Below are 72,089 nucleotides of genomic sequence, written 5' to 3'. Positions count from 1 at the left end.
ATCAATACATGTCTCACATGATTCTCCGTGACCTAGTTAGGTTCTCATTGATGTGTCCATTTTGGTCATGGACACTTGCCTGGTTCTATAAGAGCTCTTAGGAACTTTCTCATTCAATTCCCTTTGAAGCGACCCCACTTCTCTTTCACATAGGTGATTATATCGTAATCATTAAAAGCTAAGGCGTGATGATTTCCAACTTATCACCAACTACTATAAGCTTAACCTGCATCACTGTTATTTATAGGAATAGGTTGGGGTTAACCCCCTGTAACACCGTAAATTTCAAAACAATTTTTTGCATTTTATAAAAACATAATTCATTTATTACTCATAAAAACATCATTGTTTAAAACTCAATTCATAACATATATCAATCCCAAGATCTAATAGCATAAAAATCCTGTGTGTGTACTGATCAGGCCGGCGCCTTCCCGCGATCCTCACTAGTACCTGAAACACTTAACACATAACACTGTAAGCACAAATCTTGGTGAGTTTCCCCAAAATACCATATATAACACATATTAGCCACTCGAGGCTATAACTCTGTGGGTCCGTGCACTCAAACTCTGTGAACCCTCAGGTTTTATCTCTGTGAACCTTCCGGTTCTAACTCTATAACATGCACAACATAAATCACATAGAATAATGCAGTGCAACACATAACACATATATAGCATACAACACTGTATCACATAACTCTGATTACCTACTCAAGGTAAAGTATAGTGAGAAGACTCACCTCGGATATCTCAGTAAATCTCTGACTCGGTAAACTCTGGTCTAGCCCCTGCCTAATCACATGAAATAAATACTCTAATTAATACAACCCTCAGGGCTAGGCTAATCTCTCTCTCTCTTTCTATACATCTTCTAGGAAGGGTAAAAGACTATCCTACCCTTCCGATGACTCTAAGGTCCAAACATTGACTAACCCTAAAAGTCAACGGTCAACCTTGACCAAGCTCGCCGAGTGCACAACTGTGACTCGACGAGTCCACACGTTTTCTTCACTCTCCTAGTCATCATTCGACTCACTGGGTCAACCTCAACTCTGCAAATCATCACCGATCACAATCTGTGAAATGTTCCGACCCAACTCGCCGAGTCCGGCTCCTGACTCGGCGAGTACCATCGTGCACTCTGACCTCTAGATTCCCTCTGACTCATCGAGTCACTTCCCCAACTCAGTGAGTCACCAACTGTGTGATTATTGGAAAAACCCTCGTCCTACTCGCCGAGTCGGCTATTGGACTCGACGAGTTCATGCCATGCTCAAGCTAAACTGACCTCCTAAGGTCAGATCCGCTCCTCTAAACTGTAGATCTAGCTTCCCAAAGCATTATAATCACGTAAAGCTAACATCTTGGTGCTCATGCAAAGGCTCAAAGGCCTTATTTGAAGATATGACCTCTAAAATGACATCCAAAGCTCATAGCCCCCATTAACACTCATAAAGCTCAAGGGAAAAGGGTCTCTGGACCTCTTTGGGTCCAGATCTACAGCACCAACACGAGAGGGGACCAATTACTCCATATAACCATCCTCTAAAGGGGCTAAAAAGCCCTAACTCTAGGAATTACACCATAAAATGAAGAAGGGTCGAATGAATACCTCAAAATGAAGTCTCTGAGCCCTAGAATCACTAGATTAGCACCCTCTTCAGCCTCCGCTTGTCTTGGTCCTCTTCTATTTGCAAAAACACTATCAAATGATCAAGAAATGGCTCATTTCCTCTCACAATCGCTCTAGCTCACTTAGGGTTTCTCTCTGGGGTTTGGTAGCCGTAAATGACGGCCATAAGGCCCCTTAAATAGGCCCCAAACTCGAGGAATTAGGGTTTCATTAAACAGCATGGACTCGCCGAGTCTTCGGGGCGACTCGCCGAGTCCAACCATCCACCCGGATAATGATTCGCGTCTCTACTCGGCGAGTCTACGCACCAACTCGCCGAGTTCTTCCACAAAACTTGAAATACAATGAATAAATATAATACCTAAAATTCCGAATGTTACACCCCCACAGTGATCCACATATGTTATATGCAAGTAGGTTGTCCCATTGAACCTAGATCTTGGGATCTCTAGTCAACTAGGTTGGGTTTTCCTTTGCAATGACTTATTCGTTCATGGGTTTTAATCCCATTTCTTTTGACGATTTTGCAACTAACTCCCTATTTAACCCTTTGGTTAGCGGATCCGCAGTGTTATCCTTAGACCTTATGTAGTCAGTTGAGATAACTCCAGTTGAAAGTAGTTGTTGAATGGTGTTGTGTCTTCGACGGTTGTGTCGAGACTTATCATTATACATAGCACTTTGTGCCCGTCCAATTGCCGATTGACTGTCTTAATGGATTTAGATTGCCGAACCTGGTTTAGGCCATCCTGGTATATCTTCCAAAAGTTGTTGTAGCCATTCAGCTTCTTCTCCACTTTTATCAAGTGCTATAAATTTCGATTCCATGGTGGATCTAGCTATAACTATTTTTTTTGAAGATTTCCATGATATAGCTCCGCCTCCAAGTGTGCACAAAAACCCACTGGTTGACTTGGAGTCTTTAATGTCAGATATCCAATTTGCATCACTATACCCTTCTATCACCTCGGGATATCTTGTATAGTGCAACCCATAATTACGGGTATATCTTAAGCATTGTAATAATCTTTTAATACTCTTCTAATGTTCATCACTTGAATTATTGGTATATCTACTTAGTTTGCTTATTGCAAAAGCTAAGTCAGGTCTGGTACAACTCATAAGGTACATCAGACTACTAATAATTCTTGCATATTCGACTTGTGCAACTCCTTCACCTTTATTTTTACTTAGATGATGACTTGTATCAATTGGTGTCCTGGCTACAGTAGTATCACCGGAGTTGAACTTCTCAAGAATTTTATCCACATAATGGGTTTGATTTAAAGTAAGTCCATTTGCAGTCCTTGTGATCTTCACACCAAGGATGACGTCTGCTAAACCCATATCTCTCATGTCGAATCTTGTAATTAGCATGTCCTTTGTTGATTGAACCATTTTGTCGTTGCTACCAACAATAAACATATCATCAACATAAAGGCACAAGATAACATAACCCTCACTTGTATTTTTAACATAAACACACTTGTCACATTCATTAATCTTGTATACAATTTCCAACATCACATGGTCAAACTTTTTATGCCATTGTTTTGGGGATTGTTTCAACCCATATAATGACTTCACTAGTTTGATTCTTTTCCTGGGGCAACATACCCTTCTGGTTGTTTCATGTAGATTTCTTCTTCTAAATCCCCGTTTAGAAAAGCTGTTTTAACATCCATTTGATGTACTTCAATATTTATTATAGAAGCGATTGCAAGAACCAATATAATGGATGTAATACGTGTGACAGGAGAGTACGTATCAAAATAATCAAGGCCACTTTTCTGTCTATAGCCTTTAATTACTAGTCTTGCCTTGTACTTGTCAATGGTTCCATCCAATTTCATTTTCTTCTTGAAAATCCATGTATAACCCAGTGGTTTGCAACCTTGAGGTAAATCCACTAGCTCCCATGTATGGTTTTGCAATATGGAATCCATTTCTCTTTTAATTGCCTCTTTCCATTGAGGTCCTTTTGAGGAGGTGACTGCTTCTTTGAAAGTTTGAGGCTCTCTTTCAACCATGTAAATGTAGAAATCATCTCCAAACGACTTCTCCACTCGTGCCCTTTTACTTCTACGGGGCTCTATTTCTTCCTATATTTCTTCTTCATAAGAGGATTCGTTGTGCTCAATTAACTTTGAAGCATTTTTCTCAACCTTATGAAGACATGGAAACACATTCTCAAAGAACGATGCATTTCTTGACTCCATTATTGTGCCTTTGTGAATTTCTGGAATTTTTGAGTCATGCACAAGAAATCGATACGCACTACTGTTTTGTGCATATCCAACATATATGCAATCAACAGTCTTGGGTCCTATCTTAACCACATTGGGTGCAGGTACCACGGCCTTTGCAAGGCACCCCCACACTCGAAGGTATTTGTAGGATGGTCTTATACCTGACCATAACTCGTATGGTGTTTTATCCGATTTCTTTCGTGGGACCTTATTTAAAAGGTAGTTAGCTGAAATTATAGCTTCCCACCACATTGAGGGTGGTAGCCCAGAACTTAACAACATGGCATTCATCATTTCCTTTAAGGTTCGATTTTTCCTTTCTGCCATATCATTTTTTTGTGGTGAATAAGGTGCAGTAAGTTCATGTATGATACCATGAGCTGCACAAATTTCCTCAAACGGTGATACATATTCACCTCCACAGTCACTTCTTAGTACTATAATTTTCTTATTAAGTTGATTCTCAACTTCACTTTTATACACTTTAAACTTCTCTATAGCCTCATCTTTACTTTTAAGTAAATAGACATAGCATAATTTAGTGCAATCATCAATAAAAGTAATAAAGTACTTATTTCCACCTTTAGATGGAATTGATTTCATGTCACACACATCGGTGTGAATTAATCCAAGTGGTTCAATTGTCCTTTGAATGGACTTGAAAGGTTGTCGTGTAAATTTTGATTCAACACAAGTGTTGCATTTGTATTTCGAGTCAATGTGAAAGTGTGGTATGTTATTGAGTTTAATTAAACGACGAAGAGTATCAAAATTAACATGTCCTAATCTAGCATGCCATATATTTGCAGAGTCAAGCAAATAAGTAGAAGAGTTATTTATTTCATTATCATTGTCACTTGGCTTAAGAGCCATTACACAAAGTTTGAACATACCCCTATCAACATACCCGTTACCCACATACACACCATTTTTGGTTAACACAAATTTATCTGACTCAAACACCAAGCGAAAACCATGCTTGTTCAACAAACAAACCGACACAAGATTCTTACGAATTTCGGGTACACACAACACATCATTCAATGTCAACTATCTTCCCGACGTCATCGTCAACACAATCTTTCCAACACCTTGGATATTAGAAGTGGCCGAGTTTCCCATGAACAGTTTGTCACCATTATTTACAACCTTGAAGTTTCTGAACCATTCTCTATTTGAGTAAACGTGACGGGTAGCTCCCGTATCAATCCACCACTCCCTTGGATTAGACTCCACAAGATTAACTGCATAAATAACCGTTGCAAGATCGATGTCAGACACATCTTTGGTTATCTTCTCCACAACATTTTCCTCCTTAGCCTTCTTTGGAAGCTTGCAATTTGCAGCCCGATGACCCCGTTGGTCACAGTTATGACAGTTTCCTTGAAACTTTTTCTTAAAAGTTCCACCTTTGGCTCCCAATTTTGAACCCTTGCCTTTCTTTTGGAATTTGCCCTTTCCAGATTTGTTCTTCCCAGAAGTTTGACCATGCTCCACCACATTAGATTTCTCAGAAGTAGGGGTATAACTACTCTTTTGAGCTATCTTATTGTCCTCTTTATTTTGAAGGCAAACAATAAGGTCCTCAATGAACATCTCCTTTCTCTTATGTTTCTAGTAATTCTTGAAATCAACCCAACTAGGGGTAGCTTCTCAATCATGGAAGCAACAGAAAAAGCCTCATTCAACCCCATACCCTCTGCATGCATGTCATATGGGAGGACTTGTAGTTCTTGGACTTGGGACATAACGGTTTTTGTCATCCACCATTTTATAGTCAAGAAATCGGGCAACCACAAATTTCTTTGTCCCGACATCTTCAGTTTTATACTTTTTGTCCAATGAGTCCCATAGTTGTTTGGCTGTCTTTGTTACACAATACACATTATAAAGTGAATCAACAATGTCATTAAGAACATAATTCCTACATAAGAAATCAGAATGTTTCCAAGCATCAATAGCAGTTAAAGCTTGCACATCTCCTTCTCCTTCGGGAATCTGAGGAGCCTCTTCAGTTAAGAATCTAGCAAGATTCAATGTGGTAAGATAGAAGAGCATCTTCTGTTGCCACCTTTTAAAGTTTAGTCAAGAGAACTTCGCAGGTTTCTCAGCATGATTGACCGGCATGGTCATCATTGGAGCTCCTTGAGCATTAGGAGTACCATTAGGTTTTGGTGGTTGGGAACCTTCACCAGTAGTCATGCTACAAAAGGAAGCAAATGTACAACTGTTAAAGATTAAAATTCAATAACAACTAAACTGTTAAGTATTGTATATTTCCAAAAAAACATGTTCTGAAAGGCATTGAAACAAAAGAAAGAATCTGAAAATTGTTTTAGAAAACAGTTTCTGAAAACAGTAACAGATTATGGATGCAATATCCTTAAACAGTTAGATGCATGTAAACAGAAAAGCAGAGAAAAAAAATACACAGAAAATGTCTTAGAAAACGATTTCTGAAAACAGATTCTGCAAAGTGTGAGGGAGGAAAAAAAATTGTTTTGATTAGGGCTGTAAGATGAAACATAAACAATTTTTTTCCAAGTTCGTTCCGCACAAACGATTTGTTTTAAGACTGTTAGAAAAATGTAACCCAAAATTGTACGAAAGAACAAAAACATAAAATTCTTGCTGAGGCCTGTGTTAACACAGTTTCCTTAAAACAAATTCGCCCTATATGGGTGTTTGTTTTCCAAGATACAACAATAGAAAACAATTCTTCTAGATTGCTCGAACCCTCACTTGACCTGAATTATACCTTGGTTGCAACAAGAAAGAAAAAATGAAGCAGAAGCGTAAGAGAGGAAAAGAGTGATTTCGTTTCATCCGGTGTCTGGAATCAGTCACATATGCATTGTATATATACTACCCAATGTAACCGATGCAATTAAAACGAAATTGTAACTGTCACAATTAAATAAGAAAATTAATCAAGAAATAAAAACCGAAATCTATGATTAATTGCTCTTAATTCATTTTTGTGATTGTTTAACCAAAAGGAAAAAAAATGCAAAAAATGTCTTTGAGCTTTTCTGGTCGACCGGTGGTGCATTCATGCCCGCAGGACGCGGGCCTGCACACAGGTTCAGTGGCCCGAAGCCAATTTGGCTCGCATTTGCACCCCCTTGCGTGCGCGCGCAAGAGAGAGCCTTGGTTCTAACAAGTCTTACAAAGGTAGCTAGTCTTTGTAGTTATAAACCAATGTCCTTTTCATTCTCCCACCAATGTGGGATGAGTTTTAAACCCACTTAACTCTTTTATTTTCTCTTTCAATTGCCCTACTTTTATAAGTAATTTCTCATTCATTTTTAATCCGTTTTAGATGTGTGATATATCGAAACGTAGATATCACGGAGGAGAACACAAATATATAATCAATAACTCGTTTTGATTATATTTAGAACTCAAAATTTGTGCTCAAAAATAGAGAAAATCCATTTTTCGAAATTAATTAAATTAATTTTCCAACAATATTAACATTAATGAAAAGAAATTGTTAGTCCATAATCCAAGATGTTGCATATGCATGTCCAAAGTGGTTGTTTGAAATGAAACATTCTGGAAAAAATGTCATTTTTCCAAAACACTGAAAAATTAATCATTTTGTCGATATACCTTTAGTCCTTTACTAAAACTCTTTATATATAAAATTTCAATTTCAATATAACATTAAAAAGAAAGTTTGATGGACTAAATATGAATTATATTATGATACATCTAGGTTGTCGATTTGGGTAATACGGTGCCGTTGGCTAGCAGAACAAACAACACACGACGGAGCTCAGCTATTTGGGAGATTTATCTGAGATTTAAATACTAGGGTTTCATCTCTCACATTGGCACAATCATGGATCTGTTGCAGACATACAAGGACACTGATGCGGACGATCAACGGATGTCTGATCAGTCGTCACCGGACTCATCTCCTCCACGTCTGACTATCATTCCCAAATCCGCAGCCCCGAAAGTAGACGACACCATGCTTTCTCTCACCGTCGCCGACGCCATCGCCAACAAATCCCTAACCAAGCCTCTTGACCCGACGCAACATGTCGTTGCCTTCAACCCTACCTACGATCAACTATGGGCTCCAATCGAAGGCCCTGCACATCCTTACGCAAAAGACGGCCTCGCTCAAGGTATGCGTAATCATAAATTAGGGTTTGTTGAAAACGCAGCGATTGAGCCCTTTACATTTGACGAGCAATATAATACTTTTTATAAATACGGTTATGCTGCTGATCCCTCGGCCTCGGCTGGGTATAATTACGTTGGGGATTTGAATGCTTTGAAGCAAAACGATGGGATTTCGGTTTATAACATACCACAACACGAGCAGAAAAAGAGGAAGCTTGAGAAAAAGAAGGAAGCTTTAGAGAAAGAAGGAGGTGACGAAGATGAGGTTGATAAGGAAGAGGTCGAAAACCCTGCAACTGATGCTTGGTTGCTGAAGAATAGAAAAAGTCCCTGGGCTGGGAAGAAGGAAGGATTGCAGGGTGAATTGAGTGAAGAACAAAAGAAGTACGCTGAAGATTATGCCAAAAAGAAAGGCGAGGAAGGAGATAAGAACAAAGACAAAGGTGAGGGTATGTCAGATAAGAGTACATTTCATGGAAAAGAAGAGAAGGATTATCAAGGCAGATCATGGATTGCACCTCCAAAGGATGCCAAAGCTACAAATGATCATTGTTATATACCAAAAAGATTGGTGCATACTTGGAGTGGACACACAAAAGGTGTTTCAGCTATTCGATTCTTCCCTAAGAATGGACACTTGATTTTGTCAGCTGGAATGGATAGCAAGGTGAAGATTTGGGACGTTTTCAATTCAGGAAAGTGTATGAGGACTTACATGGGGCACTCTAAAGCAGTTCGTGACATATCCTTTTGTAATGATGGGTCTAAGTTTCTAACTGCTGGATATGATAAGAACATCAAGTATTGGGATACTGAAACAGGGCAAGTGATATCCACTTTTTCAACAGGGAAAATACCATATGTGGTTAAGCTAAATCCAGATGATGATAAACAGAATATTCTTTTAGCGGGTATGAGTGATAAAAAGATTGTTCAATGGGACATTAATACAGGGCAAATTACTCAAGAGTATGATCAACATCTAGGTGCAGTGAATACAATAACATTTGTTGACAACAACAGAAGATTTGTGACTTCTAGTGATGATAAATCTCTTCGTGTATGGGAATTTGGTATTCCTGTTGTGATAAAGTACATAAGTGAACCTCACATGCACTCTATGCCATCGATTTCACTTCATCCAAATGGGAATTGGTTAGCTGCACAGAGTTTGGATAATCAGATTCTGATATATAGCACAAGGGAGAGGTTTCAGCTGAATAAGAAGAAGAGATTTGCAGGACATATTGTAGCTGGATATGCTTGTCAAGTGAATTTTTCACCAGATGGAAGATTTGTGATGTCGGGTGATGGTGAAGGTAAATGCTGGTTTTGGGATTGGAAAAGTTGTAAAGTTTTTAGAACTTTGAAGTGTCATAATGGAGTTTGCATTGGGGCCCAGTGGCATCCATTGGAACAAAGTAAAGTTGCTACGTGTGGATGGGATGGATTAATCAAATACTGGTAAGTATCCTATCTTTATTCTTCTGTTTGTTCATTTCTACATATCTGAACTACGATTCTTGAATATTTACATTTTTTTGATATATGAATCTGTGAAATATACAGGGATTAAATCACTCCTTTAAGAGCTTGCAAACTGAAGAGATGTAAAAGGAAATCCAGAGTTTTCTACAGGCTGCAAAATGGTATGTACTATGTAGTAGTCCACATGTATCAAGAAACATGTAGCTGAGTCATCATAGCAATAGATTACAACTTGTTTTTTACTCTCAATTTTATCCACAAACATGAGGGGTATGTTATATGTACGCTTCTTGAGACCATGTTTGATTATGTATGTTAGTAGTCACAACTTTTCTGTTTCTTTACTTTTTTTTTTGATATAAAAACTAGAGGGGTTTGAATTTTTTGTGTTTCATTAAAATCAAATAAAGTAGGATGATGAACAAATCAACGAAAGTATGTTGCTATAGCATATATCTTGCATTTGACCATGTTTATGTATTAAACACCTTCAAAGCAACAATGTTGTTTGATATGCCAATATAGCATGTGGATTATTCATCGCCATTGATCACAAAGACCAAAATCTCTTTAGGGCGCGATCAATTTGTGGATTTCAACAATATTGCAAATAAGAGATTTCATTATGTTGTGTGTTTGGTTGTCAAATGGATGGAATTTGATTCCACTAGAGTCCTTTAGATGGATCTTATCATAATCATTCATGTGTGATGGAAGGAAATAAATCGTATATAAGTATTTCTCAAAATTACCTAAAGTTAAATGAAGATATATGGGACAAGTTGTTAGAATCATTCTAACTCTTGTATCTAAATTTGAATCAATCTCTGAGGAGAACAACAATAACAACAATAGAAGAGAAGATAAGCACTAAATGGTTACCCAAATGATAAATAGTTGGGTTAAATACAGTAACAAAGGTACTTTCATTGATTTGTGTATTATATTATAACATTGTATTTGGAAAAAATCTACAAATTAAAAATAATATCATCCGATACAAAATCTAATCATAATACTTAAAGAGATAATTATATCCACACAAATGATAATACATGATGGTTTCACTTATAAACTTGCATGTGGATTTTCACAAAAGTTGCTACTAATATGGGAGCTACATAACTACACAAAGAATGGCTTCAACATTGACAATAGTAAGAAGGTTATTTTCACATACAAGCTCTTCATTTGGTTCAAATAAAATTTCAGAAACCATGTACTTTGTATCCTCTTCCACCTCTATTTGTGTGGTTCCCTGACACGATTTCAATAAAACAAAATTTAATGCGATACAAGGCTTTCTAACTAGATTTAGGGAAAACATCATGGTTGGAACGACTTTGAAATACGTTAGATTCATCTTTTTTAAGATGAAAAGGAATTGAAGAATGATTTCAATTGACAAACTTTTCTAATTTGGTTTCGTAATAACAAAAACACATTAAAAAAAAAATAGATAGAAAATATATATTCTGGATTTTGGTAATAACAAAAACGTATTAAAAAAAATATATAGAAAATATATATTCTGGATTTTGGTTGATTTGGATAGGGATATATACACACTAAAGTCTCAATATTTTCAACGATTTGACAAGAAAGTTTTAAACTTTACTTTTTTGACAGTAAAGTCTTAACTACATGTAGTTTTTGACACATTTACAATTTTTTGTCAGTTAGCCATTAATTAGGACTTTACTGTCAAAAAAATAAAGTTCAAAACTTTCTTGTCAAATCGTTGAAAATATTGGGAATTTAGTGTATAATCTTGTTTTCTCTAGAAACAAATAATTTTATCGAGACCCAATTCGTAGCCAAAAAACTTTTAATTGTGATTTCATCGCAACACCACTGTTTTTCTTACCATCATCATCTTTACCCCGCTACAATCACGACCAGGGGAAACAAATGTAAGAGAGAGAGAGAGAGAGAGAGAGAGAGAGAGAGAGAGAGAGAGAGAGAGAGAGTTAGAGTTATAAAGCTTTCTTCTTGGTTCGTTGTCAAATCTTGAACTGAAAAGAGGGGACAAATTGTACAAACATAAACAACACACACCAAGTCAAAAGGGTGTGCATGTGGAGATGAGGTGATAATGTATGTTTCGTCTTTTCCGGTTTCTTAGTTCTCAACTTTTAGGATTGCAAAAAGCCAACACAACCCAGATTCTTTCTTTCTTTCTTTCTTTCTTTCTTGATTATCTATATTTTTTTCAATGTCGGTTTGTTGAGATTTAAAAAAACTATTTAACAAGAAGCAAACGTTAAGGATTTCAATAGGATCTAGCTGACCGGAGCAGGTTCCAATAACTTTTATGCTTAATGTTAAAAATATGTTGTAAATACAAACTTAACATTCTTTGTTATTGCAGGGTTGAAAAGGTAAATTTATTTGTAGTTGATATTGTTAAATATTGTAATGTGGGTAATTTGTGTAGATTTGGTTGATTCTTGAGGGTTGCAGCGTAATTTCTTCTGTTTGTATTCGGGTTGAGAAGCTCCATTTACCCGGGTACTTAAAGCTCTAATTGGTTCATTTGCAGCAGATGATCAAGTCATTTTCTTTCAACATGTTATCTGACTTTCTTTCTATAGTTCTCTCTTCCTATATAGAATTAGGGTTTCACATTTTCATTGTTGTTCTTGATTCTTCTTATAGAATACGTTGAGTGACAATATAAAGAGTAAATTAGGTTTATTGTTGTGAGGATTTTTATGTAAGTACGTTGAAAACCATCTGTCTGTTTATCTTTAAATGATATATGGATGATGATGTTAGGAAAATCTGTTTGTGTGTTTTTTAAGATGGTATCAGAGCAATAAGGCTCCGATCTTGCTTTCCGATAATCATCGACGTTTCGTTCAAGATCTTCACAGTTGAGTTATCCTAGAGATCTCTGTTGGAATCTCCAGTTGGTTGAACCTATCTGTAAATGTCTAGGGTTTGGTTGTTTTCCGATCTAGGTTTTCCTTTGGATTATCTTCTAGATCGAAAAACTCTGTTGTTTTTGTTATCCTTTAAGATCTTAGTACCACGAGTTCCTGTGTATTCTTGCAGATTTTTTGTCAAATGGAGATCCTTGTTCGACTGGTTGTCTACGAGTGGAGATCCTTGATTAAAGAACTTCATCTTCTAGGTCGACCAATCTTGTTCTTTGAAATAACTCTCTTAAGAACGGATTTCATCACCGTTAACTCTTGTAGGGAACGAAGTAACGAGAGTCGATCAATTTTCTTCTCTTCTCGATTGCTACATGAGCTCTTTCTTGTTCCCTTTGATCTCTTTTCTAGCTGTAGATTCTGGGAGATCCTGGTTGTCTTGCGTACACCAGTTACTTTACTGTTGATTCCTTTAAGTGTTTTTTTTGTGACTCTGTGATTCTTATCTTGGGCCTCAACATACCATGGTGACCATCTGGACTTATAGGAGTCACATTTGTCTGTATTTTGTAACACCGTAAATTTCAAAACAATTTTTCATTTAAAATAATCGTTTAATTCTTAGAAACACTTGTTTAAAATTTCATTTATAATCGAATTACAAAACATAACTCCATTTTCACTTGCATAGAAAACCAGGATCCTCCAAAATATGACTCTTTCTCTGGTGTGTACAATCAAGCCGGTGTCGTCCCGTGATACTGAAAGAACCTGAAAAACAAACATAACATAAAACACTGTAAGCACGAAGCTTAGTGAGTTCCCCAAAATACCACACATAACACATATTAGCCACTCGAGGCTATAGCTCTATGGGTCCGTGCACCCAAACTCTGTGAACCTTCCGGTTCTAATTCTATAAGCATGCACATCATAAATCACATAGAAATAATGCAGTACAACACATCACGTACATATAGCATACAAATACTCTGATCACATAACTCTGACTACCTACTCAAGGTAAAGTATAGTGAGAAGACTCACCTGGCAAGCAGAAAGCAGATATCTCCACACTTGAATCTCCAAAATATGACTCTTTCTCTGGTGTGTACAATCAAGCCGGTGCCGTCCCGTGATACTGAAAGAACCTGAAAAACAAACATAACATAAAACACTGTAAGCACGAAGCTTAGTGAGTTCCCCAAAATACCACACATAACACATATTAGCCACTCGAGGCTATAGCTCTATGGGTCCGTGCACCCAAACTCTGTGAACCCTCAGGTTCTAACTCTGGGAACCTTCCGGTTCTAATTCTATAAGCATGCACATCATAAATCACATAGAAATAATGCAGTACAACACATCACGTACATATAGCATACAAATACTCTGATCACATAACTCTGACTACCTACTCAAGGTAAAGTATAGTGAGAAGACTCACCTGGCAAGCAGAAAGCAGATATCTCCACACTTGAATCTCGAACTCGCCACCGCCTAACACGTAAGGCAAATACTCTCATGACTAAAACTCTCGAGACTAGAATCAACCCTCTCATGGCACCCTCTTAAGGGTAAAAGACTATTTTACCCCTCACTTGGCCCAAAGGCCACATCGCTGACCAACTCTAGGTCAACGGTCAACTCTTGGTCAAGGACAAGGTCAAAGTCAAACCTGACTGACCCTACTCGCCGAGTCAACCCTATGACTCGCCGAGTTCCCATACTCAGAACTTCACTCAATCCACGACTCAACTCGCCAAGTCACCCCGAGACTCGCCAAGTCCCACAACTCTGAGTCCTCTCCCACACAACTCACCGAGTCATCCCTTGACTCGCCGATTCTCGACTCAACCAGAAAATATTGGGACTCTTCGACAAGACTCGCCGAGTCCAAGAACAGACCCGCCGAGTCTAAGGCTACCTTCAACCTACTCGCCGAGTTGTTCATACAACTCGTCGAGTTCCAGGCCATCTTCATCCAACTCGCCGAGTTGTTCTTCCAACTCGTCGAGTCCCAGCTCATCTTCAAGCAACTCGTCGAGTCCACCCATGTGACTCGCCGAGTACCACCGGTCTGAATCCATACAGAAGCATTCCAGACCATGCAATTGATCCAAAACATAGATCTAGTCTCCTACAACTCATCCATCACGTAAAGTGGCAAACTTTACGTGAATCCAAAGAGATCTATGCATTTTGCACATTAGGGCTAAGGTTTGGGACAAGATAGCTTCATCCAACACTCAACACAGGGACTTTCCTGCATCCCAACTCTTCTCCATTCCAGATCTGAGGTAGCAACCTCAGATCTAACCTCTAGACTCCAATATAACCCAAGATAAGCTTCCCTCAAACCCCAAAATGAAGAAACAAGATAACAACAGCCTAAGAATGAGATATTACCTCAAAAGAACGCCCCAATCTACAAGGAAACCCGAATCCAAGAAAAGCCCCTTGCTCCACACCTTTAAACTCCCAAACTTTCTTCAACAATTACTTCTCCAAGCTCCAATCCACTCAACAATGGTGTTTCCTCACGAAATCACGGCCTCTGGAACTCAAGGGATGATAAAGGGGCTGTGAAGGAAACATAATGTTCTTTATATAGGGCTCAAACCCGAGAATTAGGGTTTTCTCCACTCAGCGCCTACTCGCCGAGTCCACCTCATTGACTCGCCAAGTCGGCTACTTAACACGCGACCAAATCGCGACTCTACTCGCCGAGTCCATCCATGGACTCGCCGAGTCACTCTTTCCCAAATTACTCTTTTAGCCCTTCGACTCTACTCTTGATATTTCGGGATGTTACATATTTTTAGTTGTTTTTTCTTGCTTGTTGTTAGTTCGTCATGGCTGGACCTGCACCTAGTCCTGAACCTGATAGTAGTTCTAAGACTGAGTCTGTGAACTACGATGATCCTTTATGCATACATCCTTCACATAATACTGTCACTACAGTTGTGAATTTTAAACTAACTAGGACTGAAAATTTCCGCATTTGGCGTAGTTCTATGACTAGAAGTCTTAGGGATAGGAACAAATTAGGGTTTGTTGAAGGTAAAGTTACTAAGGATCCTAATGATAAACTTTAGTCTTTGAAGTGGGGACGTGCCAATGTAGTTGTTTGCTCTTGGATTCTTGGTTCTTTGTATGAGTCTATCTACTCTGGTCATACATATTCCGAATCTGCTAAAGAAATTTGAGATGAGCTTTTTGAAACTTACAATAAAGCAGATGGGTATGTTATCTTTAATGTTCGTCAACATATTAACTCTCTTAGTCAAATGGATCTTCGTTTTTTGAATATTTTAACAAACTTGATACTCTCTGGAAGGAATTTGATGGTCTTACCAATCTTGTTGAGTGCACTTGTGAGGCTGCTGCTAAATATAATGATCACTCTAAACAAATGAAGTTAATGCAATTTTTAAGTGGTCTTGATGACTCTTTTAATCAAGTGGAGAGTCACATACTTTTGATGGATCCTCTTCCAAATGTTAAATCCGCTTTTTCTATTGTTTCTAGAGAGGAATCTCATCTGAAGAATGGGGCTCTCTCATCTTCTTCTAATGTCACCAAAACTCAGTCTTCTGCTTTTAATAGCAGAGTTAGTGATAAAAAGAATCAAAATACGATCTCTAATAAGGGAATAAATCAGAACTTACAATGTAGAAATTATGGTCTTAAGGGACACCTTATAGAAAAATGCTATAAACTAATTGGTTATCCAAAAGATTTTAAGTTTAGGAATGAGACTAATAATGACAACATGAGGATTCAAAATAATTCCTTCTCTTTTAACTCCTCACCTGTTCCTTCTGGTAGCTCTTCTTCTTTTAGTGTTACTTCAGATGTCATTGGAAGTGGTAATGCTTACTATCTTACAAGTGAGCAATACAACAAGTTGTTGAGTCTCATTAACGAAAAGTCTTCTATTTCTGAGGATACTTCTATGAATGCAAATATGGCAGGTATCCCTCTTTTTAGTTCTTATAGTTCTACCATTAGCCCCTAAAAATGGGTAGTTGAATCAAGTGCAAATCAACATATGACTTCAGCTGAGTCACTTCTTCATGATATTGTTGATGTTTCCAGATTGAATATTCTTGTAAACCATCATAATGGTTCTTTTGCTAAAATTAACAAAATTGGAAATTTACAGTTTTTTGAAAACTTAACACTATTTGATGTTTTTGTTGTTCCTGATTTTAATGTGAACTTGCTTTCTATACATAAATTGTGTAAAGACACAAATTGTGAAGTCATTTTTAATGAACGTGAATGTAAAATTCAGGATTTACAATCAAAGAAGGTGGTGGAGAATGGTAAAGAAACTAGGAGATTATATTATCTTAATTCTTTTCCCTCAGGTATTAGTTCTTACAAAGCTAATTTTGCTAAGTGTTTTGTGTCTAAACTAACATGGCATAGTAGGTTAGGTTATCCAGCTTAACAAGCCTTAAATTGTTTAAAGGATAAGGTTAATTTTGATAATACTGACCTCCTCCTTGTGATGTCTGTCACAAGGATAAGCAAACTTGTGAACCCTTTCCTCTTAGTGTTCATAGTTCTTCCAAACTTGGAGAATTAATTCACCTGGATGTATGGGGTCCCTATAGAGTGACTACTAGGGAAGGCTATAGGTTCTTTTTGACTATTGTGGATGATTTCACAAGAGCTACTTGGGTCTACCTTTCAAAAAGTAAAGATGAAGTTTATAACTATTTTACTTCTTTCTTTAGTATTTTATTAAATAAGTTTGAATCAAAAATTAAAACTGTTTGTTTAGATAATGGAACTGAGTTTTTAAATTTTAAGATGAAGTCTTTTTTTGAACTTAATGAATTTTGCATCAAACCTCTTGTGTCTACACACAACAACAAAATGGGGTGGTTGAAAGGAAACATAGACATATTCTAAATGTTGCTAGGTCTTTGTTATTTCAATATGCTATTCCTGTTAAGTACTGGGGAGAAGCAGTTCTTACTTCTATTTTTTTAATAAGTAGAATGCTTACTTCTGTTTTAAAAGGCTTGTCTCTATATGAACTTGTTTTAAAAAAAACACCTATTTTTGAACATTTAAGAGTATTTGGTAGTATGTGCTTTGCTACTAAACTTAATAATAAATATTTTTTTTAAAGAGCTGAAAAGTGTGTTTTATTGGATTATTCTTCTGAGAAAAAAGGATACAAGTTGCTAAATCTTGATACAAATTCTCTTTTTGTTTCCAGGGATCTGAAGTTTTACGAATCTGTCTTTCCTTTTACACTGAAGTCAGTAACTATTGATAAGCAGTCTGTTTTTGATAATTCTGTAGACCCATTTTCCTATGATGATTTAAACGTCTCTGGATATATGAATGATGCTATTAATTTGGACGACCTGAGTGTTAACCACCAGATGGATGGTTCTAGTGCAACTGAGACTCTGAATGAAAACTTTTCTGATACTACACCTATTGACAATCAGATTAGTGAGGCCTCTGTGCCTTCATCTGGTGAGACTATGTCAGATTTTCAAATTTTATTGAGGAAAATAGTCATTAAGATTCCTTGCCTTCTTTAGGATAGTCTATAGAGGCTTCTAGGCCTAAAAGAGAATCTCGCATGCCTGTCAAATTTAATGATTATATAGTTGAAGGTAGGCATAGATATGGTATAGAGCGTACTCTTAACTATTTTGTTCTTAGTAGTGAAAATAAGTGTTTTGTTTCTAATATAAACAAATCGGTTGAACCAAAGAATCTTAATGAAGCCTCTTCTGATCTGAATTGGATAGAGGCAATGAATAAAGAAATGGAAGCTTTGTATCGAAATCACACTTGGGATTTACCTAAAAACCGAAAGCCAATTGGCTGTAAATGGGTATATAGAATTAAATACAGACTTGATGGCATGGTTGATAGATATAAAGCTCGTCTTGTAGCTAAGGGCTATAACCAGAGAAAAGGTATAAACTATCAAGAAACCTTCTCTCATGTGGCCAAAATTGTCACTGTTCATGTTGTTATATCTTTATCTGTTAATAGGTCTTGGCCTTTATATCAACTTGACATAAACAATGCTTTCCCTTATGGAGATCTGTCTGAGAAAGTTTATATAAATCTTCCTCAATGTTATCACTCTGAAGGAGATACAAGGGTTTGTAAGTTAGTTAAATCTATGTATGGACTTAAACAGGCCCTTAGAAAGTAGAATAAAAATTATTGCCCTGAATTGTTTAGTTATGTTTTTTCTCAAAGTATAAATGACTATTATTTGTTTGTTAGGAATAGAAATAACTTTATTGTTGTTCTTTTAGTTTATGTTGATGATATAATCTTGACATGTAATCATGAAGCTGAACTTCAATGTGTAAAGTCTTTTCTAAACTCGAAATTTTTGATAAAAGATTTAGGAAAGTTGAGTTATTTTCTTTGTATTGAAGTTCTAAATGTAGATAAAGGACTTTGTTTAAATCAAAGAAAATACTATCTTGGACTTTTGCATGAATTTGGTATGTTAAGTTGAAAACCTGCTTGAACTCCTTTAGAAGCAAATTTTGTTCCTAAAAGAAGTTTTGATACAAATGATCCCTTGTTAAAAAAATATCACTGAGTTTCAAAAATTACTCGGAAAGTTGATATACCTTATTATTACTAGGCATGATATATCATATTGTGTTTAAATCAAAGAAAATACTATCTTGAACTTTTACATGAATTTGGTATGTTAAGTTGAAAACCTGCTTGAACTCCTTTAGAAGCAAATTTTGTTCCTAAAAGAAGTTTTGATACAAATGATCCCTTGTTAAAAAATATCACTGAGTTTCAAAAATTACTCGGAAAGTTGATATACCTTATTATTACTAGGCCTGATATATCATATTGTGTTTAAATCAAAGAAAATACTATCTTGAACTTTTGCATGAATTTGGTATGTTAAGTTGAAAACTTGCTTGAACTCCTTTAGAAGCAAATTTTGTTCCTAAAAGAAGTTTTGATACAAATGATCCCTTGTTAAAAAATATCACTGAGTTTCAAAAATTACTCGGAAAGTTGATATACCTTATTATTACTAGGCATGATATATCATATTGTGTGCAAATTCTCAGTCAATTCATGTATAAACCTCATAAATCTCATTTGGATATAGCATTCAGGCTACTTAGATATTTGAAGGGTAGTCCTAGAAAAGGTATTTCTATAGTTAAGTCAAATAAATTTGACTTAATGGGTTTTGTGGATGCTGATTGTGTAACAACCCAAAATCTCAAGTATTGTTAAATTGCATTTTGGGGGTGTTTTAAAAGGGAGACTCGACGAGTTGGAGCCAGACTCGCCGAGTAGGGTCGCAGATTTGGTCGCGGGTTCGCGACTGGACTCGACGAGTCCAGGTATGGACTCGGCGAGTCGACGCTGTTCAGCGGAAACCCTAGCCGTTTCGTATTGGGTCGTATATAAGGGTTGTTATGTCGCCATTTCACGTCTTTTGGCCGATTGAGAAGAACCCTAATCGTTGTGGACGTCTAGAGCAGGAGAGAAAGCTTTTGGAACCTTGAAGAATTTGTTAGGCAAGAAGAAGAAGAGTTTTGGCCAAAGGAATATCAAGGGGATCGAGTTCTGAGGTTTGGAGACACAGAGAGGGTGTTATTCAGGTAATATTCGGATCATTCCTGCTATATTGATGTGTGCACGATTTTAGGGTTTATGAAACCCATTTGGTGATTTGATGGATTATTATGTTGTTATACAAAAGTTTATACCCTAGTAATAGGATGATTAGAGGTCCAGAAGTCCCATGAGTGTGTATTTCGGGAAAATATGTATCTCAGGAAGCAGTTTGATCGACTGCATGGCGTGGACTCGCCGAGTCGGATGATCAGACTCGGCGAGTAGCTTGAAGATTCACTGGGACTCGCCGAGTTGTTCTTCAGACTCGGCGAGTGGAGTCGGGGTGGCCCAGCGATTCTTCCAGGAGTGACTCGTCGAGTCAAAGAGGATACTCGACGAGTAGAAGGGGAATCTTAGAGGGTTGAAGGACGACCAGACTCGCCGAGTCGCCAGGGAACTCGCCGAGTCCAGTCGAGCTGACAATGGACTGTTGACCAGAGTTGACTGGTGTGATTTCTTAGGGTCAGTTAACGTGGAAGATAGGAGTATTAAAAAGAGATATATGATGAGACAGGGAGCTTGTAGCTCGGAGGATCAAGTGCAAGAGATTTCAGGAGTTGCTATCTTCCAGTGTTTGCGAGGTGAGTCTTCTCACTATACCTCACCCGGAAGGGTTTGATTGTGTGACCGGAAGGTCAAGTATGTTATGTGTTATGTCTATATGCTATAAATGGAAAGTTAGCTGCTACGCGTGATATACATGCTTATATATGGGCCGGAAGGCAAGGTATTATGTGACAGAAAGGTCAGGTATGATATATGATATATGTGCTTTATGTGTTAGAGTATTTGTATTATGTGTTATATATGTGTATGGGCCGGAAGGCAATTATCTTATGGGCCGGAAGGCGATATATATTATGGACCGAAAGGTCCGGGCCGGAAGGCAATGTTATGTGGACCGAAAGGTCCGGGCCGGAAGGCAATGTTATGTGGACCGAGAGGTCCGGGCCGGAAGGCGTATGTGCGTAAGGTATATTGGGGAACTCACTAAGCTTCGTGCTTACGTTGTTTATGTTATGTTGTTTCAGGTTCTTACAGTAACGCGGGATGGCAACGGTTCGATTGTACACACCGAAGAAAGAGTTGTGTTTTGGAGGATCCTGGTCTTCTATTATAATGAAAATGAAACTACGTTTTGTAATTCGAATGTGAATAAGATTTTAAATAAGTGTTTTTAATATTAAATTGATTAATTAAATGAAAATTTTGTTTTTGGAAATCTTGGTGTTACAGATTGGGCCAAATGTCTTTCTTCTAGAAAGTCTGTTACCGACTATTTTGTTTATGTTGGTAACTCTTTAGTGTCTTGGAAGAGTAAGAAACAAGCAACTGTTTCAAGGTCATCAACCGAATTTGAATACAAAGACTTAGGTTCTGTTACTTGTGAAACTATATGGACTTTGAAACTTTTATTTGATTTAGGTATTAAAGATTTAACTCCTGTTAAAGTTTACTGTGATAATGAGTCTGCTATAAAGCTTGCTTTGAAACCAGTTTTTCATGAGAAAACAAAGCATTTTAAAGTTGACCTGCGTTTTGTTAGAGGAAAAATTGCTAATGGGGTTTTAAAAGTTGAGAAAATAAATTCTTCTAAGCAAAGAGCTGATATTTTGACAAAGTTTTTAAATAATGCACAACATAATTTTTTAGTAAATGAAACTGGTTTGATTTAATCTTTTCAGTAGCGATTAATATTTTTTGAATGTTAAGTTTGAGGAAGGGTGTGAAAAATATGCATTTTGTTAAGTTTGTGATAATTCTATAGACCCATTTCCTATGATGAATTAAATGCCTTTGAATATATGAATGGTGTTATTAATTTGGATGACCTGAGTGTTAACCACCAGATGGATGGTTCTAGTGCAACTGAGACTCTGAATGAAACCTTTTCTGATACTACACCTGTTGACAATCAGACTAGCGAGGCGTTCGTGCTTTCATCTGGTGAGACTATGCCAGGTCTTTCAAATTTTATTTAGGAAAGTAGTAATTAAGATTCCTTGCCTTCTTTAGGATAGTTTATAGAGGCTTCTAGGCCTAAAAGAGAATCTTGCATGCCTGTCAAATTTAATGATTATATAGTTGCAGGTAGGCATAGATATGGTATAGAACGTACTCTTAACTAGTTTGTACTTAGTAGTGAAAATAAGTGTTTTTTTCTAATCTTAACAAGTTGGTTGAACCAAAGAATCTTAATGAAGCCTCTTCTGATCTGAATTGGATAGAGGCAATGAATAAAGAAATGGAAGCTTTGTATCAAAATCACACTTGGAACATTGTTGATTTACCTAGAAACAGAAAGCCAATTAGTTGTAAGTGGGTATATAGAATTAAATACAGACTTGATGACATGGTTGATAGATATAACGCTCGTCTTGTAGCCAAGGGCTATACCCAGAGAGGTGGTATACACTATCAAGAAACCTTCTCTCATGTGGCCAAAATTGTCACTGTTCGTGTTGTTATATCTTTATTTGTTAATAGATCTTGGCCTTTATATCAACTTGACATAAACAATGCTTTCCTTTATGGGGATCTGTCTGAGGAAGTTTTTATGAGTCTTCCTCAAGGCTATCACTCTGAAGGAGATACAAGGGTTTGTAAGTTAGTTAAATCTATGTATGGACTTAAACAGGCCCTTAGAAAGTAGAATAAAATTTTTTGCCCTGAATTGTTTAGTTATGTTTTTTCTCAAAGCATAAATGAAAATTCTTTGTTTGTTAGGAATAGAAATAACTCTATTGTTGTTCTTTTGGTTTATGTGTATGATATAATCTTGACAGGTAATAATGAAGCTAAACTTCAATGTGTAAAGTCCTTTTTAAACTCAAATTTTTTGATAAAAGATTTAGGAAAGTTGAGTTATTTTCTTGGTATCGAAGTTCTAAATGTTGATAAAGGAATTTGTTCAAATCAACGAAAATTTTATCTTGAACTTTTGCATGAATTTGGTATGTTAAGGTGAAACCTGCTTTAACTCCTTTCAAAGCAAATTTTGTTCCTAAAAGAAGTTTTGATAAAAATGATCCCTAGTTAAAAAATATCACTGAGTTTCAAAAATTACTTGGAAAGTTGATATACCTTATTATTACTAGGCCGGATATATCATATTGTGTGCAAATTCTAAGTCAATTCATGCATAAACCTCATAAATCTCATTTGGATATAGCATTCAAGCTACTTAGATATTTGACGGGTAGTTCTGGAAAAGGTATTTCTATAGTTAAGTCAAATAAATTTGACTTAATAGGTTTTGTGGATGTTGATTAAGCCAAATGTCTTTCTTCTAGAAAGTTTGTTACTGGCTATTTTGTTTATGTTGGTAACTCTTTATTGTCTTGGAAGAGTAAGAAACAAGCAACTGTTTCAAGGTCATCTACTGAATCTGAATACAGAGCCTTAGGTTCTGTAACCTGTGAAATTATATGGATTTTGAAATTTTTATTTGATTTAGGTATTAAAGATTCAACTCCTGTTAAAGTTTACTGTGATAATGAGTCTGTTATAAAGCTTGCTTTGAAACCAGCTTTTCATGAGAAAACAAAGCATTTTGAAGTTGACCTACATTTTGTTAGAGAAAAAATTGCTAATGGGGTTTTAAAAGTTGAGAAAATAAATTCTTCAAAGCAAAGAGTTGATATTTTGACAAAGTTTTTAAATAATGCACAACATAATTTTTTAGTAAATGAAATTGGTTTGATTAATCCTTTTAGTAGTGATTAATATTTTTGAATGTTATGTTTGAGGAAGGGTGTTAAAAATATGTTGTAAATACAAACTTAACATTCTTTGTTGTTGTAGGGTTGAAAAGGTAAATTTATTTGTAGTTGATATTGTTAAATATTGTATTGTGGGTAGTTTTTGTAGATTTGGTTGATTCTTGAGGGTTACAGCATAATTCCTTCTGTTTGTATTCGGGTTGACATGCGGGTTGACAAGTTCCATTTACCCGGGTACTTAAAGTTGTAATTGGTTCATTTGCAGCAGACGGTCTAGTTATTTTCTTTCAACATGTTATCTGGCTTTCTCTCTTTAGTTCTATCTTCCTGTATAGAATTAGGGTTTCATATTTTCGTTGTTGTTCTTGATTCTGCTTATAGAATAGGTTAAGTGACAATATAAACAATAGATTAGGTTTATTGTAATGATGATTTTTGTGTAGATACGTTGAAAACCATCTGTCTGTTTATCTTCAAATGATATAATGGATGATGATGTTGGGAAAATCTGTTTGTGTATTTTTTTAAGATTCAAAGACTATCATACCATTAAATTTCTAAAAAAATAGATATATACACTAAAGTCCTAATATTTTCAATGATTTGACAAGAAAGTCCTAAACTTTATTTTGTTTGACAGTAAAATCCTAATTCACGATTTGACTAGAAAGTCATAAACTTTATTTTTTTGACAGTAAAATCCTAATTACCAACGGCAAAAAAAAGGTAAATGTGTCAAAAATTGCCGGTAGTTAGAACTTTACTGTAAAAAAAAACTAGGATTTTCTTTTCAAATTGTTGAAAATATTAAGACATTAGTGTTTATATCTTATCTGAATACTCAAGAATCAATAGAAGTACAATCCAAATCCGAAATTTTAAAGCAAATTTTAGATATAGATAATTTTTGAACATCCATGGATACAACATTGTATTTTCAAATTTCTTTTCCTATTAAGTCATTATAGTTTGAAAATTTATCTGTTTATAGCATTGTACTGTCAATTCTTTTTGTTCTTATCAAGATATTATACTTTGAAAATGTTACCAACTTACATGGTGAGTATTGTTACTTTGAAAATGTTACCAACTTACATGGTGAGTATTGTTTTGTATTTAAATGACATTGTTGTAGTTAAGTAGATTTTTCAAAATAATAAGAAGAAAATTAATTAGGATGTTATAAATAAAAAACTAAAGGCTTTTAAGCTGCTATAATATACATTTTGAAGATGCTAAATAAATACTTAAAAAGGGAATGAAAGTATCTACACGCTTATCACAGTCGGATAGATTAAAAACAATAAAAATCTACCACAAACGACTCTACTTATAATTAAGTTTGTAAGCAATAGCACCGGAGTGGCTTTACAAAATGTCCTACTACAGCTACATTTGATAATCAAAATGAAGGATCAAAGTGTATTAGTTAAAATAAAAAGGGGGAAATTGTTGTATATGTAAAATATGAGGAATTTCCTTAAATTTTTTCTAACTCTGGAGAATAGGTGAATAATTTAGCATTCCATATGCTATAACCACTTATGAATTTGATTTCAAGAATTTAGCAATTTCAATATGCAAGTGAGATTTTCGAGATTTTAGATCTATCATGATAAAGTCAATGTAAATCTATAGAAAAACAAAAATAGAACCACATGAGTATAATAACTCATAGGAACATTCGCTTTTCACAAAAGTAATTTTTTAGATATATTATTGTAGTTTATTTTAATATCCTATATAAAATATAAGATTCGTAATACTTATATGTAAGTATGATACTTTTAGCGTTTTTTCAATGAAATCATATACATAATAATTTATTGTATTTTATATATTTGAAAAAAAGACTCGGCATATTTATATCTATAAAATATTTTATAATTGTATTCACAATAATTTATCGTCTTTTATTCTTATAACTCGCACGTTATTAAATGTTCGACAAAAAAACGAAATATGCAATCTAGTTTTAGGCTTATTTTTAAATTTCCGGTATTAAAATATATTTAGTTAATTAAATGTCATCGTCAAGTAACATTTTGAAAGAAAAAAAAGTACAAACATATGCTTAAAAATAATAAAGTTAGACGAGTGACTTTATAAAATATGCTTAAAAATAATAAAGTTAGACGTGTAACTTCCTAAAACATTTCACATAGATGATGATATAAACATAAAATGAAACTTTAGAAGAAAGCTAATCACTGAAGAAAGGTAAGGGTAAAATATTTTTATTAAGCATGTATAACAAAAAAAAAAGGCCTTTGAGAGATTCACCATCATGGAAACTATAATATGGCAATGTATAGCGCCCATGCACAACATAAAGTTAATAGACTATAAACTCTTACTTATCATAGCGTGACATAAACACTAACTAGAGAGTATCAGTGTTTATGACCCTAAAACATAACTAAAACATACTAAAAGACGTAACAATATATCATCTTCTTCTAAGCTTGAATAACTTGAACCAACCCTCTGGATGTCTCCATCTCGATTGCAACTCTTGTGATTTTTTAATTTCTTCTAATATAACCACCACCTCTTCCATCTCCGGCCTCTTTGTGGGGTCCGTGTCCCAACATTGTTCCATCAATTTAGCCAACGATCTTGGACAATGCCTCGGTATGCTTGGTCTCGTATACTGTAATCAAACAACGTCTTATTAATTTCCATCTGAATTTGTTACCCAAAACAAAAATATATACATACACATATACGTACCTTGTATATATCAGGTGTGAGAATCCCTAAATCGTACGTATAAGCAATATCACAACAATATATCTCCCACAAGCATATCCCAAAGCTATAAACATCGCATTTACGGCCGTGTGGATGTCTGCTTACCAACTCAGGAGCCATATAACCGCGAGTCCCCCTCTCACCACATGTGATCAAAAGCTCTGGTGGTTCAATTTCTGATTCTCCAAAATCCGCAAGTTTGATTGTCTGTTTTTTGTCAATTAGCATGTTCCCCGGCTTCACATCACGATGAATTACTTTTTGAGAGTGAAGGTAACTCAACCTGTACATAAGATCATACATATATAACATTTAGCGATTTGGATTTTGAAAATTTAAGTTAAAGATTGAGAATATTAATTGGAGTAGTAATCATATATACGTACCCTTTAGCAATATCAATAGCAAATCGAATGACAGTTTTGTAAGGCAGCTTCTTGTCTTGGTGCTTGAGCTTCAATAGATAAGATCTGAGGGATCCTCCTTTTAAGTATTCGGAGACGACACAGAAGTTGTTTTCTGGTTTCGGGTTCTTGATCTTGTGCCGGCTACCTGACGTGATCATGGACATGGTTGCTCCGATCATCTGAACATTTTATAAGAATAATTAGATGGTGATATTTGATTGCATGTAAGTAGGCCATGAATGCATGCATGTATATATCGTATTCGACTATATATGCTATTCGATTCTTGTTATATATACGTTATGCATGATTTGTATAAATCACGTACTAGTTAATTACTATATATACCCAAAAACAAACTTACCTTAGTTACGTTTGGATGATCAAGATTTTTCCACACTTCAACTTCTTCCATTAAACCTAACTTAACGATCCCCATTGAATCTTCCGAAATCTTCTTTTTACCATTATCATCAAGAACTTTCACTGAATAACACAAATAAACAATTAATCAAAAATCTAAAACAAGACATGAAACGCCATTAAATTATCGTGAAAGAGAATATATATACACAAAGAGAAGTACTCATGAACATTACGTACCTGCTACAGTTTGGCCTTTGTAGGATCCCTTATACACAACACCTTCACTTCCATGACCGATAACTTTGTCGACAACAAGATTTTGAGGATCGATGGTTTCTTGCCATTGTCGTTGTCGTTCAGCGATGATACATTCAATTTCATTAGATTGCATGAGCAGATTCTGTTGTTGCTGATGATCACTCTCAAACTGGTTGTGCGTGAGTTGCTGTTGATCCATTACGTCGACTATTTTCTGGGGTTCTTCCATGCAGTAAAGGGTTTGAAGGGTTGTTTGCGATTCAAGTAATTAATATTTTCCGACAGTTAATCAATTGATCACTTGATTCACTTCGATCTATCACAAGTACTGTAGATATATATACTCAAGAAATTACGTATCAGTTACGTACAAGTTTGGTCTAATTCCTAATCCGGCCCTTAAATTTGTAAATTATTGTAGAAATTGGTCATTGTAGTTTACTATAAGTTGCAAGTTTGGTCCAAATATATTTTAAGACTTGAATATTTGTTGGAGGGACTATATCCGCAAACGAAATGCACAAGGATGACTTCGAGAGTTTATTTTATTTTACTTTATAATAGTAGGTTATTTTTTAAAACATTTGGTAGAAATATGAAATATGTTCGCTTGAGAAAAATTATTTCAAATATATTGGTGAAATATGTTCGTTTGATAAAAATTATTTCTAATATATTGGTTTTGATGGGCTAAATTTTGATCTAATATTTTGAACTCTGGGATAAATATTTTAATTTTATTATTATATGTTATTAGGTTATAACCTGTAAACTATACAATTCATAAAATATAATAATATAGAGTATAAAAAATCATAATTATTGATCATAATTTTCAAACACTTGCTTTAATGCAACATTATATGTTTTTTAGTAAGTCTATGATTGTTCATTTTATTTAATATGCAAAACATTATAATAAAAATAGATTTCTTTTATCAATTTTAAAAATATGAACAGTAAAGTGAATTTACAAAAAAATAAAATAAAAAAATAAGGTACATAACTATTTGATTACCAAAACCATGACAAATATTCAAAAACAATGTAAATCATTTCCCTTTCACACATCATATATACAAGGATATAGGAAGCCAAAAAGATCAAAGCATATTTGCCTTTCATGCTCAAAATCAAAGCAAGTGATCACTTGAAACCCAAAAATTGGCCTTTCACGTAACAAAGCAAACCAAGTGAGACAAAATCAAAAAATGTAATTATAGTACGTTATCCTTTCATGCAAAAACAGCTTACAGGTGACAATATCAAAAAAAAAAAAAATGTTAACAGAAATAATCAACATCTAAAAATTTTAATAGAAATTGTGTATGTATAAAACACATATAAATGGTATGTATTTTAAAAAAGAATAGATATAGTCCATGTCAAAAAAAAAAAAAAAAATAGTCCATATTAAGGAAAATGCATAAATGGGCTATGTTTGACCAATATTATAATTTTGCGAAAATTTATTTTAATATAGAATTTGATGTTTATCACAATTCTTAAAATGGTTAATATAATTATTTCATTTTTGTTTAATAAAATATAAATAAATGGTTGCTGATATAATGGGATTGACATTTATTCAAAAATTTCGAATCCATTCATGTGCTAATTATTAGGGATAAATAGTTATTGCATTTTTTGGTTAATAAAGTATGAGTAAATAGTTGCTGATATAATGTGACTGCCCTTCCCTTCATATGGTAATTTCGAATAAAAAATAAAATAAAAAACGGTATGATAGTAACCTTATCCGTTGATTTAGGTTCCAATTTGTGGTGATAAAGATTTATTCATTTGTTGTTATATAATAATAATTATTATAGTAGTTTCCTGATATAACGATACATATATTAATTCAAAATTGAGTTCCAATTAGGATTTTTTTAGAAAGGAGCATTAACATTAAAACTAGCAAAAGCAAGAAATTACATAACAAGAGTACGAAGGGAAGGACATTTCACCCAATCTAACCACTTGACACCAACTTAGAAACTCTAGCTGTAATCCAAAAGAAAGACTGAGATTGAATGGAGTCCTAAAGAAAAGATTTTAAAGGTTTACAATTACTAAACAAAAGAGAATTACGAAAAGACCAAATCAATCAAAACATAGTCAAGGAAGCAGCATCCAGACATTGATAGGATTTAGGTAAAACAAATAAAAACTTGAAACCCTTAAGTTCACATACAATTTAAGGATTTATGTTTTCATTATTGAACCTATAAATATGAACATCAAATAAGAAACCCTAGGTATATTTTGAAAAACATAAAAGGGTTTAGGATTAAATACCTTATTGTTATTATAGTAAATAACAAGAATTATTTCTTTGTAGATCTCTTGGAAGCAAGCATCACAATTGTTGTGTCTCTAATGGTTCACACCCAAGCATACGAGAGAAAACTATAGAAAGAGGAAAGGGGATATTAGAATTTCGGCTATCTCTCTAGAGGTATGAATAGGGCTATAAACGAACTAAACGTTCAACGAACTATTCGTGAACCATTCGATGGGAAGTTCGTTTATGTTCGTTTATTTAATAAATGAACGAACATGAACACAAATTTTCATTTGTTTAGTTACTCGAACGAACATGATCAATGATCTTGTTCGTTTAATTATGTTCGTGAACGTTCGTTTATGTTGTTCATTTACATTTGTTTATGTTCGTTTATATAAGTTCTTTTAATGTTCATATGTGTTTAATTGTATTTGATTATATTAGTATACTATATGTTCATTTATGTTTGATTATGTTTGTTTATCTTTGTTCATTTATGTTCGTTTGTTTATGTTCATTTAGCATGTTCACAAACATGAACAATGCAATTTGTTAAACGATTGAACATGAACAAGAAAACTCGTTCGTTTATCCGTTCGTGCTTATTCGTTTGTTCGACTAACTTAAACGAACGAATGTGAACAAGCCCCGTTTGTGTTCGTTCAGTTCATTTACACCTTAGGTATGAGTGGCCGAAAATGCAAGGCTTAGGGGTCTTTATATAGTGGTACAAAGAAACCCCAGATAACCCTTATTTGACTATTAAATTAATATTTCAAATCCGATATTTCTCTCATTTCTTATTTATCCACGTGTGATATTCTAGAAACCCTAGAATACCCCCCTCAAAACCGTCCACCACCTATGGTGGAAGGTTCTTAAGCCTTTTGTTCAACTATTGAACAATTGCACTTTAGACCCTGAATTTTTAACTAATTTCATTAATCCCAAAAATAATTATAATTAATTTCTGATCAATTATAAATTAAATAATAGTTTTTCTAGTTAATATATGTAACGACCGTGTTTCCAGGCTAGACATTATCCTTGATGTAATAGTCTAGGTTAACCCTTGTAACTCTTTTTGGAGTATTAATGATGAAATATTTGAGTATTATGTGAATTATGTGAATAATGTGGATTATGTGTTTATTTTCTTAATTATTATAACTTAATGAATTAAGAATAAAATAAGCGTCAAATTTGAAGTGTGAGATAAGCCCAATATCTTTGCATAAAGATGTAGTGGTCGAAACAAGGATTTCGAAGATATAAAGAATGTCGAAATCCGAGTTATAACGAAGAAGTTATGACATATCGAAGTTTCGCGACAGAACCGGCAACGCTTAATGACGTAAAAAGTAAAATTTATGTTAGAGCAATATTTAGCCTTAGTAATCTAAACGAAAATCGTAGAGTTCGTTAAACCGAGAGCGTGCATAAAAAGAACACCCAAATCTGACTTCGTATGAGGAAGTTATGATTTTTCGAAGTTTCGACTTAGCAGTATGCAGCCCGAATACACGATTTGAGATCGAGCGGTTTTTAGCCGAAACAATCTAAACGAGAATCGAAGATCTAGTTAATTGTAGTGAAACGATAAAAAGATAGGCAAAAACGGACGTCGGCTGAAGAAGTTATGAATTTATAAGAGAGTTTTCCTGTCCCGGCCTACTAAAAATAATATAATAAAAATAAATTCAAAATTAGCTGACGAAGTCTAAGCGAAAATTGTAGAGCGTAGTCTCACCTACGCGTGGATATAAAGAACGTCGAAAACAGAGTTCGTATGAAGAAGATATAAATTTTTGAAGTTTATTAAATAATTAAAATATAAATTTATATATATATATATATATATATATATATATATATATATATATATATATATATATATATATATATATATTTCGGATAATATCCGAAGGGGGGAGGAGTCACCGTTCCGATCAACACTACGCCCAGCGTAGTGTTGTACGCCCAGCGTACCACTCGAGTGCTCCGGGTTCGTAAGCGATGACGTCGAAGCTCCGATGACGCAAGCCGTGACGAATTCGGAGGAGTACGCCCCGCGTAACCCCGTACGCCCAGCGTACGTGCGAGGTTCAACCTCCTATAAAAGGGATGCGAGGGTTCCCGGCATATTTGCTCAATTCTTCTCTTTTTCGTGCCGAAGCTCTGCGTTTAAACCCCCGAAGCCATCCCGACACCCCGGATCTCATATCCAAGATTTGAAGGAAGATTTACGCTCCCGAGATCCCGAGAAGTGCGATTCCCGAGCCGAAGCTCTGCCCGCGAGGAGTCCGGTTTTTGTGAAGATCTTCCAGATCTGCTGAAGAATACTACTTCTACAAGCCGTAGCAACTGATAGGATGAATTAAGGAGAAAGAGGATTTATTATGATTTATTAATATATTATATGAATAATATACCAAAAGAAAATTCATACTGTTTAATTAATATTGATCAAGAATTGATTTAGAATTAATTTATGGTCAAAAGAGATTAATTAAATAAAGGGGACTGATACCCTAATTATAAGATAGTTACAAAGTTGGGCTTAGGATCCATAAGGAAGCAATGGATGAATTCTATATGAGAGTCCATATAGAAATCGTCCAAAGGGCCTTTTGGAAGGACCCTTTGGGTTGCTTCAGGACTAAGCAACTGGATTAGGGTTTCCTAGTTGATACCCCTAGAAGCCTCAACTATATAAGGACCCGTAAGGCTCCCAAAAACATGGTTAAGCTTTCTTGGAAGATCTTGGACGTTTTTGTGCCTCTTCTCTCTCTCTCTCTCTCTCTCTTGTTCATCCTTATTGCTAGTGGTGTTTGTGACTCCATTAGAGGTGCAACACTTGGGTCACTAGGCTTTCAGAAGTCAAGATCAATGAGGTTTCTGATTGTTATTGCTACATAACAATCAAGGTAACATTCCAAACCCTTATTTACATATGAATTTTGTTCTTAGACATGTTAGATTAGGGTTTATGCTTTGGGAGATTGTTTTCATGTATAACTTGAGGAAAACCTAGATCCAAAGCATTAGGGTTTCCATTACACCATAAGAATGATGTTATGCTCATAACCCATCATCTCTCTCATCTCATCCTCTGGTTCCCACGTCCATTCCGAGCCCTTATGGTGCAGCCATTGCACCTTCACCAATTCTCGATATGAAGCTACATTACACTAAGAGATTAAAGGAAATGTAAATCACTAATGTAAATTAATGTAAGGTCTGTTTATGCTTATGTGTCTGTATTGATGATGACATCCCAAAGTTTTTATATAAACAAAATACAATATCTTCAGAAATGCTTTGATAATATATTTATCATGTTTTTTTGGGAATAAATTCCACAATTTTATTCTTTAAAATGAATACTCTGATTTGCAAATAAGCATAAATAAAATTTTTAAAATGACTGTGAATTTGGGGATGTCACAAGTACCACTACATCCTAGCATACAAAGGATATATGTTGTAACACATAATATATTGAGAAAAGTCGCCTAAATCTACGAGTTGAATAGGGATGAGAATTTGGCCCGAAAACCCGAACCGAACTAAAACCCAGATTGAACCAAACTGAATTAGACCTCAATAATCAATTTGATTCGGTTTTCGGGTATCTATATGAGGCTTATTCGTTTTTTGGGTTATTCGGTCCCAGTTACCCGAATAAGGTCTTAATCGGGCCAAAAAGACCAAACCCGAATTGGAAAAGTCACAATTTTTATTCCTATTGATCGATAGCGTTTTTGTCGTTCCCCAACAAACCTAGAAAATAATCAATGAAGAAATCGATCAAAGTATCACAAAAAAATCAACGACTGATTTGTGTTGCTTGTGTCGACTCTCATGAAATCGAAGTTCGGACACTGATTGCGTCGACTCTTGCATTTTTCTCTTGATCGAAGTTCAAACAATGATTAAAATCGAAATTCGAACACTAATTGCGTCTACCCTTGATTGATTCACGTAAGAAAAAAAATTATCCTCATCCTCGTTTTCTAGTTTCTACTGTGATCGAACTCCATTCAAGTTGTGGAAAATTGGGTTCCAAGTCAAGAAACTCAAATAAGTATTTATATCTTAATCGACTACTCAATCTTTCAATGTGTTATTATATATGTTACTTATTGAAATTTGAATGTGTTAATCTACTACTCAATCTTTCAATGTGTTACTATGTATGTTATTAATTGAAATTTGAATGTGTTATGCCACGTCTTAACAATTAACATTTTCTCTATAAGTCCAAGCAATGGAGACTTTGACCTTGAATCAAAGATAGTTAATAGTATCTTTTTTTAGAACCTTGAATGAGAGTATTTAATGGAGAAAGCAACCATATTTGTTCTTTTACTTGTTTCATTCCACATTGATGGATCTATTTAAATGTTAAAGAACCTATATTGTTATTATGTTATATTTAAATGACTGTCTTATTATGCTTAAGATTGATGATGAAGATGTGTTTGTTGATAACACTCAAGTTGAAAACAAACCGGAAAAAGTCAAACAAAAAACATGAAGAAAATGAAATATGTCCAAAGGGCGGCTTATTGGGCCGATTATGATGTAGTTCATATTGACAATGTTAGACATAGCAAATGTAAAAAGTGTGGCACGTTGCTCAAAATCGAATCCGACGGAAACGGTACTTCTAGTATGATTAGACATACGGAAAGATGTAGAATGCACCCAAAAAATCTAGAAAAAAAAATAAACTAGAAAACCAAACCACTTACAATTAAAAAAAATGAAAACGAGGAGAATAGTATTGGAACTTGGAAGCATGATGAGAAAAGAATAAAAAAAAAGATTTGTTAAATTTATTTGTAGTTGGAGAATTACCGTTCAAGTTTGTAAAGAATGAATGATTTATTGAGTATACAAAAGCATTAAACGGGAAAGTAGTTTTGTCATGTAGAACCACAATTTCAAATAGAGTCACCGATTACTTTCTTAAAGAAAAGGCTAAGTTGTTTAAGTTCTTTAGTAATCCTCTAAGTAATGTGCATTTGACCACGGATTGTTGGACAAGCTCATGTCAAAGGTTGAGCTATATGGTGGTCATGACCCACTTTATTGATGAAGATTGGGGGTATGCACAAAAGAATTGTCAACTTTAAATATTTAGATAGTCATAAGGAAGAAGATATTGGGCGCATGTTGTTAACTTGTCTTCAAGAGTAAGGTGTAAATAATGTAATCACCATAACCGTAGACAATGCTAGTGCATATGATAAAGCAATCGAAATTCTAATGAAAAACTACCAAACTTGTACGATGGGTGGGGGGAAGAAACAATTACACATAAGGTGTACGGCCCACATCCTTAACCTTATTGATAGGGATGTGTTTGATCAATACCAATATAGTATCAAGTGCATGCAAAAGGCCGTTAAATACATTAGGAATTCCAAACAACATATTCAAAAGTTCAAAGAATGCATGAAAGAGCTGAATGTGGAATCCAAGAAGTTTTTGTGCAATCATAGCCCAACCTGATGGTACTCCACATACGAGTTATTGAAGATTGCGGTGAAGTTTGAGAAGGTTTTTGGCATGTTTGAAGTTAAAGGTAATTTCGTAGTTCATTCCATTGTTTTTTTTCCAGCATGTTTGTAGAATTTTAGTCAATTTTGAACTGTCATAACATCTTCGTTATTTGTCCAATTAGCCCGATTTGTTTTGCAACTTGTAATTCACAATTTAAACTACAATTTACACTATTTAAATTCATTATTTGGATGTATATTCAATGATATATGTGCCCCTAAACATGGGGTATTGAAGCTGAGTTTTCTGTTTCAGCATGTTTGCAAAATTTTAGCCAACTTTGAACTATGATAACATCTTTGTTATTTGTCCGATTAGCCTGATTTTTTTCCAGATTGTAGTTCACAATTTAAAATATAGTTTACACTATTTAAATTCATTATTTGGTTGTATATTCAATAAGATACAGGCTCCTAAAGAAGGGTATTAAAAAAACTAACATTTACTTTATTGTAATAGATCCTACATATGTTCGATATGTTTTGACGCCAGTAAAATAAGATTTCAACATTTGTAGAGCTATGGTTGGATTTCTTGAGAAATTCATGGTGAAAACCAACATAGTATCGACTTCAACAAAACCGATGGCACATCGTTTTTTTTGGAAAAATATGTGATGTGTACAAACATGTTAAGGAATGGGCGGCTAGTCCCCAATTTTGTTTGATCGGGAAGCACATGATTGAACAATACGAAAATGTATTGGGGAGACCTTGAAAAATTAAACATTTTTTATATTTTGCGGTCATATTAGATCCATGGTTCAAGTTTGATTTTCTTCAACAAACCTTTGAGAAGTTGATTAAGGTGAAGAATACACAAAATGATCACATGCTCAACTCGGAAGTCAGTTTGAAGGCTAAGGCCTTAACGGGGTCTTCCAAAAAGATTTAAGAAATCTTTTTATTTCTACAAACTAAAGTTTAACAATACTGAATCTTCTCAAAGTCAAACACATGGTCATGAAGATGTAGTTGTGATAATACGAAATTTTGGCTTGATACGTGGGTAAGAGATCAACCGCTTACATATAGGTTCAATAGATTGTTTAGATTATAAGAGGATGATACGTGTTTGGTGAAGGATGGATGGCGTGAGGGTGTTTGGGATTGGAAGTGGCATAGACGTTTGAGAGGTGGGAGAGAAGAGGACCATTTGAATGGTCTTATTGAAGCTTTACTACAAGTTCGTATCTCGAATGAGAATGATTACTTCGTGTGGAGGTTAGATGTTGAAGGAATGTTCACTGTCAAGAGTACCAGAATGTGTATTGACAGAATCTTGCTAAAAGGTGGTAATATTTCTTTTAGTTGGAATAAAAATTTTCCTAGAAGAGTTTGCACTTTTTTGTGGTGCGCTCTACAAGACCGACTTCCTTCGTTTTAATCTCTCTAAGCGTGGGGTTCCTCTGTATTCTGTTTGATGTCTGGTTTGTTCGACTCGATGTGAGACGCACTTGTTCTTTAGTTGTGATTTGACAGCGAAGCTTTGGAAGGTGGTTGTGAGGCGGTCTGATGTGGTTTTCCCTTTTGAGCGCGTCTATCAAAGAGTGGCTTACTTGGATTGATAATCAAAGATGGAAGAAGGAGAATAAGAAACGTACGGAGATTGTTTTCATAACCACAATTTGGATGATTTAGTGTTTTAGGAATGCGGTTGTGTTCGGTGAAGAGAAAATTATGAAGAATTTGGTGTTTGATTTGATTGTCCTTAATTCCTTTTCGTGGCAGAAAAACAGGGATTCCAAATCCGTAGTTATTTGGAATTCTTGGGTTTGTTATCCATTTTAATTTATGTTTTCTCTTGTTGTATTTGTAACTTTTCTACCTTGCCCGTGTTTTGCTAGTAGGTTGTTCTTATTTATATAAGTTTTGAGATTGTTGTTAAAAAAATGAAGATGTAGTTGTGATTGATGACGAGAACGACTTCACGGGTGATTTAATAGTACAAACGGATTACCTAAACGAGCATTCAGTTAAATACAATAAAGATTTTGATATTCTACTTTGGTGGAAACAAAATACATCTCGTTATCCTATTATATCACGTATGGCGAAAGGTATAACTTGATTATTTGTATACTTTTTTATAATTATATTTTAACATTTTCTATGTTTATGTTGATAAATATTTTGGGACTGCAAATCTCTATTGTGGCGTCATATGCGGTGTTTAGTACAAGCAGGCAAATATTAGATCCATATCGAACAAATTTGTCCGCAAATATAGTAGAGGCTTTGGTTTGCATCCAGGATTGGGTAAGGAAATCAAGAAATCCAACGATGGACAACATTGATGAGATTTTGAAAAAAGATGAGGTCGCAAAAGCTTTAGAAGAGGCGATAAACAATGGAGGCGGAAAGGAAAAGCAACCAATCAATATTCTCGAATAGTTAATTCATGTTTTACAAATTTTATTTTGGATATGGTTAAAAACTTAAGATTCATATTTTATTTTGGGTGTTCAATGTTTAATGTTTAACTTATATACTTATATATGAATTTTTGGGTATTTTGGGTGTTTAATGTTTAGTGTTTAGTATATTGCTTCATAACTATATCTTAAGATTTTGGTGTTTGGATTATATATTTTATATATCAAGAAGATTTTGGTGTTTGGATTTTATATTTTATATATCAAGAATAGTTAAGTCGTGTTTACATTCTTACTACACAAAGTCTAACTTTTTTTTACACATTTGAAACACTTATATATAGTTTGCATTATTTTTAATTAACAAATTTGTTTCTTTAAAAGATTTGTTATAAAATCATAACCTACAAACTTCATACAAAATATAATATTTATAATCATATTGTAAATGTTATTCAGGTTATTCGGGTTATAGAATCATAATACAGTTTATTCGGCTCTTTTCGGTTATATTAGGTCATTAGTCATCGTGTACATGTTATTTGGGTTATTCGGGTCGGAACCGAACCGATTAATACCGAACTTGTATTGCTTATTTGGTTCAGTTTTTGGTTCATGCAATTACCCTTCTTCGGTTCTCGGGTTATTCGGGTTCGAGCCGGTTTGGTTCGGTTTCGGCCTGAATAGCATCCTTAGAGTTGAAATCCCAACTACGTGAAGCCTCGTGGAATCAGCTATATGAACCGCCTAAACCGGACAGAGATTAAACCTCGGTCTATAACTTAAAACCTTCAGTTTGACTAAAAGTCAAACTTTTATAAAATTTAACAGTCAACCGGTAGTAGTCAACAATCAAAGGTTCTGCATTGCGACCTAACACTTTGATCACATCGCAAATACTACAAGACAAAACAGTCGTTATTGGACATCATGAATCGCATCACGACACACCAAAAGATCGCATCGTGACTACTTAATGATGTGGCCTACGTCGCCACATATAAATGCCGCGTCGTGGTGCGACGAAAATCCCAAATCTCAAACTTGATATAAATCGATGTCAAAACGACTAATGCCTAAAAATGGATGTTACAATATGTGTTCAATATTCTCTAACAGTATATGAATCACAAGTTCATTAAAAATATGGTTATTATATCACCTACCCTTAAAAGAAGATTTTGTCATCATAATCACTTATGCAAGAATATGAGAACATCTTACTTTACATTTTTCACATGTAGCACGTGAAACATAATCAATCCCTTAATGATATCTTTAATGAACTTTAACCAAACATGCTCCTTTATTTTGGGGTTTCTCGTCTTTATCATCAAGTCTTCCCATAATCGTATATACACTTTACTCACCCATTCAACAATGTAATTGATGATATATTTGATGCATTAGTTAGTGAAGTATGATATATAAATCATATTGTATGCCTTTACTTATGTATATTATGCAAGTCTCGGTTATATACACTATGGTTCAAAATTTCTTCCAATACCAAGGATCATGCTTTCACCAAACCTCGAAGTCCTTTCTATGAGGAAACTTCAATAACACATGAATTGACAATGAGGAGTCTCATCATTTGATTCTCAAAATTCATAAGTGATGAGAGAATTGAAACCTTATTATATTGATGATGACTTCAACCAAGATATAGAATCCATTTTAAATTTGTTCTAAAAGCTGTTAGGGTCTCCAAATAATTTCACAAGTGATCTCCTATGTTTTCTTAGCCTAGTGAACAAAATATAAAACAATAAGGCTAAAAAGTTTAGAGTCACAAGCTTTTCAATTTCGTAGAATGTAAGTGGTTATATGTTTGGAACGGAGGGTTAATCTCAACAACTTGATCCTTTTGGTTTTTGTGCTAGTTTTTATTGTTATGACATGTTCCAACTCCTTGATATCTTATAAAAATACATCTAGCCTTCATGACAAGTTATTCTAAGGTATTTAAAGTTTTAAAACCAAAGAAACATCCTTGAAAGGTATATGTTTCATTGGTTAAACCAATTATGTCAATGCACTTTGATTTATACTTTATCTATTCAAATACTAGGGGTGAGAAAAACCGAACCCAAAAACCGAAAAACCGACAAAAATTGATGAAACCAAAACCCATAAACCGACAGTTTGGGTTGAGGTTTTTCAAAAACCAAAATTTTTGGTTTGGGTTTGGTTTTTTTATATGGAAAAACCAAAAGAAACCGAATCAATCAATTATATAAAAATATATATTATATACACAATATACATATATGCGTAATCAAAACACAAGAAGTGAATGATTCTGGTGGTTAACATGTTGTGCCTTTGAACCTAATCTCTCATGTTTGAATCTTGGCAAATACACACTTGATTTATTTTTCTACACGCCATAAATCTATCCCACATTGTTGGAGGCTTGCAACCAGTGCCCTCTTCAAGCATTATAAAATAAATTCTCTTTTCTTGTAGGCACAATTCATCCCACATTAGCAATTGGATCGAAAATTAGTGCCTCTTGGTGCTTATATAATATGTCATGCTTTACTTGGCTCAAAGGTATCCAAATTCCTTGAACCAGGAAAATCGAACCGGGAACCAAGAAACTGAACCCATTGGTTTGGGTTCTAGGTTCGGTTTGGAATATTTTAAAATTGATATCACCGATTTGGGTTCGGTTATAGGTCAAAACCGACCCAAACGGACTCATTCTCACCCCTACAAAATACCATTCGTATATACAAGGACTCGAGTCTAACAAGTGTATCAATTAAACTACTTCATAACACTTGTACAACTTAATGTATTGTGAATAGAAATGATGACACACTCTCCTCACAAACACCAAATAAGGTATAATTTTTCTATTTTAGCATTGTACTTTCAACTAAGAAAACCCAACATCTACTACATTATACTTACAAGCATTCAAGTACATCAAATTGTAACTCTTACAAACCATCTCATAGAATGTTGCCATTATTAATTATGCTTAATTAGCAATGAAATACCTTCTTATCTTTGATACCACACATGTACCATGTTACATGGTAAAGTAATATACTTCCATTAATGCAACGTACCTATTATCCTAAAATGTCTTTTACTGCAACAAGACATGTGTCCAACAGTCCCTAATAATATATGAATCTCAAGTTCATAAAAAACATGGTTTAAAGGTATTCGTTTCATTCCTTAAACCAGTTAAGTCAATGTAATATGATTTGTACTTTATCAATTTAAAATACCATTCATATGTACAAAGACTCAAGTCGTAACAACAAGTGTATCATGTTGACTACTTCATAAAACTTTTGCAACTTAATGTATTATGAGCAGAAATGATGACACACTCTCCTTACATACAACAAATAAGGAATATTATTTATATTTAAGCATCGTACTTTCAATTAAGAAACCTAACATCTACTACGTCATACTTACAAGCATTCAAGCACATCAACTTGTAACTCTTATGAACCATCTCCTAGAATTCTACCATTACTAATTATGCTTAAATAGAAATGAAATACCTTCTTATCTTTGATACTACGCATTTACCACGTTACTCATTATGGTAATATACTTCCACTAAAAAACATACCTATTATCCTAAAAGGTCTTCTCTTGAAACAACACATATATGTCCAACGGTCCAAATAGTATATGAACCACAAGTCCATAAAAAATAGTGTTGTTATATTTCACTTACCCTTAAAAGAATAATATGTCGGTAGAATCACTTATGCAAGAATATGAGAACATCTAACTTTAAGTTTTAACTTTTAGTATGTGAATCATAATCAATCCCTTAATGACATCTTTAATGAACTTTAACTAAACACACTTCTTTATGTTGGGGTTTCTCATCTTTATGATCAAGTGTACCCAAAGTTTTATAAACACTTTACTCACCCATTCAATAATGTAATTGATGATAATACATTTGATGTATATCAGTTAGTCAAGTATGATACATAAATCATATTGTATGCGTAGTTACGTACATTATATTTATATACATTATGGTTCCAGATTTCTTCCTAAACTAAGGATCATGCTTTCATCAAACCAAAAAGTCATTTCTATGATGAGACTTCAGTAACACATGAATTGTCAATGAGGAATCTCATTATTTGATTCTCAAAATTCATAGGTGATGAGAGAAATGAAACCTTACTATACTAATGATGACTTCAACTAAGATGTGGAATCCATTTCAGAATTGTTCTTGAAGCCTTTAGGATCTCCAAATAATTTCACAAGTGATCTCCCATGTTTTCTTACCTTAGTGAACAAAATATGAAATAATAAGGCTAAAGTCAATCAATGTATTTTGATTTATGCTTTATTCCTTCAAAACACTATTCATATCCAGAAGGACTCAAGTCTAACAAGTGTATCATGTGAACTACTTCATAACACTTGTGCAACTTAACAGATTATGAACATAAATGATGACACACTCTCCTCACTTACACCAAATAAGGCATATTCTTTCTATTTAAGCATCATATTTTCAACTAAGAGAACCCAACATCTATTAAGTCATACTTACAAGCATTCAAACACGTCAATTTGTAACTCTTACGAACCATCTCATAGAATGCCACCATTATTAATTATGCTTGATTATCAATGAAATGCCTTCTTATCTTTGATACTACCCATTTACCACGTCACTCATCAAGGTAATATACTTCCATTAAAGCAACATACCTATTATCACAAAAGATCTTTTCTTGAAACAACACATATGTGTCCAACACTCCCTAATAGTATATGAACCACAAGTTCATAAATAACATGATTGTTACATTTCACCTGCCCTTAAAAAAAGATTGTCATCAAAATCACTTATGCAAGAATATGAGAACATCTAACTAAATTTTCTATTCCTGGACGTGAATCACAATCACTCCCTTAATGATATCTTTACTAAACTTTATCCAAAAACACTTCTTTATTTAGGGGTTTCTTATCTTTATGGTCCAAGTGTTCCTAAATTCTTATATACACTTTATTCACGTGTGCAAGCATGTAATTGATGATACTATGCTTTTCACCAAACCACAAAGTACATTCTCTGAGGAAACTTCAAACATTCTCGAACTCACAATCAAGTTGCATACGACCATATTTTATTCGTAATATATCGACCATTTGTCATACCCTATACTTTTGCATACCATTTATCATACCCTACACATACTTAGAATCCGCATGGATTCCATTAAAATATCGATATATTGAACCTTGATTGTAATACTTCACTACATTAAGACTAGTACATAAGTATCAATGACTCACTTTCTCAGAATCTCAACATGACTCCCCTTGTATGACCACTTTGATCTTCCATAACTTGACCCACTATTGTGAAGGCCATTTCAAATTAAACAGCAAACGTAATAGGCTACTTAAGTTGTTATCATAATATTGCACAAAAACAAACTACACCTAATATTTGGGGCAATAGTTGATTTTGCACGGCACAAACTTTCCATTAATCACCACGACATTCATATAAATAAAAACTTGTCAAAAATACACAACTCACAAGTAGCAGCTGCGATGCGAGCCCATTTGAAAAAAATGGGTACTTGATCTCTTTATATTCTATAATAAATAAATGCATGTAGTTTATCCTATGGATACAAAAATGTAGATTAGAACCTCTCATTGAGCCTTTGGAAAACTTTTACCCTATAAATCAACACCAAAACCTTAGAATCTACACACATTATCAAATATCAACCACTTGCTGATTCATCCTCACTGTCATCGCTATCATCACTGCAAGAGACAAATGGTTATAATAAAAATTTCAGTACATTGAACGGCTATTATAAATTTGTAGCTACTACAATCGTTGTAGACTCTTTAAATGTGAATTCTAAATAAACAGTACCTGTATTCAGAAAGCTTTGATATCCGTCTTGCATCTAAGCCAGTAATATACTTTTGAGCCGCTTGAACATTTTCAGTCCCTGAAAAAAATTTACATAAGAAAAAGAACCAAAATATGATACTATATAAATATAGATATTAGATATACCTTTTGTTAACTGAAGGGCATGCAAGGCACATCTTTCAGCTGCGAGTCTCACAGGTGTGCTTCCATCTTTTAAACATTCAGCAAGCACAGGACCGTATATAGTAACATGGATTGTTATCATGCTAGGGTTTGCCTGCATTAATCAAGTTAACCTTAATGTCAATAAAACACGTTTTTTTTTAATTTTTTAAAATAAGGGAAAAAAGTACTTTTGCAACTGCTTTAAGTGCAAACAATGCCCTCCTTCTGACTTCACTGGAATCATCCTGCATGGCAGAAGCAATGGAAACAAGAGTGGCCTTGTGTGCATTTGAATTGGATGGATCCTTCTGAATTTGATGAAGTAGAAGCCTTCCTAATGCTTTAGTTGATGTTTCACGAACAGGAAACTACACAAGCAAAAAAATATATATCAAGAAGTTTTTTTTAATGTTTCACTAAATTGACTGAAAGTTGACCAAACCTTTTCATCGTTCAAGCTATTTTTGAGGCAGTCTGTAACTACTGTGAATGATGGAGATGCTGATATTACAGTAGGAATGTGTCTTAGCATGGATGAGATTGTAAGAAGTGACCCATGCCTAGTGGTCCAGGTAGGCGATGAAGCATTTTCCGGGAGTTCGTCTAGTAATTCAGAAATTTGATCGTCTTCCAAATACTGTAATTAATTGAATAAAAGTTAGTGGATAATAAAATACTATCAACTGAAGGAAGTTTTTTTTTTTTAAATGTGACATGAACCTCACCTCTGATATGATGCCTAGAATTCTTGCTGAAGAGCTTCGTATTTGGTCATCATCGTTGTAGATCAACTCCTGTAAGAGATCGAAAACACGTGTCTTAACAGGACCACTAACACTCTTTCCAGCATGCTTGACAACGCCTTTTAGGGCGACCAGTATTGCCTCGCGGACCCCACCTTCTGATGTCTGTAGGTTGGACAGAAGATCCCCAACTAGGGGATCAACTCTTGTGCTTAGTGCACTAAGCTTACCAAGTGCGAGAGCAGCACTTGAACGAACAGTCCTGTAATTTGACGAGAATGCCCTCATGTAAAAAGGAATACAAATAAACAAAAGATGGTAGTAGAATAGGAAATCTTACCTTGTGTTGTCCTGCAGGCATTTGACAAAGGTGGTTTGTAGCTGAGGGAGAAAAGGTTTAAGAGCCATCCCACCTTTTGCTATTATGATGGTCAAAGTTGACAAAATAGCACTTTTCACTTGCCATGGGAATCGATCGCCTATAATTCGGATCAGAGGCCTGGAATCATCATAAACAAGTCAAGCAAAAAAAAAAATTTGAACTAAATAAGAGACTAATAAAGTCCTAGTAATGGTAGTTACCCTGTAATAGGGATAACAAACTCCTTAAGTGCTTTTTCACTTGTTACTTCGATTAATTCTCCAAGACCTTGAGCAGCCTGTTCTCTCAATTCTGCAGACCCGCTTATTAGGCCTTGAAGGTATATGGGAAGCAATGGTTGAAGAGCCTTTGGGAGACATAACCCAGGTATAACAATTGGTCCACCCTATATGTCCATCAACATATATTTATTTGTGTTAAGTTAATTAAATCATGAAATAATTATTATTAAATATAAAGTGAATATATATTTAACCTTCTTCTTTCTACGTTCCTTGTCTCTAGATGTGGATACAGCATCACGAACTAATTTTATATATGATGGGAGAACTTCTTTCGGGACTGAACCAACAACTCTAGAAAGTGCTTCCCAGGCAGCCTGTTATGTATTATATATATGATATAAATGATGGAGTATTATATAAAAAAATGGTAATAAACAGTAAGATAAATGAAACATTACCGATACAGTGGCAGAGTCTGTGTCACTTAGTAAAATGATCAAGGTGGATATCATATTTGGAGCTTCATCCACCAGATACAATTTACTGTTTTTGAAAAAGTATCCAAGTAGATATGCAGAACTGCGCCTAGTTGAAGCCTGCAAGTTATAACAGCATATATCAGAGTCAGATATATAGAGTGGAAGAGAAAAATTATGATATATTCTACAGAGCCTTACCTGGTTATCTCCAACCCCCTTGAGAAGTTCTGATATCAAATACTCAGTCCCTTCATCATCAATTACCAACACCACAGTTTCTGCAGCCTTCTTTGCAAGATTTTGGACCTCCTATATTACAAATAAAAGCCATCTTAGCATGGAAATGGAAGCAATTTTATCAAGATCACTAACAGCTTCATACCGCATGATCATCATCCCCCATGGCAGAGAGCAAAGCAGGAAGAACTGTTGAAAGATGAACATTTAGACCAGCACCTGCAACCTCCGCAACTGCTCCTATAGCATGTGCATTGAAAGCACTGGAATGGAAACCATGTTCCCATCAACAGTTAGCATCATATATATAATCAAAGTGTCTAAGTAAGAGGGAAGGAAACGTGGATGCCAGGTACATACGAGAGAGGGAGATGAACAAGCTTTGGCAATATATGAGGCAACACAGCTGCTGTTCGGACACTGTCATAATTCCAGGCAGCTTTTTAGTATTTGATACATGTAACTTGTAAGATTATCTTAAAACTATATAAATTGTGGTACTTGATACCTCAAAATTTGTTTAAGGCCATCAAGGGCAGTATCTGCCATGTCATCATCTTCCAAAGCACGGAGGAGTGTTGGGACAATTTCATCAATTGCTTGCATTCCCGCACTCTACAGATGCATAATTAACATATAAGAAGCAGAGAACAACACAAATGATAAAAGGCAGTTTAAAAATATGCTAAAATTAAAAGTACCTTGTACAGAGTACTAAAAGCAAGCCCTGCAGATTCACGAACCTCAACCTCACTGTAAGAGAGAGAGAGAGAGAGAGAGAGAGAGAGAGATTTCACTTTCACATATCAAGTACCAACCGAAACTAACAAACAGAAGAAGAAAAAGGTAAAAACATAAATGTACCTATCACAAAGAGCTGTACGAATGGTGGGAATAAGATCATCCATGAAACTTAACAACTGGCTTCTACCAGCACTAGCCATCACTTCACTCAGTCCAATGCAGACACCCTGTAAATCAAGGAACATTCAGCTTTTTGATAATTATTATATTCAAGAATTAAATGATGAACAGGAAAAAACCAAAAAGAAAAAGAAAATAATATACTTGTCGTCTGCTAGAATCAGGGTCCTTCAAGCCTTTAGATAATATAGGAATAACCAAAGGAAGCACTCTCTCCCCGAGCTTTCGCACAAGCTCACCCAATGCTCTTCCAGCAACCTTTACAATATCAAGCAAGAATTTAGTTTCCAAAATATGCAACAAACTTAAAAACAGATAAAAACAAAAATGACAGACCTGTCGCCTTTCGGAGGATGATGAAGCAAGGGAACTGATAAGGGTATTCATCAAGACTGGCATTATCTCCTTCAGAGTCTTAGGAGTATTTACAACTATAGTCTTCCACACATGTAAGGCAGCCTATAGGAGAGGGAGAATAAATTTCACATATCTGGCAAACTGAAATGAAAACAAAATATTGAGATGGATAATATGAATATCCTACCTGGCGAACTGAGAGGCTGACATCTGTTCGAACCATATAGAGTGCAGCAAGCACTTCATTACGCTTCTCTCTGCCAAGAACCTCAATGATTGCACGACCTTGTGCTTCAGTACTGGCACCTTCATCATCACTGCCACCTTCAAGAAGTGCTTTTCCAGAAGTCCCAGCAACCTTAAATAAAAGATCACCCAAAAGTTCCACAGAGCTTTGACGGATTCGCCAGTTATCGTTAAATATCCCGTCTTCTACAGCTGGCAGAAGCAAAGGCAGTGACCTGGCATATTTAACAAAAAAGACCATCAATATAATGAGACTTTGAAAATTGTTTGACAATTGGCATTATTTTTGTAACTCGTTTATCAGTCATGCAAGTAAATGAAACAACTTACGTTGTAGCATAATGCTCCACCAGTATGTGTCCAGCTCCAAGTGCAGCCTCACGAACAGATTCGTTTTCATCCGCAAGACCTGATGACAAATGTGTGTTGTATTATATTGATTACATGCTCCAATATAGAAAAGTGCATAAATCTAATCTAATTTATTATAAAAAGAATACAAAAGACAAAACTTACCATCTAAGATGGCTGGTAGCACTTGCTGTAAGTAGTTTTGGAACTGCACACCCAATGATCTTGGCAGATACTACAACAGAAATAATCTTATGAGTATAAATGTACAACTGATATATAAAATACAAAGATAATGAGAATAAAACCAGTTGAAGAAGCAGCTAACCTTGAAAAGTGTCAAATAACCATCACGTACAGGTGCCCTTTGATGTGAGCAGTTGCGTATGATGTCAGGAAGAAGGTGTTCAAAATACTCAGTTCCAAGAGCAGCCACTACCTATAGAGATGAATAGACATTCTTTAATCCCCATATAACTAAATTGAAAATTGAACAAAAGAACCAGAATTTCTGATTTATAAAATAAACTAAATTCTGACCTCACTCAACCCTTGAGCAGCACCAGATCTTTCAACATTACTACCGTCAGATTTGAGTGTGTCTAGCAACCATGGAACAAGATCCGGGAAGTTCTCTTCTCCCATTCCTCTTATCAGAGACCCAACAGCTCTGGCTGCTACAGATCGAACTTCAGGAATTGGATCCACCAATACCTGTTTTAAGTGAGATGTATTAGATAACATCAGTATGATTATTACTAAACATTTGGCACAACATACATAAAGGATACTCGTATTATACCTTCTTAATTTCAGGAAGAAGCAATCCTATATAAGGAAGCATATCCTTTGGGTCAGTGACTAGTGAACACATATTTCCAGCAATTTGTGCAGCCTTCTTTTTTGTTTCGGCACTCCTCTCCCTCAAACCACGATGCACAATGGGCACCAAAAGGGCTAGTGAAGGAGCATCAATCGAGTTTATAAAAGTTGTCTGTGAAAGATCAAGAAACAGCCGACAAAATAAGAACTACAAACATAAAAGTAAAAATAAAAACTATGTGTTGTTACCTGAAGAAGAATATCCAGGGAATATTTTGTATGGTCATTAGGGTCTGTAAGACCCAACAAAAGAGTTGGCACAAGGGAGGCGATTTCAGGATTCTTGATCACACTACCAACCTATAATTCACAAATAGATTTACAATATTAAATATTTACATACACCCATAAGCATAGAAAAAAACATGAATGGTAGGCAAATTATAAGAATATAATCAAACCTGCTGGAGTGCTGTCTGCCCTGCAGACTGAACTTTTGGATGCGTATCAGTTAGCACCTAAAATCAATAAAAAAAATTAGAAATTTGATTATATGAACTAATAAAGATGTAAGTCAATATTGTCTTTATGTCCAAAGTACCTCAGTCAACTTTGGGACAATCCTAGGTAGACATTGAGAAAGTTGCTGTGGAGCACAGTATGCCATGGATCCAAGAAGTTGAACACTACTCTGTTTTGTCCTCCAAGCTTTATCTTCAAGACCCTGAAAATATCATGAAGTTATAAATCATATAAGAATCTCAACTATCCTGTGCTATTGACAACAATAGGAAGGGAAAAGAGAGGGACCTTGAGAAGTGAAGGAAGGAGAAGCTTCATCCCCTGAGCAGTAAGTTGAGACATCATAGCACGAGCAGCACATTCAGCAGCTTCCCGAACAGCAACAACTTGATCAGAGAACGAAACTAAAAGCAATGGTAACAAGTAGATCACATACCTGTAACAGAGAGACAGTGTTATCTATCACACATAGAATAGAAATACATAAATAAATAAACAAAAACTGATGAATGGAAACAACTTACGGTTCGAACAATTTCCCAAGCTTTTCACAAAGACACTCAAATGCTAGTAAAGATCCTTCACGACATTTGGCAGAATTCCTATTTGCAAGTCCTTCACGAAGAACAGTAGCAACTCCATATTTTTTCAAACTAGATATTCCAAATCCTTTGATAACTCCAGCAAGCCCAAAAGCTGCTCCACGGCGTTCTCCATATTTCTCACTCTTCATAAGCTGATCTAACAGCCTAGTAACAAGTGCCATTGCATCTTCCTAATGCCAAAAATAAAAACAGCAAAAGATTCAATTCAAAATGTTTCAGATGTACACTATTGTACTTCTATTGGAATCACTAATACATACTTGCTTCGATTTCATTAATGGAGACAGGCAGCTTGAGACTGCCCTCTGTACAGCTTCTGATGGAGTGTTAATCACCTCCAGCAACTTCTCTACAACAGCATGGACCTTAGGGTCATCCTGTACAAAAAGAAAACGTTAAAAGAAAATCAAAAAGTAAAAAGAGAGACCTTTAAAACTTAAATTTACTTCTAAGTGATTGTGAAAATCAAACCTTAGACAAATGTTTTGCTAATGCTCCAGTAAAGATCACCACGCCCTCACGTACCAAATCATATTTCTCTTCATCCGAGGCCTAAGAAAGATTATATACTAACTTTAGGAGGTTCATACTTAATCTTAAGTGAAAATTTTGATTTACAGCATATACTGACCTTTTTGTTTAAGTAATTTTCAAATATAGGAAACAAAAGTGAGACGTTATCTTTTCCATGTTTGTCAATGATCATGATACCAGCATTAATCATCCTTCCTCGAACATCAGCATTGGTATCAGCCTGTAGTTGAAATCATCAAAAGTTTGAAAGCTGCATTTGTATAATATGAATATCTAATCTAACTATCAAAAACTTTGAACAAAAAATTAAAACTTTACCAAGGCTCGAGATATCAAGAAAGTCATAACAACCGGAAGGTCTTTGGTTCTAAGTACATCAGCTGCAGCATGTAAAGCCAATGCAATCCCTTGTCTCCCTAACCAACCAGAATCAATCATATCCTCACCAACACCACTATCACGGATATAAAGAGAGAACAAAGTCGCAAGAGATTCCTGCACAAACATCAATCTGTATGAGAACATATATATATAACATATTTAAATGAATCAGATAAGAGTTGGTAGAAAATAGTAATCACCTGTAAAGTATCTGGGTACTCATCTAATACAGCAGCTAATGCATCAGAAGCAGCCACACGAACATTATAATTCACGTGCGAAAGAGCTCTAAAGAGTCCAGAATAATCGGTCCCAAATTCATGGTCATAACGATCCCATAAATCCTCAGCCACTTCAGCCACCGACTGCATTACATATAATGTGGTAAAGACTTGATATAAACTAATGATTTCCATCTAATACATGATTAAAAAAATTGAATCTTCTACCTTTTCGGGATCATGTAAGGCGATCCAAATGCTGGTTGCAATTTCTACATCTTGAGGAACAGAACGGCTGGATATAGCTGGAATGCATTTTGCAGCATTCAAACAAGCTAGTCTAACATGAAGGTCTTTCGCATAAACACCAGATAAAGCCTGAGGGTAGAAATGTCAACAAAAGCTAGGCTTATAAGGGAATCAAGAAAATATGATTACATTGCTAATAATTAAAATGCTACATACAGGTGCTACTTCTTCAGATTGCAAACCAAGACACAACTCATTTAATGCTGGTCCAACAGACCCTTGATAGGAGGGTATTGCCCCAAGCACGTGATATAGAACCTGCCAAGTAGCACAGAGTACCCATATGTTAAGCAAAATAGAAATAAAAAAGAAAATAAGTAATAATGTGTAGATAATTAGAAACTTAACTGAAAGCATTTTAAGTCTGGGGAGGGGTAAAATTGGGTCCATATGTAGGAAAAGTATCCGAAGTACATCACCATGAAGCTTAGTCTTCTTAGGAGATGACAGTATTCTCTCCATTATCTATTGAACACAAGTACAAGAAACATTAGTCTTTCTCAAAATCTTATATTGACTAAGGTCATGTGATATGAATAATTAGTAATTCTTACAGGAAAAACGAAACTAAAAGAATCGACTGGAAGGGGGCCATATTTGCATGATACAGATAATCCATGCATTACTCTCTCAAACAGACTCAATGACTTGTCACTGTGACCACCCTCACCAAGTGATGAAAGTTGATCCCATGAAACATGAGGTTCAGTTGTGGCAATTAGCCTTAAGACAGTAGCAATGTCTAACCCCCAATTAGAAAGTGGAGGAGCAAGACATTTTGCTAGCTTCACCATTGTTTCATAAGCCACCTCATTAACTATGGGGGATTGCAGTAATGGATTCACAAACTTGACCTGAAATATAATCAGAAGCGAATTAGAATCAAGAAAGATAGCCAATCTTATATCTGTTATATGGAATATATAAAGACTAACCAGTGAGAGTAATTCACTGTGTGTGAAAACAGGATTAGCTATAGCCATTGCTCCTAAAGCTTTCAGTAACAAGGAAAGATTCTTCTGTATATTCATGACCTTCTCACGGACATTAGCTTCCTCATTAAGCTGCACCTCACGTGCCTCCTCTTTTGATGTCTTCTGTTTATCTAGATTAACCGAAAAAAGAAAAAGCAAAATATAAATACATTTGCTTATGTTTAACAAAGAGATAATAAAAAATAAATCACTTGCCAGGCTTTTTTGTTGGTTTCCCTGCATCCTTCTTCCCCACACCAGAACGTTCTTTGCCACCGGTGTCTCGCCTTCCAGAAGAATTGGAGTTGCCATTTTCCTGAACATGCTTTATGTCATTACCATTGTTTAAGAAATTATATTAGAAGACAAATAATGAAAATATGATGTCATTGTCATCACCATGTTGTCATTGTTCTCATAAGTCTTGAAGCGGCCTTTTGCTTGTTTCAAGTTATTAGAAGCTACAGACTCTGCAATATAAACGCCTTGCTCAGTGGATAGCATCCCTTCAGGGGTACGGAAAATCTGCATGAAATCATGAAATCATGAAAATCAAAGAATAAGGAAGGTTTTATTTTCAATCATGACTGGTGTTTATATTATGCTCACCTGAATATCATTTTCTGATAGCAAATCATGTGCACCCCGATCAGGGAAAGTTTTCAAGTGCTGAAAATGATCAAATGTCAAGTGATGTAAATCAGTAAAAGTTGCTTTGAATACCAAAAACGATAGAATTCTTAAGTTTATTGAGAAAGTTTACAAATAAAAAAAAAAAAAAATTACCTTTTCAAATTCTGCATAAACTTCTGCAGGAGCGATGGTCATCAAAGTTGACAAAGCAAGTACAGCAGCTTCTTGTTCCAAATGACTAGTACTCATCAACCCCATTGGTCCAAGCAAACCCTACATATTATATTTGTACCACAATCAAGAGTGAATAATAATGAATAATATATAAAAAGATTTTAATCAGTCACACTAGAAAAAATTACTCCTCCCATAAAAAAATTCCACAACCGTAGAAACTACAATTACCTGACACAAGTGACTGACATCAGCCATTATCTGTTCGATGACATCAAAACCATAAGCTCGCAAACACTTCTGCAATCTCTGATAAAAAGAAAATAAAAAAGAGTAACATAAGTCATCAGTATCTTTAGATATTTGACTAATAGCAAAACACCTATATGTGTCCAACCAAACATTCCATTTACTCTGTGCACCAAATAGAACCACTGTTATAAGAGTTAACTCACCTTCCAAACTGCATCTTTTTTTGCTGTGCCAACTAGGCATGGGTGATGTGAGCAGAAAATAAGGCGTATGCATGAACTTGGTGCAGCAGCCATAACACCGGATGATACTACCATTAAAGCCTTCACCAAAACCTCCACAGATGGAACAAAACCGACTTGAGCATCCAATGAATTTTCTGTTTCACTATAAATTACATAGTTAAAAATCAATGCGTATTATTTAAACACAAACCACTGATGAAGTTAAAAACATAAGAATTAGTACCTTAACTTTGCTAATACTTTTTCCCCAACAACTGTGAGGTGCTCTGAATATTCAACTAGAAGTGTCTCAAATAGTTTTGGAGCAGCAGATAGAATCTTTTTGGTACAACCATAAGCTGCTCTTCGTACATCCCAACTTGAGTGACACAGAAACATAAGTAAAAGCTGCAGTATCAAAAATCGGGTTATGATAAAGTTTTTATACAAATAAACCAAATTTATGATACAGCTTCATAGTGCTTCACCTGCATGAGTGATCTCACATTAAGAGTCTCAAAAACTCTGCAAAATAGGTAATGATGATTCTCAGCATCAATAAAAAAATAATCAACATGACTAAATGTTGCAGAAATAAAAAAAATAAATAAATAAATAACCTGTGAGCATGATCCATAAAGAGTGTCTCAAGTAACTCAATAGATGTTTCACAGTCCTCCACCGATAGTTTCGAAACCTAAACATCAATCACATTAGATAAAAAGTAAAAACTACAACAAATGGGCATCTATTAATTATAAATAAAAGTTACCATAGCTACAGGGACAACTGAAGGTTCATTCTGTGAAATCAAAGACAAGACCTTTTCCTTTGACACAGTTTCATCTTCAGGAGAAAAAAAAATCAAAAATTAGTATTTTGAACAACCACTTTTAGCTGTCAGTGGAGATAAGAATAAAAATAGAAAAGAGGTTAAGAGTACAACTAATAATAGAAATCAACACCTGCTTTTATATCAGAAGCTGCAACTTTCATCACAATGAGTAATGCATAAATACCATCCAACCGTTGTGCTGCTTTGGTAAAACCAGTTTTTACCAGCTGTATAAGAGGCACGAGCAAAGAAGATATCTGGTAGCAAGCATCACAAAAACATCAGCCACATGAAAACATTCGTGAAAAATAAATTCAAATATCAACATTCAACGCTACTTAGTAAACTTAGTTTCCTTACAGGCAAAACTGCATCAGCATTTTTACATATGACCCGTAGGCATCGAAGATAACCTCTTCTTAGTGATTCCTTCTCCTTGAGACCTGATGCAATAAATGAAACAACTTCTGGCCTAATAGCATCTGTAGATCTTGCAACCCAAGAAGCTAAGGCAGTCAAACATGCAAGCTTTACCTCCTCATTTCCTGGAAGTCAAAAAGTCAATCAGATGACTGAACAAGATCACGCACAAATACAAAGAAAGTATGCAGTATGCACCCACCATCATCCTTGTAAGTGGTCAAAAGAAGACCACATACAGATTGAGACAAACTACTAAGATATTTCCCTTCAGGACATGTAGACAATTCTTGAATTGCATTTATCATGCCAACTCTCTGGTATGGAAAAGCAAGTCTTCCTTCAGACCCTCCAATTATAGATTTCACAGAACCAAACATTGACTCGGCAGCATCCGGATTACTTGACTTTTGACTTAAACATCTGACAATATCCAATGCAGCAACTCTTCTTCCTTCATCAGCATGGCGAGCTTGTGATAATACCACTGATAGAATCTCAACAGCATACTTACTCAAATCCAGGTTAACATGCCTCAAAAGAACCCCAATGGATTCCAAAACAAGCTCAGGGTTCCTTTTTAGCATCTTCACAGATGAAGGAACAATGACATTCTTAAAATCTTCGTGTGAGAAACGGAAAAATAACGAACGGAATGCTTCACTTAGGGCTTTTGAAGGCTTATCCTTTGCGTTCAGAACTGATTGCACATACATATCAAGATACACTGGCTTCCATTGATCAAACAGTGATGGTTTTGAAGTTGAAAAATCCAACATTACACATAGCATCTCTGGACAATTTTTATATGAGATTCTTCCACCTTTTAGTTCCTCCATGTACAAACTGAAAATATCAGGCGACTGAAAAGCATGGAAGAAAAACAAATGAAGAATTAATAAAAGAGGTATTATAATCAAGTAAGATGCATACATAAGGTTCACTGTTCATGTCAGTTGTTGGAAACAAACCTCTAAAAAGGAATGAATAAAAGCTTTTCTGCAAGCCTTGCGTTCATGAGAAGACCCTTGTATGCTAATTTGAAGAAGTGAAGCCTGTGCTGCTGAAACTCTGCTAAATGCATTCTTTGATGCGGAGATAAACTGAGTTTTACAAAGAAGGATGCATGACCAGCTCATAAGTCTAGAGCAGCCAACATGAGACTGAACCTTCAACTGTTTATCCATGACTTGCACAAGAGCTGCTGCAAATGTTTTCATAAATACAACCTCACTTAACGATTTTATGATTAAATCATCCACGGCTTTCCTTGACCCTCGGTCATCATAAATATACAATGTCGTGAATATTAAATCCACCAGTTGTGATGTTGAATCTGATGACATCTCTGCATATTGAAATTGAGTAAATGTTTAGACAAGTAGAGAAACAAACAGTTAAAGATGGCAATAATTGTGGCAAAAGGCACAAATAGGGCACAACTTTGCTCGAAAGTAACATTAAGAAAAAAAAAAAAAAAAAAAAAAAAAAAAAAAAAAAAAACGGACATTTACATTTCCTAAATTCAGGTTGCATACGAAGATAATACCTTCCTAGATTTTCACCAAATATGAAGATAACAATATAACATATCAAATGAAAATCAAGGAAGCATATATGTCCAAGTTAAAGTAGAATTAGCATGCAATGACCTGAATTAAGTAAGATAGAAGGAATCTCGTTGCGAAAGATCCGAATCCGCTTCTTTGTAGATGAAGTCGGGATTGAAGATGCAAGTGAAACCCACGGCTCCATTGAACTCGACAATCAAATAACTGATCCTTTTCAATCCAATATAATTTTGAAGATGATCCAGCTTACAAACGTCAGTGCAATGTTCTAAGATCTTTGCTTTATCGATATGGATTTAGAGATGTAAGTTAGGTTGGGGTGATAGTGTGTTGTATGTGGACTATGGCGGATGGTTTGTTGTTTTAGGGTTTTAGGAAGCCAATTACGAGAGTGAGCAAAACCAAACACACTGGTGTGCCCCAGCCCCCAGCCTCATGCGCCTCATTTCTCTTTTTCTTTTCTTTTTTTCTTTTTTTTTATATAATTAGGGTATTTGACATCACAACATTATAAAGTCTTTTGGTTTAATTGGTCCTCGTTAACGTTTTTTGTTCTTTAAGACCAATAAAATAAGAAATAACTTCTTAAAAAGGGGAAATAGAAGGTTTTAGGCTAAAGGGTTTGGTAGTTTTTCTATCAATGGTAAAAAGTTGTCACATAGACGTCAAATAAGTTTTTACAATTTTTGTCATATTTTGCCTATAAATAGGGTGTGGTGGGTTATTTACAAATGGTGTATATAGTGGTATTTATATTAAAACTAAAAAAAGAAAAATGAAAAGAAAATTGCAATGACCAGTAGAAATAAGAAAAGGTTTACCATTGAGATTTGTCATCGGTGGAAGTTCGCCTATGTGATTTACCATTCGCAAAAAAAATGTTAGGGTGTGGTGTTCACTACATGTAAAAGTGTCACATAGGCTTTTACCATCGTTAAAAGCCTCCAACACCATATACCTTGTACCCGATTTCATTGTTTCAAGATAGGTCAACAATTTAGATAGATGTCAATTGGATTAATTAGGCCACATAAATACACATATGTCCGATGTCTTAACCCTCAAAATATTAAACACGTACACCAAGGATTTGAGCAACTCACTCTTGAAATATCATTCCCCTTTTACAAACTTCTTCTCTAAATAAAATAGCATTGTTATCTTCTTTATCCGATGTAACATTCTGTTTCGGATCGTCCGTGATTAGGGTTTGTGGGCTGCAACCCGGGCATAAGAAATCCTCGGGGGGTTGCGACGAGTTGCTAGGACATAAGGCTTCTCATCACCTTTCTATGGATATGAGGTTCATTGGAAACAAAGTTATATCGAGGAAGCTATGGAAGTTTGAAGGTTTGGCAGGATAAGTCCCTATATTGAGAAATGTGGCAGTTGAGTACGTTGGGCGTATGTGTGTGTACACTTAGCGTACTCATGTGCGTGACTTTTAAGCAGAGCCACCTAGTATGTTGGGCGTACTAGGCACATAGTGAAAACCCTAAATAAGGGGGTGTCCCTATATAAAAAATAAGATGGCCTCATTCCTGGCCACCATCCTCAGATAATAAACCCTCTTAAACCCTAAACCTTCGTTCATGGAGCTTGTGAGTGCATTTGAGAGCCTTTTAGTGTTTTTGTGTGTTCTTGGAGTGAAGAATAAGCTTTGGAGAAGAAGGAGTGAGAGTCCAAGCCCTTGGATATGAGCATATCTATGTTAGGAGCTTCATATAGAGGTATAAAGCTTCAAGATTTCTCACTATTTTGATTTGTGCATCTTAGTAGAGTGTTTTAGGGTTTTGTCCCAAAAGTTGGAGACTTTATGAGATATTGAGCTCCAAAGACTATGATCAACCCCTTTGAGTGTATTCAGTGGTGTAGTGTCATAAAAATCAAGACTTGGACGTTAGAATCAAACCATGCATGAGATAGGAGCATTTTGAGTTAAGAGAGTAAGTGTTTTATGTGTTTGTGACCTTATCAGCCATGCAAGGGCTTAAAGTCACAAGCTTTATGGAGTAAGAGTCGTTATGGAGTCGAGATCTGGGATTTGAGTTAATGTCTTAACGGGTTAAGACCAAAGGAGTAGGAAAAACAATCCTTGACATACGCTGAGCGTAATTCCAGTATGCCCCGCGTACTGACCAAGTGTCCCTGATGGCCAATCTGGATTCGTGAGTACACTGAGCATACCAAGGGAGGTACGCCCTGCGTAACCTCACTGTGGACTTTTGGGCTAAGTCTCATTTTGGGCCTGGAGTTTGGGCTTGTGTACTAGAGATTTTGAGCAGAGAAATGTTATATATATTTCTTGGGCCCTTGTGTTGGGCTTGTTGCTTGGACTTGAGAGTTGGGCCTCGGGAGAGCCCATTCATTATTGGGCCTTGGTGGGCCCAATGAGTTTTAGGTTATTGATGGGCTAGTTAGTGGACTACCTTTAGACCTAAAGAGTGAGGATTTGGACTTAGATCTTAATTGGGTAATTATGGATTTTGGTCCAGTGTTAGAGGCCGGTGTGGCAGCAGCATCTATAAGAGATGTTCATCATCCGAGGTGAGTCTTCTCACTATACTTTACCTAGAGTGGTAACTTTTGTGTAACCGGAGGGTCTTATGTGCTTATATTGAGTATTGTGATATCTTGCGTTATGTCTTTGTGATTTATGTTGTGTATTATTATGAGCTTACTGAGTTAGGATCGAAGGGTCCACCCGAGTTTTGGGACCGGAGGGTCCTACTGAGACACATTGACCGGAGGATCTTATCTGAGTATAGCCATGAGAGGCTAATGAGATATGTGTGGTATTTTGGGGAACTCACTAAGCTTCGTGCTTACCGTATTATGTGATATGTGTTTCGGGTTCTTCTTAGGATCGCGGGAAGGCGCCGACTTGATTGTACACACCATAGAAGGAGTTATGTTTCGAGGATCATGGATTATTAATCAAACAATTATGGAGTTGCGTTTTGTGATTTTAAAATGAAAATCTGTTTGAAAATTTACGGTGTTACAAGTTGGTATCAGAGCCTTGGTTTGAGGGATTCGGATGCACCTTCGGGTATATCCGGACTCAAACTGAGGTTTTGAGAAAAAATTTAAAGATAAATGATTTTTCTAAAACGAGCAAGAGTTTCTAAGAGAAAAACGAGAAGGAGCAGTGTGTACAATTTGACAAAGTCCGAACGGTGATTTCCCAAAATACCCTTACTTATTTGTGTTATGAGTTATTATTGAGATATTAGTGATGCATGCTAGAAGATAGGCTACGTATTTCATGTTTTAGGGCTAGAGTTGCCTGATTTGTGATGCCTTAGCCTAGGAATTTTGCTATATGTGATGTGATTTGAATATGTGCGGAGTGAGAGTATCCATCAGGAATCTTTTATAGAGAACTTTGAGTAGAGGAGTAATATAGGAGAGATACCTAGATGAGCATTGGAGGAGCCTACTAATGGAGTAGTTAGATACTCGCAAGGGGTAGGGTTGCTTGAGTTCAGTGATACCTTCTGAGTGTGAGTAGAGCAAGTGGAGTTGTAACCTATAGTGGTTTTATGTATTGGTGGAGATTATTCGATGCCTGAATGTTGTTTGCTTCATGCTTTGTGGAACTCTTGATTATGGGAGTCAACTATAAAGTATATATGACGATATTCAGGAGGTAGATGGCTGGCATCATAAGGAGTTATTCAGCAGCTGATGGCAGAGAAGTGAGAGAACCTAGGAAGAGCCTATGGAGTGACCTTAGTCAGATAAGTACGTTGATAAAGGAGAGTATTCTCTAGGGAGCGACCAGGTTTTATGGGATTGGTGATCGAGAAGGTTGAGCAGCTACTTAGGAAATTTGGGACGATCCGTGTGGAAAGTATGGGTAGATACGGAAAGTAGTATGGGTCCGTACTACTAAAATCAGAGGACACGTACTCGAAACAGGGAGAATTTCAGAGGTTCTAAGTAGCAGATTGAGTGGTGATAACATGGTTCGAGTACCATGGTTCGTAGCTGATTAAGAGGTGATCGCATGATCCGAGTACCATGATTCGTGGCGGTTAGTGCTTCTGATTTTACCAATTATCTCGTTGTGATTGATTAGACTGAGAACAAATATGATAGAGTGTAGGGCCAGAGGGACATATCGAACGAGTTTCAATGGACCATACCTTGAGAGGGAAATCGAGTTAGTTTCCGAGAGATTTTATTGGTGAGATGCCAGTTGGAGTCGCAAGACTCAAGGATGAGTAGAGATGGTGCTTATTGGAGGATCGCAGTCTGAGTTGAGCAATCGACCGATAGATGAAACATCACCTTCTGTGACGAGAGTTGTGTTATCCTCGTTTCCTGGGAGAAGCAAAATAGATAACGAGCTTCCTATTTCAAAGTTTGGAGGTAAAACTGTGGGGTAGCATAGGGTTGCAACCATTTTCACCAGAGTATTTGGGCAGTATGTTTGCTGCGAGGTATTTCGTATACCATGAGAGAGTCATTAGTGGGACTAAGATGGAAGAGAACAAGGAGGCGCCTTATTGAGGGAGGCATACTTTTAGCTGCAGTTTTGGGTGATTAAGAAGAGTATATCGGGGCGGCGGTGGCCCTCGTTGTCTACGTTGTGTATCGACTGTGAGAGTGAAGTCTCTTGCTTTTATGATGAATCTCGTGATGGGAGGCTGGTCGAGGAATCAAAGACGAGGTGCATGATAGTGCATTATTTCCAGGTTGAGAGTCAGGACTAATTTGGAACAGTTGGGGTATCCGGCGATGTGTCGGTTTGAGGCTTCAAGATGTTTAGAGGCAGTCACATTGGGAGGATTTTGAGATTTTATCTGAGTTATGGGATATTTGGAGTTGCTTGGTTTCCATCGGGAAGATCATTGAAGTGATTATGTGGCATGTTCCAAAAGTCAAGTGTAATATACCTGGTGAAACAGTTTATGGAATAGATTGTTGGTATGCCAATTGGTGATGGTTCAAACCCTGGTGGTTCAAACCCTCCGATTCTTCTCAGGATCGCGGGAAGGTGCCGACTTGATTGTGATGGATTTTAGCCATAAGAACTTTCCTATGTGCACATACAAACCCTAAAGCTTGGATCTAGGTTTCTCTAATTGAACATGCAATATATCCAATACTTTCATGGCTAGATCTAACGTAAACTAACAATCAAAACATGTGAAAACATATCTAGAATAATACCTTGAGTTACTTGCTTGAGATCCTTCTTCTTCTTGAAGCTTAGGGTCACAAATGTCACTCCTATAATGGCTTACAAACACAAACTAGCAAGAAGATGATTTAAGAGAGGGAGAGAGGTGAGAAGTCGACTCTAAGGTTTCCTCAAACATGGAGTGGCCGATTTCTCCAACCCTAAGGGTCTATTTATATTGTGAGCTCCTAGGGTTTCACCTTAAACCCTAATTGGATAACTTAGCCTCAAAGCAATCCAAAGATCATTCTAGATAAGCCTTTGGACGATTTCTAGGAGATCCATATCCCTAAAATCGTCCACATCCATATCCATAAAGATCCTTAGCTCAAAACACAACTATCACACATTTGATATTTTCTGTCGATATGCCGAGATCTACCATGATCTCTTGGTTCCATGGTCAAGGCAACCGCTCCTTCATTATCACAGAAAATTTCCATGGGCTCCTTTATGGGAGGCACAACTCCAAGGTCACCAATGAAGTTCTTCAACCATATTGCCTCCTTTGATGCTTCGCTCGCTGTAATGTACTCTGATTCGCACGTTGAATCAACTACAGTTTCATGCTTGGAACTTTTCCAAGTCACTGCTCCTCCATTAAGGGTAAAGACCCATCCCGACTGTGAACGGTAGTTGTCCCTGTCGGTCTGGAAGCTGGCATCACTATACCCTCGCACCTTTAAGTCATCACTCCCTCCGAGGACTAGAAACCATTCCTTGGTCCTCTAAAGGTACTTAAGGATGTTCTTGACCGCAATCCAATGCGCCTTTCCAGGGTTCCCTTGATATCTACTGACCATGCTCAAAGCAAAGGCCACATCAGGACGAGTACAAGTCATAGCATACATGATCGAGCCAACTGCGGAAGCGTAAGGTACTCGGCTCATCTCAGCTATCTCGGCTTCGGTACTCGGACTTTGAGTCTTACTCAACTTGGTATTACTTTGTATTGGTAGTTCTCCCTTCTTCGAGTTTTCCATACTAAAACGTTTTAGTACTTTATCTAAGTAAGTATTCTGACTAAGTCCTATTAATCTCTTACTTCGTTCTCTCACTATCCTTATTCCCAAAATAATGGAAGCCTCTCCGAGGTCCTTCATAGCGAAGCACTTCTCGAGCCAGGACTTAACCTCCTGCAAAGTTAGGATGTCGTTTCCTATGAGCAGTATGTCATCGACATACAAAACGAGGAAGCTAACTATACTCCCAATGGCCTTGACATATTCACTTGATTCATCTTCGCTTCGTACAAATCCAAACTCTTTGACTTTCTCATCAAAGCAAAGATTCCATCTACGAGATGCTTGCTTAAGTCCATAAATGGACTTCTCAAGCTTGCACACTCTATTCGGATGCTTCGTATCGACAAAACCCTCTGGCTGAGCCATGTAAACATCCTCAACCAACTTCCCATTAAGGAAAGCGGTCTTGACATCCATCTGCCATGTCTCATAATCATGAAATGCAGCAATGGCTAGCATCACCCTAATAGATTTTATCTTAGCAACTGGTGAGAAGGTCTCATCATAGTCAACTCCGGGAGTTTGAGTAAAGCCCTTCGCCACCAGTCGTGCCTTATACGTGTGCACATTCCCATCCACGTCGGTCTTCTTATTGAAGATCCATTTGCACCCAACCGTCTTACGTCTGGGCACATTGTCTACCAAATTCCAAACTTGGTTATCATACATGGACTGAATCTCGCTGTCCATCGCCTCCTTCCATCTTACAGACTCTGGGCCTGCCATGGCTTCCTTATAGCTGTTAGGTTCATCTAGATTTACTAGTGTACTATCACTAATATACGCGTCCCCTTTGGTAGTAATATGAAACCATACAACTGGGGTTGAACTCTAACTCTTTCGGAACGTCTAAGAGGTAGGGACTGGTCAATTGGTTCAACCGGAGTTTCCTCCTCGGGTTGAGTGCCAGCGGTGGAGGTTCCTTCATCGCTTGATTCTTGAATCTCTTCAAGATCAATTTGCCTCCCACTGTCTCTTTGGCTTATGAGTTCTTGCTCTCGGAAAACCCCTCTCCTTGCAACGAAAACAACATTGTCACTCGGTCTATAGAAGAGATATCCAAAGGATCTCTGCGGGTAGCCGATGAAAATACATCGCTCACTACGAGGTTCGAGCTTGTCGTGAGTCTCTCGTCTTACGAAAACTTCACAACCCCAAACCTTAATATGTGCCAACGAGGGAGCTTTTCCTGTCCACATCTCGTGAGGTGTTTTGGCAACCTTCTTTGTAGGGACTCGGTTAAGGATGTGGGCGGCAGTCTCTAAGGCATACCCCCAGAATGAGATAGGCAGTGAAGCACGACTCATCATAGAGTGGACCATGTCTAACAAGGTTTGCTTACGCCTTTCTGTCACACCATTCAACTGTGGTGTCCTAGGTGGCGTCAATTGCAAAACTATTCCGCATTCCTTGAGATAGTCGTGAAATTCAAGACTTAGGTACTCTCCTCCTCGATCGGATCGAAGCATCTTGATTTTCCTGCCCAATTGATTCTCCAATTCATTCTTGAACTCTTTGAACTTCTCAAAAGTTTCAGATTTGTGCTTGATTAAGTAAATATACTCATATCTACTATAATCATCGGTAAAAGTCACGTAGAAGCGGTTTCCATCCTTTGTGGTGGATCTAAAGGGCCCACATACATCGGTATGTATGAGATCCAATAAACCCTCACCCCTTTCACAAGTGCCAGTGAAGGGTGACTTGGTCATCTTTCCTAGTAAACAAGATTCACACATGTCATCTTATCTAAGGTTAAATGACTCCAACGCTCCATACTTTTGGAGTTGGGCTATGCGTTTCTTGCTGACATGTCCAAGACGACAACGCCACAAACATGCTTTATCCACACTATTGGTAGAATCCATACACAACACATCATTTCCTAGGTTATCTACAATCATAACAGTTTCATAAATTCCATTACAAGGCATTGCTTCAAAGTATAATACACCATTTAGATAAGCATCAATAGAACCATTCATATTATTAAACGAATATCTAAATCATTGTCTAAACAAACCATGAAATTAAATGATGTTTCTTGCCATATCTGGCGAGTAGCAACAATTAATTAAATCTAAACCTACTCCATTACTAAGCACTAAAGAATACACTCCAATCTTGGTGACAGGCGACGATCTTCTGTTTCCCATGATTAGATTTATTCTTCCTTGCTCCACATCCCTATTTCTTCTTAGTCCCTGCAAATCAGAACAAATGTGGTAACCACATCCTGTATCAAGAACCCAAGAAATAGCATGAGATGAATCATTAGATTTAATTGTGTATATACCTGCAAAAGATGGCTTGATCTTTCCATCCTTGATGGCTTGCAGATATTCCGGGCAGCTTCTCTTCCAATGCCCTATTTTGTGGTAATGATGGCACTCTGCCTCCTTCGGGTTAGGGTTGGTCTTAGCGGGATCAACCTTGGTCCCACTAGAAGAGGAACCATCTTGGGACTTTCCTTTGCGGTGGCTCTTTGACGGAGCCTTCCTCTTCTTGCCCCTTCCCTTCCCTATAGCCAAAACAGAAGCAGTGGGCGGATTGGGAGTTGGTGCAACAGACTTGTCCTTTAGGTTGCTCTCAGCAGTCCTTAGGAGTCCTTGGAGTTTGCTTAGGGTGACATCTTCTTTGTTCATGTGGTAGGTCATCCTAAATTGGTTGTAGCATGAAGGCAAGGAGTGAAGAACAATGTCGATGACCAAATCCTCCCCAAAGTTAACATTTAACTTGCGAAGACGATCAACATATCTTTGCATCTTTTGCAAGTGCACAGTTAACGATTCTCAACTTCCCATCTTGGCGGTTATCATGTTGGTGATGATCTCGTAGCGCTCTTGCCTCGCGCTTTGGTGGTACCTCTCCATCAAGTCTTGATGCATTTTATAGGGATACATGTCCTCATAGGACTTTTGGAATTCTTGGTTCATGGTGGCTATCATGATGCAATGGACTTTCGTTGTATCACGTCGTAGGTCTCAAAGACAACCATCTCTTCGGGAGTAGCGATTTCCGGGTTGACCTTCTCGAGCTTTTCGTCGAGGACATACTCTTTGTCCTCGTAGCGTGCAATGGTGCGAATGTATCTTATCCATTCGCTAAAGTTTGTTCCATCGAAATTCACCTTTTGGCAAAGACTCATTAACGTGAATGAGTTAGTAGCAGCGTTGTTCGCGTTCGACATCTATAAATAGAAAGGACAAAGTTTGATTAGAATTGAATCCCTAATTAAACACCCAAAATGAAAAATTAGGGCTAGGACCCAACAACGTTATTTACATATTAGAAAAGGGATGTCGTAATCCAACATGCAAATAATTTGGAGGTAAGTGAATGACGATTCACTAATTCTTCACCACAAAAAACATGATCTTTAAGTTTTTAAATGTATTGAGAATTCCTAGATTTTGAGATTCATTGAATTTTTCAATGGCATGTTTAAATCTCGATATGCCCCTCTAGTTTGTGACTGGGATACCGAGGATCACAAAGCGGGTGTGAATAACCATGCAAATTTACTTGGTGCCTTCATTGTTACAATCACCTATTCGATGTGCTAGTAAACCACGTACGCTCCATCGAACTGTGACAAACAATGAATCACCCTTTGCCACCTTTGCTTAGAACCAATCAGTGTGCCGGTTAACCACACACGCTCCACTAACTTCTTAGCAAGGGTGCAAAGTGTAATTTCATGGGGCCGCATCAATTCACTTTTCCTAAAGTAACTAAGATTAGGAATTTTATAAAATAGTTTAGTTACTTTAAATATATTCATTATACTTATTAATCAGAGGAGGTTCGCCCTATCCTACCCGTTCGGCTAACGACCCTCCACCAGTCAAGCAAGCGGTGGGTGTGAGTGTACACCCATTAAGCGCCATTTTATAGGCATCAACCTTATACCCACCTTATAGACCGGCTTCGTGAATGAGGCCTACTAACGGTAAGACTAGCATTTTAATTTTACTTATATATTTATTAAGGTTTTAATAATATAATAGTATAGGGTTGAATTTTAAACTTGTAAAACTCTAGGGGTTGAAATTTAAATTCTTCTAAATTAAACGATTAATCACAAAATTCAAATTTCAAAACTTCGGGTTAAATTTTTGAATTTTTCAAAACAAAAGGGATCAAATAACAAATAATTCAAATTAAACAATTAATTTCATAATTATCTATATTTGTCCTAATCCAATTTTAGTCATTATAGAATTACCAAATAATCTTAAATAGTCCATATTTATCATATAAATAATCAATATTCAAAAGATTTGAAATTATCTATTGTTATGTCAAGGGTAATCATTAAATTAAGTTAAAATTCAGATTTTTACATAATAAAACAATTAAGGTATTAATTCCAAGACAAAACAGCAACCAAATCCCGAATTATCCTCTGTCTAACGCTCGGACTCGCTGAGTCAGACCTAAAGCTTGGGTCGGAAAGAGGTCAAGAAAAATGATTTTCAGCAAGTAAAACAGTTAAGCATCACATTCAATTGAAACCAATCAAGTTTCTGATACCACTGATGGATTTTAGCCATAAGAACTTTCCTATGTGCACATACAAACCCTAAAGCTTGGATCTAGGTTTCTCTAATTGAACATGCAATATATCCAATACTTTCATGGCTAGATCTAATGTAAACTAACAATCAAAACATGTGAAAACATATCTAGAATAATACCTTGAGTTACTTGCTTGAGATCCTTCTTCTTCTTGAAGCTTAGGGTCACAAATGTCACTCCTCTAATGGCTTACAAACACCAACTAGCAAGAAGATGATTTAAGAGAGGGAGAGAGGTGAGAAGTCGGCTCTAAGGTTTCCTCAAACATGGAGTGGCCGATTTCTCCAACCCTAAGGGTCTATTTATATTGTGAGCTCCTAGGGTTTCACCTTAAACCCTAATTGGATAACTTAGCCTCAAAGCAATCCAAAGATCATTCTAGATAAGCCTTTGGACGATTTCTAGGAGATCCATATCCCTAAAATCGTCCACCTCCATATCCATAAAGATCCTTAGCTCAAAACACAACTATCACACATTTGACAGTTTATGCCCCTTTATTCAATTAATCTCTTTAAGTCACCAAATTAATTCCTAATCAATTTATGACTTATATTAATTAAATAATATTATTATTCCTTTAACATATTATTCTTATAATATATTAATAATAATAATAATATCTCTTCTCTCTATAAAAATCACCTTGTCAAGTTGCTATGGTGAAGGCAACCCAAAAGGACCATGCACAACCGGGTCAAGTATTTACCAAATATAGTTACAGCCTTAGACACTAATCTAATAGATTGTACGCACCAGAGAAGGAGTTTTGTTTCGAGGATCCTGGATTATTAATCAAACAATTATGAAGTTGCGTTTTGTAAATTAAATAAATGAGATTTTTGTGAAATGTGTTACGAGAATTATATGATTTTAAAATGAAAATTTTGTTTGAATATTTATGGTGTTACCTCCGACCATTTGCAATTGTGTCTGGTGACGAGAGTCCCCCACCTTGCTTATGTCCTACACAACCTCCTGCAAAACGACGTGAATCATTTAATGCTATTAAATATCTCCATGTGTTTTTCAACTGCACAAAGTATATGGTAAGCTCCAACTCGACTCGAATTACTACATCAAGTCGTTGACTAATTTCATAGTAAAAACCCTAATTTCGATAGTTAAAAAATTCTTTTTATGTAGATTTCTCCCGACAACTTGATTTCTTCAAGCGGTTAGACCCACCAATGAATCAATATTACAAAGAAACTATCTTGGGCTTGAAGATGATGGTCGAGAACATGACTAACATTATTAGGCTTCAACAGAAGGTGGAGAAGCACAAAAGGCCCCACATTTCTAAAAGGGAACACTTTAAAGATGAAGCACTTTGTTGCTTGTATCCATAAATTGTAGAATGAGGTGAACACTTTGTAGAAGAAGATGAAAATATGATGAGGATTGCTCGTATCTATCGGTTGGGATTTATACTATACTTTAAAATGGTTTAGTAGTGCAAGTTGGTGGAGTATCATGAATGTTGGATAGTTTTTTGTATTAATAAAGGTTAAATAGAGCATATTTTATTATTTGATGATGATGTTAGGTGTGAGTCTTATTTTGGGGGACATATTGCTTGGGAATGGCTTAACTTTTGTAAACAAATGTCTTTGGATTGGCATCATTTGTAAACACATCAAGCTTCTCGAATAATGACAATGCATGGAATTCTATTTAGGATCACTTGTGTTTAACAGTCCCATTGTTTTTTCGCTCCCCTTGCAACTTTTAATGCATAGAACAAGTAATGGCACAATCTTTAATAAATTACATAGTAAACTACTCTTATTAATATATAATAGGAGTGACAGTCAATCTTGCATGACTACATCATTCCAAAGCCACAAAAACACTCCAAAAGTAAATGAGCGGAGAGGGAAGATGATTAAACTATGAATAAGAGGTTAGGGTTTGCTCATAAGGAGCTCTAGATGAGTTGGGGGTGAAAATAACCTAAAACACAGAACAATTCCTTTAAATACAAAGCAAAACCTAGTTTTATTCCTTCAAACTTTAAACAACCATAACTTCTTTGTTCCAAATCCGTTGGTCTTTATATGCACACAAAGGTATTAACAAGCCCCATAATCCAATCTAATTTCTTTTGACTTAACATATCAAACTAAATTCATTAATTCATACAAAGAGTCAGAAATATCACTTTTCCTATTTTACCCTTTGGCTCCAATTCACACTTTCATGGGCTTAAATCACTTAACTAACATTATCAACATCTAATAAGGTCTAAATTTTTTTCCCTTGAAGCCCAAGACCTTTACTCGATCAAATTATAGTCTGTTATCCCCAAAGTGGATGTTACATGACTGCATTAGGGAATGTCATGGTCTATTAAAAATATAAAAGGACTTGTATGCATCGTTTCCCCGAAATTTATTTAAAAATTTTAATACTTTTGTTATCATTTATCAATATCCTTACATTGTCAAAGAAAACATCCATTAATTCAAATCGTGCTTAACAGATGATTACTAGTGTCATCTGTCTAGATCCTTACTTTTCCCCACTACCGATTTAGGAAATGTACATTTTTATACCCATAACAGAAACATACTTACATTTCTTTATTGACAACAACAATGTAGTTTTTTTTATCTATAATAACAATGTACTTAGATTTTGCTATCAAAAAAGACACTGCACTTTATTTATTACACGTTGTTATTAGATGCAACGACATGTAAGTATGTGACTATCATGAGTAAAGTACCGTAAGTATGTTTCTATTATAAAAAAATCTATATAAGAGTAATTAGACATTGTACATGCTTGCTTTTAAAACTTTCCTTTTTATACTTTATTAAAAAAACGATTAGGTTTACCAAAATCTATGGAAATATTTAGATTTTTTCTAATATAAAAATACATTAGTCCGGTCATGGATAAGTTTTGCACGGGGCTTTGTGTAACATCCCAAAAATATGACCCAAAATTTTCATTTTTATTCAATTAGAAACGGTATTCCAAATCAATGTTTATACAACCCAAATAAAATAAGTATGTCAAACATCATAAAAAATAGAGTGTGTCCCATAAACATAATCCATATGGTGTGTGTAATGTGGTCACCCCAAGCTCTTCCCCTTGCCACTAGAAGTACATGAAACGTAAACTGAAAACCGTAAGCACAAAGCATGTGAGTTCCCCAAATTACCCCATACCATACATAATAAATCATATACTGGGCCCCCGCCCGACATCGGGCCCCGCCCGATATACAGATCTGTTATTCTCAGGCCTCGCCCGCTATACACATATAATCTATATCACATAATCATGCTAATACATATAATGCTCACTAACACTAGCATATGTTCCAGTCCTCAGGCCTCGCCTTCACCCGTCCACTATACATAGCAACACATAACACATGCAAGGATCACGCAGACTCCTAGCATGCTAACATAATCAGTAAGGGTCGACATTGGTGCCTTAGGCCCGCTAAACCCAATGAGGAAACTCACCTCGAATGTTGAATCTCACTGAAAGAAATCTATAGTTGCTGCCCTGACGACTCCACCGAGCTATCAATACAGAATAACACTCAATTAACACTTGGGTTCCAAACTATACCCGATAATCCATTCTTGGGGTAAAATGATCATTTTACCCCTGACCTAGCTTAATCCAAAACTAAGGCCCAAATCCATAATCTAATAGGCCCAAAAACAAAAAGTCATCCAAGGCCCACTTATGGCCCAATTTTCCAAATTAGGCCCAACCCCTCATATGGGCCTTACCCTAAAGCCCAATAACTTTCCTTAGCCCAAAAGATTGATTTTAGATGGCCCAATAAGGCCCAAAGCAACCAAGTCCAAATAAATGGCCCAACCGAGGCCCAACGATGTGAAGCCTAATCTGAATGAGTATGCGGGGCGTACTTAGTTGTAAGTTGAGCTTACATGTTGCATGGCTTGTACGTTGCGCATACTGGACTATACGCCCAACGTACTCCTTCATCAAGCCATTTCTCCCATTAAGCTCTTAATGCTTAAGTCTAACGGTCCAAGACACAAATCTAAGTCCCAAAGAGTATCTAGAACCATAAAGTCACTAACTTGGTGACTTTGCATGCCCCAAATGAGCCCAAACTCGAAGCATGGTTGGGTCTAAGCTTCAAAGGTGACAACTTTATCAATCTAGGACCAAAGGAACACTAAGAGTGGCAACTCTAAGCTTCTAAAATGGTATGAACCACAAGATCTCATCTATGGAACCAAAAAGGGTCAAAAAGCTAAAACAAGGAGATTTAAGCTTCTAAAGATCAATATCAAGACTTTATACCATGCACAAGCTAGAAATAAAGCAGACAATTCGGATCTACAAGCTTCTCGTTGAACCACCACCTTGCTCCAACCTTCTCTTTCTTGAAAATGGGACAATACACACCAAAGTGCACTCAAAAGACTTTTCAAGATCAAGAACACTCAACGATGGGGTTAGGGTTTCGTGGAGGCTAATTAGGGACAAGAGGGAAGCTGATAGAAAAGATCATTGGGACATAATTTTCTTTAAATAGTGCTCAAACCATAAATATTAGGGTTTTGGGGTCTGGACACATACGCTGCGCGTACGTGCATGGTATTCACATCCCTTTTACTCCGGTACGCCCAACATACATAGGGTGGTATTGTACACTTACGGCACACCCTAAGCCCAAAATGAAAAAGGTCCAATGACTTCAAGGCCCAAACTTTAAATAATTAAATAATCAAATTTAAATAAATAACTTAGAATATCGGGCATTATAATTCTCCCCCACTTGAATCAGACTTCGTTCTCGAAGTCCGCTGCCCCAAACAACTCTGGATAATGCTCTCTCATCTCATCCCTTTTAACAATCTTGATCTAAACCCTTTTAACAGAGTTCAAAATCCGATCCAAACCCGGTCCGTAACCCGCAGGATTTTGAATAATGAGACCCATACCCTTATCCACCGAATCAACGAATATCCAAACCATCTCTATAACCTAAAG

At 35.9% G+C, this 72,089-nt stretch overlaps 2 protein-coding genes and 1 pseudogene across 2 annotated transcripts; 1 reads left to right on the top strand and 2 right to left on the bottom strand.

The window, feature by feature from the left end:
- Positions 1 to 7,609: 7,609 nt before the first annotated feature.
- LOC145072976 (Transducin/WD40 repeat-like superfamily protein) lies at positions 7,610 to 9,856 on the top strand. The gene is made up of 2 exons (XM_079019497.1): positions 7,610 to 9,488; positions 9,594 to 9,856. The coding sequence occupies exons 1-2, from the start codon at positions 7,735 to 7,737 to the stop codon at positions 9,598 to 9,600; spliced, it is 1,761 nt and encodes a 586-aa protein (XP_078875623.1). The 5' UTR covers positions 7,610 to 7,734; the 3' UTR covers positions 9,601 to 9,856.
- Positions 9,857 to 26,224: 16,368 nt separating this feature from the next.
- LOC145075700 (serine/threonine-protein kinase 54-like) lies at positions 26,225 to 27,759 on the bottom strand (annotated as a pseudogene).
- A 15,536-nt stretch (positions 27,760 to 43,295) lies between these two features.
- Positions 43,296 to 56,695, bottom strand: ILA (putative protein kinase regulator ILITHYIA). The gene is made up of 54 exons (XM_079019315.1): positions 56,376 to 56,695; positions 55,695 to 56,071; positions 54,926 to 55,586; positions 54,664 to 54,848; positions 54,434 to 54,560; positions 54,241 to 54,314; positions 54,089 to 54,165; positions 53,957 to 53,993; positions 53,713 to 53,876; positions 53,448 to 53,631; positions 53,224 to 53,301; positions 52,972 to 53,091; positions 52,795 to 52,854; positions 52,585 to 52,710; positions 52,402 to 52,501; positions 52,147 to 52,316; positions 51,766 to 52,065; positions 51,560 to 51,676; positions 51,368 to 51,469; positions 51,131 to 51,280; positions 50,882 to 51,046; positions 50,619 to 50,795; positions 50,398 to 50,520; positions 50,238 to 50,318; positions 50,027 to 50,143; positions 49,686 to 49,936; positions 49,450 to 49,597; positions 49,241 to 49,363; positions 49,101 to 49,157; positions 48,889 to 48,999; positions 48,620 to 48,811; positions 48,358 to 48,531; positions 48,146 to 48,256; positions 47,983 to 48,052; positions 47,797 to 47,875; positions 47,408 to 47,681; positions 47,200 to 47,322; positions 47,008 to 47,121; positions 46,804 to 46,910; positions 46,641 to 46,692; positions 46,448 to 46,554; positions 46,300 to 46,359; positions 46,085 to 46,202; positions 45,901 to 46,011; positions 45,682 to 45,819; positions 45,475 to 45,597; positions 45,200 to 45,384; positions 44,958 to 45,116; positions 44,600 to 44,879; positions 44,317 to 44,511; positions 44,063 to 44,242; positions 43,854 to 43,986; positions 43,707 to 43,785; positions 43,296 to 43,591 (listed from the first exon to the last, which is right to left on the bottom strand). Exons 1-54 carry the CDS (start codon positions 56,476 to 56,478, stop codon positions 43,549 to 43,551), a joined length of 7,872 nt encoding a protein of 2,623 aa, XP_078875441.1. The 5' UTR covers positions 56,479 to 56,695; the 3' UTR covers positions 43,296 to 43,548.
- Positions 56,696 to 72,089: the final 15,394 nt, after the last annotated feature.

Source organism: Lactuca serriola, chromosome 9 (assembly GCF_051521515.1).
Source record: "Lactuca serriola cultivar US96UC23 chromosome 9, Lser_US96UC23_V15, whole genome shotgun sequence".
NCBI classification, from domain to species: domain Eukaryota; kingdom Viridiplantae; phylum Streptophyta; class Magnoliopsida; order Asterales; family Asteraceae; genus Lactuca; species Lactuca serriola.
Note: the sequence above shows the minus strand (reverse complement) of the source record. Positions and strands in the feature narration are given on the sequence as shown.

Bases quoted from the DNA above. Each gene is read 5' to 3' on its own strand.
- LOC145072976 (XM_079019497.1), top strand. From the start codon at position 7,735: ATGGATCTGTTGCAGACATACAAGGACACTGATGCGGACGATCAACGG.
- ILA (XM_079019315.1), bottom strand. From the start codon at position 56,478: ATGGAGCCGTGGGTTTCACTTGCATCTTCAATCCCGACTTCATCTACA. The intron at 47,682-47,796 runs GTAAGTTGTTTC...TAAATATGCCAG, and splicing joins GTGGAGCATTATGCTACAAC to GTCACTGCCTTTGCTTCTGC. The intron at 45,117-45,199 runs GTAACTACCATT...TGATGATTCCAG, and splicing joins TTTGTTATCCCTATTACAGG to GCCTCTGATCCGAATTATAG.